This window comes from Oreochromis niloticus, unplaced genomic scaffold (assembly GCF_001858045.2).
Source record: "Oreochromis niloticus isolate F11D_XX unplaced genomic scaffold, O_niloticus_UMD_NMBU tig00007819_pilon, whole genome shotgun sequence".
Classification (NCBI taxonomy): domain Eukaryota; kingdom Metazoa; phylum Chordata; class Actinopteri; order Cichliformes; family Cichlidae; genus Oreochromis; species Oreochromis niloticus.
The window spans coordinates 155,185-227,273 of record NW_020328784.1 but is presented as its reverse complement, the minus strand read 5'-3'; the positions used below and the strand labels follow the sequence as shown (position 1 = coordinate 227,273).

Sequence of the window (72,089 nt, the reverse complement as noted above, 5' to 3'; positions counted from 1 at the left end):
TTCTAGTTTATTCTCACATTTAGATTAGAAATTCACTGTAAAATTTTGCATAGCCTTTATTTCTTAGTTGAAGGATTCGTGTGTCAACGTGACCCGCTTAGCTTTGCTTAGCTATGTTATCTGCTGACTGTATGAGACTCTCAGGGAGGCCAGTGCCAGGGGCTCCCTAAGCATAGATGGTGAGAATGCTCTCTGTCCAGCAACAGCACAGGTGGACAAACTATTGTAACTGAAAAGATGAAGAGAGTTGTGTGAGAGAGTATAAAAGGGAGCTGCAACGTCCGAAGGGTAGAGCTAACTTGACTGTATAAGTGATGGTTAACGTCTGTTTTGCGGTCCTGCATGCAGTAATTAAAACAGAGCGTGACCACAGTTGATCTTGCTGCAGACTTTATTAACAGAAAATTCCACCAGAGTAGATAAGATACAAACCACTGCAGTGCAGTACCTGTAATACCTACAGCGTGTTCTAATCGCTCTAATAGGATATTATGGTCAACAGTATCAAACGCAGCACTGAGGTCTAGCAGGACAAGCACAGAGATGAGTCCACTGTCAGAGGCCATAAGAAGATCATTTGTAACCTTCACTAAAGCTGTTTCTGTGCTGTGATGAGCTCTGAAACCTGACTGAAACTCTTCAAATAAGCCATTCCTCTGCAGATGATCTGTTAGCTGTTTGACAACTACTCTTTCAAGGATTTTTGATATGAAAGGAAGGTTGGAGATTGGCCTATAATTAGCTAAGACAGCTGGGTCTAGAGATGGCTTTTTAAGTAAAGGTTTAACTACAGCCACCTTGAAGGCCTGTGGTACATAGCCGATTATTAGAGATAGGTTGATCAGATTTAAGATTGAAGCATTAATTAGCAGCTGGAGCGTATCCCAGCTGTCTTAGGGTGAAACAGGTCGCTAGTCTTTCACTGGGCTAACACATGGACAATCATTCACACCTATCAGGATGGTTATACCAACTAACTGCATGTCTTTGGACTGTGGAGGGGAAGCCAGAGTACCCAGAGAGAACATTCAAACTCCAGAAAGAAAGACCTGGCCTGATGGTGGAATTAAACTCAGAACCCTTTTTGCTGTGAGGCAACAGTGCTAACCACCATGCTGCTCTGCTAAGATTATCAAACACTATTTTTTTTAAATATTTTCCTTAAACAAATTCTGGTATTTATGAGTCCATTTGCATCATGCCTACATACATTTGTATTGTAAGGGCAAATGAACATTCTACTTGATAAGAAAAGTCTGTCACAGTAGGTACCTTGTGGCAGGCAGGATGCACTCAAATACAGGACTCAATACACATGGGGATAAAGGCAGCTTTATTTTGCTATAAGAAAAACGAGAACACTACCAAACAAAAAACTAGGCAATATAAAGGACCACAGCACACCAGGAAAAATCACACATCTATGAGGGACAATGTAACACACAGAGGAAAACACAGGGCTTATATACATCAGGGAGTAATAAGGGAAGTTGAAACACATGGTGAACACAGCTGGGAGAGATCAAACATAATGAGATGGGGGATGGGGGATGGGGGGGAAGCAAAATGAAAACACTAACATAGGACGCAAGCCTGCCAAAGTAAAACAGGAAAAATGTACTTTTTCTTTTTGGATGAAAAAAGGTGAAGCTTGCAGAGCTAAATATGTGCTTATGCTGTGTTGACAGACAAAAGAGGAGAGATCTGAGGTCCAGAGCTGGAGGCCTAATCAGCTCCGGACCTCATTACTGGAAAACTGACAGAGCCTCTGTAGTGAGAAAGGAAACAAAATATGGAGATGACAACAACAAAAAAAACCCCAAACAAAAAACATCTGTGTTAATAATTAACGACAAACTATTCATAGTTCCTATATGTTGTTCAGACAAATATACAAAATAATATTTCATTGTTTTTAATGCTTATTTATATTTTAATGCCAACTTGTTATGAGCTGTGCAGTATTTTACAGTTATAGTTTTAACGGTTTTACATTAAAATTTCTAATAAAGATTTCTAAATGCATAAAACAGTCTCCCGTTTTTTAAATGAAACTGAAAGCATGGTTACTACAACACTCTTTAACAAACAGTTATACTGCAGGCTCTGCACGTGTGGACAAATGTCATCCATAAGGGCAACTGTGCTGCAGCTTTGATACTCCAGTCCTTGAGTGCCCTGAAACTTTTATAAATGTGTCCCTGTTGCAACACACCTGAATAAAATTAGGCCATTAGCAAGACTGATTGCATGCTGAGGTGGCAATTCAGCCATTTGATTCATGTTACAGCTGCTCGTGGGTGAATGAACATGGTGCAATAAAAGCACTTGTAGAAGTACATTTTTCCTAACACTTACACTTATTTAAATGTACTTGTGTAGGGTTAGGGCTTGCCACTTTAGCATGTAGTCAAGTCTTGTTATAGAGTCTAGTTCTATGTTTGGACAAGAAGATGTCAATAAAATGTGGTGATAGCTGCTCCAAAGCCTCAAAACAAGTGTCCCTCAAGGTTCTTGCTGTTAATTTTACTGAACTTTTCTGAAAAAGTAAAAAAGAAGGAGAGTGAGAGAAACAAGCAAATTATTTAGTCATTGTTTAATGTTTTTCACCAGAGACTAGCAATTAGAAAACTTGATGACAAATTAATGATTTATATAAATAAATCCTTAAGGTTCTTTAAAATAATGAGTAATGAAATTCATGCTATAAGGCTAAAGAATTCTGTTAGTTCGTCTTTGTTGTCATCTTATCATAATCGTCATCAGAAGTATAATCTTTCATAAATTTTCTAACAAATTTATTTAAGTCGTCACTGACTTTACTTGATTTTACTTGCATAAAACTCAATTCTTCTGTCAAACCTTAAGGTTAATTTCAAAAACAGTAGCTTACAAAGTCTCTGTGAAAAGAGATGTCTATTGTTCAGACATGTTCTGTACAGCAGGCGCCTCTTTTACAATCTCTTGCCTAACTAGTGGAAATATCTGGTCCATCAACTGTGAGATAAGAGTAGTATCTGGCAGTTTCTTCCTCATTTCATCTTCAATGACTTTCCTTACATTTTCGAAGGTTATTTCATCATCAGGAAAGTTGGGCAGATAATTTGTTTCACCTCTTTTTGGTCAGTTGACATTCTTGCTTGAGTAGTCTTCCTCTGGGTTGCCTTTACTTTGTTTACCCCCATTAACTGCTACATCTTCACATCCAACTTTTCAAAGCTTTGCAATATTGTTCTCCATCTTAAATTTAAGTCTGTTCTTCCAGTCATACCATCCCAGCTGTAGACCAGGCTCTATAAGGCAGGAGTGCTTGCTAATCAGTGCTTTTGCAACACTGGTGAAGTCATCATCTTCTGGATATGCCTTGGAAGTTTGCATTGCCTCAGCAATTTTTCAAATATGTCATCCTTCATGTCTCCTGATACAGTCATTCATGTCCCAACTTTAATGAAGGTAAGATCTCCCTGTCTAAGTCTGTACTCAACATCTACTGAGAAATTGCTACTTCAGTTCAGGTTTTTGGTCATTCCAGTCCCATGATGATGATGATGCTTTGTGACATCACACATTAACCAGGAAATCAGCTTGGGTAGAGACTGCTGTTAATAAACTAAACAGAGTCAGACCAGCCTGGGTCCAATAGACAACACTCAAAATTCACAACTAGAATCAAGAAAGGAAAAAGAGAACTTTCCTTTGTCATGAGAAATCTGGGTTCCTCACTGTCAGCAGATTCAACTCCATCGGGGCAGCAGGTCCCATGGACAAGGCTCTTGGCATGGGCCAACATGATTGTGAGACTGGCTGTGCTACTAAAGACGTCCCGAGGGAGTCGACTCGAGTGCGGTGAGATTTAGTGTGGGGAACACCGAGGAAGCCAGTGGTGGGATTTTGGAGAAAGAAGGCGGATGGCGGTTGGCATAAGCTGGCTTGTGACTGGACTACAATGTAGAGGTAGTGGTAGGTAGAGGAGGTAGAGGACAAGGATGATATGGGTATGGAGGACTGAACGGAGGTCTCAGGGAGAAAAGGACGAGGTAGGTAGTGGGGTGAGGATGAAAGTTTGGTTTGAACACCAAGCTAGAATTGGGCAATAGGGCTTTGGAGTTGACGTCACGCCACAGTGCATTGTGGGATCGCGGCGCCATGACAGAAGGCCACAAATCAAAACAAACACACTGTGTTAGAAGCAGGACTGTCAGAACCATGCTTAAAATCAGCGCAAAAGACAAAGGGCTGTATCGCGACCGATTGCGCCCAGACGCTAAGAGATGGTACTTGGAAAAAGTAGCGTGCATGCGCAATGTGGACCTGTATGAAAAAAGGCAGTGGAGTGGAAACCCAGACAGCCTACCACCGTTGTCCTATCCATATATTTTCGCGTACCTTGTCTGTGGAGTCAGCGCATACACGGCGAATCATTTTCGGAATTATAAATTCCTGGAGGCGCACATCTAATTCACAAACGGTTGTGTACAAGATTTGGCCGTTTTTTAAGCCTCCACGTTGTGAGTACATTGACCATATATGACGATTCACGATTGATGCCAGCTGTGCGTTGCCATGTAAATAGTTTGCATTTCATGTGTATGTACCTGCTAAGTACATGTGAACAGATCTTGAATTTAAAAAACAAAACAAAACATACTTTTTCTTTTCTGTTTTATTGAAACCACTTTACAGAAAGTACAATTATTTACAATGAACTGTACATGCAACACAGCGGTTTTATGAATATTCAACAAGAGCAAGTTTCATTTGGCCCTGGTTTGACAACTACACTGGGGCACATATTCACCAAAACACAGCACACCTTAACAATCTTATCAAGCACTGTTGTGTCTGTCAGATCTTCATCCATTACTTCTGCATGGGGCACACCTTCAGACTCTGCAGCTGCACAACGAAAGCCTGAAGGACAAAATTAGTGCATACACATAAGGTAAATGTACACCAGTATTCCAGGTGCATGATTCATTTGAAAGTTATGTGCAGATTAGCGTACAATGAGCGCAATTTTGTATGTTTGGGGGGGGGGTGTTACCTCCAATGAGTTCTCTTTTTCGCTTTCGTTGCATTCGCCTTGCGTGCCGGTCCGAGTTTGACATAGGTATGTCGTCGTGTCCCATGTGCAGCGTTGGTGCCCAGTCTGGATTTGTTACATCCATTTCTTATGCTGGTGTGCCTGCAATAATGCCAAATAATAAGCTACTCCATCAACATGACGTGGTTCTGAAGCATCACACATTAGGATGCTTTATCTAATTATCTCGATCTCAGCGCATTCAAAATAACACTAAAAGCCTATTAAGAGAGATATGAATTTATTTAGAACTCACCGGAAAGAAAATGCCGCGAGCAAACCAACAAAAAATTGGGGATGGCAGAGAACTCGATATCCGCTCGTCTGACCACTGCAATCCAAGTCTGACGTCTTCGTTTAGTAATATCGGATACATGAGATCCCTCCCGTTGCCTCCAGGAGGGGAAACGATGAAAAGTGAGCCCATTTTCCAGCTTCTTGCCTTCCCTATCGTGTGATCTAACGTTGCAACCGACAACACAGCACGTACGAACCATAGCTGACGCTTCTGTGAGCTTACTTTGGCCTACTGTCATGGCGGGAGGGGGCGTGACATCACGCTCCAAAGCCCTATAGGTGAAATCAGTTCAGATGAAGGCAGTGCTGTAGTTCGGAAGAAGATCATAAGACAGGAATTCAAAATAATATTTAAGACAGAGGAGAAATAAAACAAAATAATGCATATTGAGAACCTATGTAAAAAGACTGCGGTAGAAACCCAGCCAATATGGGTATATGGACCCCACCTGGGTTTTGCTTGGGTTGGATGGGTACCATGTGGGCATGGGCTCAAACTGGGCTTTTTGTATGGGGCCTACTTGGGTTTCTCACATTAAACCCACATGGGTGCACAGGGCTCTAGACTAACTTTTTGCCGCAGTTGCACCGGTGCACCTAACTTTTTTTTCTTAGATGCACCAGCACAAATGTTAGGTGCACCCAAATTTTTCAATCACATCGCTTAACCCTACTGTTTTACATGTTCACTTTTTTGTGAAATTGCTGTCCATACAGGCAATATTGATTTGTAAATGATTAACTAACAATCTTGTCAACACAAAGTTCTTGATTTGGGGCACAGTTCTACAAGAAAGATAAGTTACTGAAAAAGTGCTTGTGCTTGAAGTGCTTTGGATCTTTGGCAATATTGTAGACAATGTTTAACTTAATCATCATCTCGGCCTCCTCTGACAACCTGTTTGCTGTTGCCTGCTGCTGAAAAGCAGTGGGGAAAGGGGACACTTGGGCAGTGCATTTATCTCAGCATATAATGTGTTTTCGCGATACACTGTGCTTTTTCAGCGTTCAGAGGTTGATGGCTCCGTGTCAGAGCACTGGCTATGAATTCTAGACAGATCAGGCCTCAACAAAAAACTTATCAGTCGTTCTTTTCATCTTTTCTCATTACCCACAGCTACATCCACTTCTGTCGGTCCTAGGCTACTCACTAGGGCTGGGTATCGTCACTGATTTCTATAATCCATTCGATTACGATTCACAAGGTCCTGATTCGATTCAGTTTTGCCTCAGACAGTCAGAAATCTTATAATTCTGATCATTTATCAGTACTGATACACATGAGACTTCACAGCAGATGCCTTTGTGTCAAAGTAACTGAGGATAAAACAGAAAAGCATGAAGGAGATTTTCCTGGCCTGGATTTTTGTAGCAGATAACCTTTAAAATATTCTGCAATATTCTGCAATTTTGCATAGTTTTAAAAAGTTTAAATTTCTTCAATATTGAACAGCAGAAATAAGGCTTTCTTGTCCAAGGTCATTTAAGTTAAAAAAAAAAAAGAAAAGAAAAAGAGAGTGGCTGACAGCGCTGTAAACAACGGTAGACTGGTGGGCAAAGCAAACAAATAATGCAGAAAACAGAGATTTCAGATGGGAAACTGTTCTTGAAGTACACAGAGGGAGAGAGAGAGAGAGAGAGAGCTGTGCATGAAGTTTTTATCATGGTGGAATCTTGTCCATCTTCGATTGGTTTTAATTTTGCACTCCAGTATGAACACCCATCCCCCAACTCGAGGATCACCACAACATAACCTAATAAACCTACACCTTAGTTCACAGATTTGCTTTGTCTAGGGTTTATTTCTGGGATTTTGCACAACCCAGGATTCAAATCATGAACACATAATGGGCTTGGATTTACAACATTATAAATGAAATGTGCTCTATTTGGAAGCAGCCGCCCCCTTCCCCTTTCGACAGGCTGTGTGTGAGACTGTAAATCATCAAACTGTAAAATATAAATTTTAAATTGTTATTGATACCTTTACCCCCAGTTCTAAAGTGTATATTTGTTTTCTTACTCTTCTTATATTTATTGTTTGCTTACTTGCACTGCTGTAACTGGAGGCTCGTTGTCTTGTTTCTCTATATACTGTACTGTGTATAGCGGAGATGACAATAAAGTTTACTTTGACTTCAGCGCAGCAGCGAGCAGGCAAAGTCTGTATCATTATGGCTGGCGTTTTTGTGTTTGTTGTTTTGTTTTTATTTTGTTTTATTTTTTGGTAGTTGGTTGTTAGATGCTGCTCCAGCCAGCCAGAGAATCCCCTGCCACCCACCCTCTCCTACCTGTGCCGCAATCAGCAGGCGCACCTCGCAAATGAGGGCGCCCTTACACCCAGCAAATGGGTGATAGAAAACCGATCGGTGCCTATGTCATTCCCAATATGCGCTGGCTGACATCGGGGCAGCATGAGTACGAGCAAAATTTATTTATTTATTTATTTTTTGCCGATGTCCGTGATGCTGCCCCCCACCACGATGCCGCCCTGGGCAACCGCCCGTGTCGCCCGTATCAAAAACCGCTACTGACCACCACTACCGCCGTCTTATTATGTTTGTCTACCACCATCTTCCTGATGTATTCATGGATGCTTGTTGTCTCATCCTGGACTGTGGTGCTGACACTCACCAGTCCCTGGCCTCCTTCCTTCCGCTTAGCATACAGCCTCTGGGTGCTGAACTTGGGTGAAACCCTCCATGCATGGTAAGGAGCTTCCTCGTCTTGATGTCAGTGGCTTCTATCTCCTCCTTTGGCCAACTTATTATCCCAGCCAGGAACCTGATCACGGGCAGGGTGTAGGTGTTGATAGCCCAGATCTTGTTTTTACCATTCAGCTGACTCCTCAGGACTTGCCTGACCCTCTGCAGGTACTTGGTGGTTGCAGCTTTCCTAGTGGCCTCATCATGGTTCCCATGTGCCTGTGGGATCTCCAAGTACTTGTAGCTGTCCTCTATGCCTGCAATGTTGCCTTCTGGTAGTTAGATCTCCTCAGTTCTGACTACTTTTTCTCTCTTTGTAATCATCCGACTACATTTCTCCAGTCCCAACAACATTCTGATGTCATTGCTGTATATCCTGGTGGTGTGAATCTTGGCATACAGCTTGATGTATGTACAGGAGGTGGCTGACAACTGTTCCATTCCGTAGTCGCTATCCGTAGCCAGTCTTGTCAATTATCTCACTGAGGGGGTTCAGGGCTATGCAGAACAGCAGTGGGGACAGAGCATCTCCTTGGTAGATCCCGCACTTGATGGTGACTTGTGCAATGGTCTTGAAGTTGGCCTGTAGTGTTGTCCATCACATCCCCGTTGAGTTCCTGATGAAGGCTCTTAGGGTCCTGTTGATGTTGTATAGGTCCAGGCATTCCAGTTGTGGGGCACTGAGTCATAAGCCTTCTTGTAATCAATCCAGGCAGTGCACAGGTTGGTCAGCCTGGTCTTGCAGTCTTGGCTGACTGCTCGGTCTACCAGTAGCTGGTGTTTTGCGCCTCTGGTATTCTTGTCAATCCCTTTCTGTGCCCCACTCATGTATTGACCCATGTGCCTGTTCATCTTAGCCGCTATGATTTCTGATAGGAGCTTCCATGTGTTACTGAGGCAAGTTATTGGTCGGTAGTTGGATGGGACCGGTCCCTTCTGGGAGTCCTTGAGGATCATGACTTTCCGGCATTCGGTTGGCCATTCAGGGTGTTTCTTGACAACTAGCAGCTGGTTCATTTGTGCTGCCAGGTGTTCATGGAGTGCAGTCAGCTCTTCAGCCAGTAGGCGTGAACCATGTCAGGACCTGGTGCTGTCCAACTCTTCTTACTGGAGACCCTTTCTTGGATGTCTGCCACTGTGATGGTTACTTGTCCCTGTTCAGGGAGGTTACTGTGGTCTGCCCTCAGATCCACTAGCTACGAAACATTGCCATTATGGGTTATGTCCTTCTCCCATATGCTCTTCCAGTATTGCTCTGTCTCCAGCCTAGGTGGAGCCATTCTCGTATTGTTCCCCTGCCACTGAGAGTACACTTTGGCTGGTTCTGTGGAGAACAGCTGGTTTATTCTCCTGCCTTTGATGTCTCTGGTGTACCTCTTCCATCGGCTGGCCAGGGCTGTGAGTCGTTGCTTGGCAGTTTCCAAGGCCTCGGGTATGGACAGCTTGCGGTGCTTCTTAGACACGTTCTTTGTTGTATCTTTCTGCAACTCTGATAGTTGGCTAACCTCCCTCCATGCTGCCTTGATCTTAGCCTCTAGTCTCCTTTTCCATGGAGGGTATTGCTCCTTGTGGCTGTTCAACTTGTAGCCAAGCATCTCACTGATCACTGCTGCGGTGGTGTAGATCAGCTTGTTAGTCTCAGTAATGGTATCAGTAGGTATGGTCCGTAGTGCTGCATTCACATCATCTAGCAGAGCTTCTGAAGGTACTTCACGTAGTCTTGGTAACCGGCTACGGGGGATCCAGGTTTCAAGCTTCGCCATGATCCTATCTTTCAGGTCAGTTCCTCTCACACTCAACGATTCTTCTTTTTTCACAGCAAATAGCTCCTCGCCCACTATGCTTGTGTTTGCTTATCTTCCTGTGTGTCCTACCTGCAGCCTTTAGCCTAGCATGACAAAAGGTCTAGGGGGAAAAAAAAAAGATCTTTGTTTTGCTCTTCTAACATGCAAGCACAGCTAGACTCAAAGACAAACTACAGGGCTTTGGGGGAAAAAGCACAGCTGTTTGTTTGTTTTGTGTGGTTGTTGCTGTTTTGTTTTTGACTCTTTAAAAAATGTCTATTTTATTTGTAATTTTTCTGTTTATGAACAAAATGTCTCGCCGCATCTCTGGCAGTGCCCAAATTTCACTAAAATAAAGTACATCCTAAATTAGCAGCATTTATTACACCGAAAGAGCACGAGTGCCTTGCCGTGCACCCACAGACAGACAGCCAGAAACAGCTGAGGTTATAGAGGAGGTCAGGAGAGAATGACAATCTGATGCCAGCAGATGGAGGGATGCAGGGAGGGAGTGAAGGAAGAGGAGAAGCTGCAAATCAGGACGACATGACCAAAAGCTTGTCAGCTGTTCTTAAGGCGCTGATTTCACTTTTCATCATGTTTGTTCCACCTTATGTTTATGTAAAAAATTTGCAGTAGAGGAGATGGTAGCTTACAGAATATATTCAATATATTTAGTGCAAGCAGTGAATAATTAAACTCCACACACACTCCAAGATTATTGCTAATAATACTTTCAATCCATTTGAATCCGAAGGCCAATTAAGGTTTAAAAAAGTAGAAAAAGGGGATTTTAGGATTCTTCTCTCTGTCATAGCACCCATTCATGCTTCTAAATGAGGTGAGTTTTTTTTTTATCCTTTTGATTTTTAATTTGCCTGGTGCACTTGCTGGACCTGCTGCAGCACTATCTCAGGAACACACTCGCTTCCATGTCACCTGAAGTCACCTCTATCTCTTTGTGTGTCTGTGTTGTAGAATGGAGCAGTTGCGGGAGAGCCAATGAAGAAGGATGAAAACTCCCGGAGAGGGAACTGGGGAAACCAGATTGAGTTTGTTTGCTATGCTGTGGGCAATGTCTGGAGGTTTCCATACCTCTGCTACAGAAATGGAGGAGGTAAGCATTACAATGAAGACCTGAGCCCATTTTCTTAGCATGGCTAAATTCAGTGACAAACTACACTACAGTTTACCTGTGTTCACAATATGATAGAAACATCAGAAGCCACATTTATTATAATTGTTCTAATAATTAGGTCCCCATATGTAAACGAGTGGCAATCAGTATAATATTGATATCCTGCTCAGTTTGTTTGTAGTTTGTATATTTGTACAGTTTGTACATTTGCTTCTCCTCAGCAGCCTTCCACAAACCCTGCCAATCAGAAAAGAGTGTGTTTGAAACCTGGAGAAAATATTTTCTTTCCCAGAATTAATTTGTTGATTAAAAAAGTTATCAAGTGTAATACTTCCATATCAGTTATGTGCTATTGTTCTGTTTATGGACTTTTATTAACTTATGATGATCTGTTGATATTTTTAGAGGGAGTGTATTTCCCCTATGTTGGCTCCTCATTGGCTCCCTGTTATTCCAGGCTCGAATTTAAAATCCTTCTCCTCACATACAAGGACTGGAATAATAACAGCTTCATTAAATACCTCCATAGTACCATAGTGCCATATGATCCTAACAAAGCAGTTTGCTCTCTGACTGCTGGTTTACTTGTGGTTTTGAGGATATTTAAAAGTAGAATGAGATTTCTTCCTGTTAAAAATGGGGTTCTTCCTTTCCACTGTCGCCAAGTGCTTGCTTAAAGGAGGGGTCATCTGATTGTTGGGGTTTCCCTTCTATTATTGTAGGGTCTTTACCTTACAATATATATTAAACGTTTTGAGGTGAATGTTGTTGTGCTTATATAAATTTAGGTCCTTCTTGATTAAGGATACCCAAAAAGATTGTACTTAAAAAACACGCAATTGTCTTAATGTAAAGCAACACCACAGAAAACCTGTTTAAACACATAAATATTTTATTTACTGTCATTCTCTCATTATAAATACGATACTTTGCATGACTGCTGTTACAATTTTCTCTGGGTCGAGACTGACTGGACTATTTATGGCCCATTGTATATGCAACTATAATTCTACTGACTTTAGTTAAGTTGTTCTGTCATGTGGAGCAATAATACAGGCATACAGATACAGTCTACAGGTCTAGAATTGAGAAAGTTTGGGTTTTCTCTGGGTTCTTTTGGGTTTGTTGTTGTTGTTGTTGTATTGAGATTGTACTTTGCCCTTATGTTCTCTACACTGTATATATGATCAGATACTTGTCAACTTAGAAATAATGCAGTTGGTCATATGCAATACTACTGATATTTAATCAGTTGCTGATAGCCAGTGGCATATTTTTGGTGGATAATATAGATGTGTTTCCCATCACGGCAACTAGTGGTTGTTTTCAAACTAGTATTTTGGGTTGTAACCGTAGTGTAGCAAGATACTAAGAATTTGTCAGCTGCTGAAACTTTAGTCATATCTGAAATATTTGCAAGGAAACTGTTGCACTGTCAGAAGCAGCCAACTCCTAGAAAAATTCGAGAAAAAAACAAGATAGCTCCTCTTGCTATGGACTAATCTACACTGTAAAATGTAATATTGTGTTTAATTAAAAATATTAAATAGGCTGAACTTTTTATCAATTTGTTATTAGAACTCAATTTAAATAAGTTACCAGTACCTTTTATGCAAAAACGCTGATAAACTCCATTTATTTGAGTTGTCTTAACTTAGAAAAACTAAGTAAGCTGGAAGTTTTGCTTTTCAGTGCGGAAGGATGAAAGATGTGTTTTGAAAATGCCACGTGACTACCGTCCTCCTCCCTCGTGGATCAGTCCGCATTAGTGATGGTAAATTCGATTCCTTTTAGTGAATCGAGTTTGAATGAGTCACTCACCAAAATGAATCGGGTGTTTTGAGTCATTTGAGTCACTGAGTCAGTTGCTAGGATAGTGCAAAAAATGTACATTTTCATGCAAACTTAATTTGTTTCTCTTTTCATGTAAACCCTATTGCTAAGATGAATGATCTAGAAAGAAAAACACCTCTTTTATAGAGCAAAAAAGAGCAAAAAAATAAAGATTTGTAACGGGAACATTTATTTTTATTTCAATAGAATATCAATGAAATGTCTCACAGATAGAAAATGAAATGTGAATCAACAAAATCAAAATCAAAAATATAAATTAAAAAAAATAAAATTCACAGATTAATGCATTCAAAAGTACTAGTCCACTTCAAAATGAATTGTCCCTTACAGATTGGCATTGAGGAAAATAAGCTCCCGAACTTTTCCAGGGCTGAGACGGTTCCTCCTGTCTGTAATTATTTGTCCTGCCTTTGAAAAGATCCGCTCTGATGGAACGGAAGTTGCCACTATGCAGAGTCTCGTCTTCATAACATCGCAGGTTTTTTTGAAGACAGTGGCACGGGACTTCCACCACTCCAGGGGGTCAGATGTTCGGGGTAGGAGTGGCTCTGACAGGAATCCTTTAATCTCCAGCATTGCCTCTGTGAAGGGGTTTTGGACTCCTGGCCTCAGTGATGCAACCCGCTCCTCAAAATCGGCCCAAATCACAGGCACTGTCTCAGTGGAAGGATTGGCCTGTGGGACACCCTCTCCTTCCTCTGTGCTGGATGTTGCCAGTGGCAGTGGTCTTAAGGACCTCGATGCAGCTCCCACAACTCTTGTAACAGCATCTTCTGCATGTCTATCATGCAAAAATGCATGCTTCTTGAACCTGGGATCCAAAAGTGTAGCATCTGCAAGCAGGCTCACGTGTTCGATCCCTCCCAGCCGTTTGACAATTTCTGCCATTAGGATGTCTACCATGTTGCGGATTGGCTGATAGATGGAAGGACTTCTCTGTCTGTGTGCAGTAACCCTCTGCAGCCCTCTTCCCATTAAAATGGCTTTTGATCCAGTAACAAACCTGTTGAGGAGAAATAAAGGAAAGACTATAGTTCCATGCTTTTTAATGCAGTTACAGCCCCTGCAGTGCAGTGCATTAAGCATACATTGTCATATAAAACCATTTTACAGTTTACATTTAATTGTAAGCTGTTGTAAGAAACATCTTAAATGCTATTATCTGGGAAAGAATTGAAAAATGTGTTTAGGCAAATGTAATGACACAACATGAAATATATACATGTATTATGACACTATTTTAACATACCTTTCGGCACTCAGTTCCACAGTCACTTCCTCAAAAGGCTGCAGGACCTCACAGGTTTCCTTGACCATCTCCCACTCTTCAAGTGACAGGGTTTGCAGCTGTGGATTTACCAAGGCCAGGGTGGAAATGAGGGGATCCTTCACTTCTGCAATCCGCTTCAGCATGTAATAAGTGGAATTCCACCTGGTTGGCACATCTTGCTTCAGTCGTAGTTGGGGCTGTCCCATCTGCTGCTGTGTCTCTCTCAGTTTAGCAGAAGCCACTGTGCTGCGGCGTGTATATTCAATTATTGCTTTTACCTTTCTGATAATTTCTTGAATTTGAGACTGCTGGATTCCCTTTCTGACAATTAAATTCAAAATGTGTGCAAAACAATTTAGATGGTTCCAGTGCAGAATGTCACCCACAGCCTTCTTGACGTTGGCTGCACTATCACTCACACATGCAACTATCTTTTCCATAATGGTCCATTCAGTTGCAATCCTTTCCAGCTCTCTAGCCAGGTTTTCAGATGTATGGTTGTCTGTTAATTCAAAACAGTCCAACAAGTTTGACTGCAGCTTAAACTCAGTCACATAGTGGCATGTAACAGACATGTAACTTGTTGATGTGCTGGAGGTCCAGCAGTCAGTTGTTAAGCACACAGCAGGTGCTGTCTTGATTTTTTCCTGAACATCAGCTCTTATCTTCTGAAACAAATCGGGCATCAGCTGTCTGGATACTGTACTTCTACTGGGAAGAACATATGAAGGATCAAGTGCCTTGGTGAATTCCCTAAATCCTCTGTCATCAACGATTGAAAAGGGCTGAAAATCTTGGGCAATCATTTTAACCAGAGCCTGGTCAACCTTGCTCTGCTGAAGTGGCATCATGGGCCTTGACACAAATGCTCCCATGTAAGACTGCCTCTGTCTTCTTTTTGCTGATTGTTGTCCTTGCCCTGCTGTGTGTGTGCTTGTATTTTCTTGCTGAGTACTTGTTGATGTGCTGCTGGAATAAACAGGTGATGTGACTGCTGTTGATAATACTACTGTTGAAGATTGTTGCTCCTGCTGCTGGCCGCTAGGTTGTCCAATGGTAGTAGCTGGGTTTTGACTGTGCTGTTGTTGTAGCATGACTGTGGGGTGCTTGCTACTGAGATGTCTTCTCATATTTGATGTGCTTCCCCCTCGAAAAGACAAAACTGCCTTGCAAATGTTGCATTGTGCATGTGTTGCACTTTTCATTTCAAAATGCATCCAAATATCACTTCTTCGACGACTATCCATTTTTCCTCGTATCTTTAAGTCGCACTGCCTGCAAACAACACCGTAGTACCGCCCCCTTGCCCCATACACGTGGGGAAAAAACACAAACACCTTTAGAATTTTCTGTTTATTTTGTTATTAGTATTTTCCTCAAATGTGTCACATATATATTTTCTTATCTAAATAATTTAGTGAAATAGTGAATTTCTAATTTTTTAACTTACATTATTGCAGCAGCAGAATGCGAGTCTGAGTATTTTTATTTTTTTGATAGTGGTGGAACTGAGTTCATATATTTTTTTCCTTTAGTCTGCTTATAATCTTTGCAAAAAAACAAAGTGTAGAATGAATGTTATACTGCGTCAGTCAGACTATCGGACTTCATCTTAGGTGACACGGTAACACGAGTTTCAACAGCTGAGAACCGAGAGGGAGGGGTGAGTGTGTCGTATGAAGCACGAGGATCCACTGAGCTGTGTGCCAGGGGGCGCTAATGCACCTTAACGTTGGTTGCTAACCAAGAAGAAGAAGAAGAAGCTGTGAATCGGGAGGGAGGGGGTGAGTGAGTGAGTGATTCCTCTATGCTACGATTCAGCACAGGAAGGGAGGGGGTGAGTGAGTCAGTGATTCGTTCAACTCGTTTGAGCTGTGAGCCAGGAGGGAGGGGGTGAGTGAGTGAGTGAGTGATTCACGTACTCTACGATTCAGCACAGCAAGGGAGGGGGTTAGTGAGTCCTGAGTGATTCGCGTACTCTACGATTCAGCACAGCAAGGGAGGGGGTTAGTGAGTCCTGAGTGATTCGCGTACTCTACGATTCAGCACAGCAAGGGAGGGGGTTAGTGAGTCCTGAGTGATTCGCGTACTCTACGATTCAGCACAGCAAGGGAGGGGGTGAGTAACTCAAATGTGCTGTTAGCATGTTAGCTGAACGATGCTACTGTGAACTGAGGAGCTATTTTCTTGATGTGAGGTTTCTACTCAGGGTTTTTTCTTCCAGTTCAGAGCAGAAATGTTTTTGTTAAGAAACTGGCTGTTGTTTTTTCCCCCCACAATTTTAATTATAAGCTAGATATATTTCTACTAATGGAATTAGTTTGCTAACAGCAACAGGGATGAGTCAGTGAGTCAGTTGGGCTTGTGAATCATGATTCACGAGTCAGTAAATTGATTCTCGAGTATTGAACGATTCGTTCACGAATCGAACATCACTAGTCCGCATGTTCACGGTGCATTTGTTATGCAATATTTGAGCAAACCTGGAGAAGCATCTGCTCAAGAGATTATTGTTGTCATTGCTGTGGATCTTTACCTGATACACTGACTTGGTGAGTAAATGTTTACTCTTATTCAAACTGATTTGTGGCTTCTCTTAGTTTAGCACCAGGTTTATAATCTTGCTAGCTAGTTAGTGTTAGCCTAGCGTTGCTGCTGCCGCTGGGCTCATGTTACTTAAAAATTAACACCACAGCCTTAAAAACCTTACATAAAACTATGTCGGTGAAATTTTCTGTTGATTGTTTGAAATAAAAAAGTGTGATAAGAGCCCAGACAAAATTCTTTGGGAGGTGCAGCCGTTAGGGGTGGGGTAGGTGTGGGGTAGGTGTGGGGTGTGGGGGGTGGATAACAGAGCTCTCCGAAAACGTGGAAGCACTTTTGCAAATATGTGATATTTTGATAAATTAAGTAGATATTTGAGCATTACACAGCTACATTGTCGCCTGAAAATATCTTAAAAGGTTATTTTGTGACCCAGAAAGGGTAGTCTGGGGAAAAGGAGGATGGCATTTGTCGGCCACGGTTGTCGGAGCCTGTGCGTACTTGTAAGCGCGGCTAAAAAACTTATTACATTTTCTGGGTCACAAAATAAACTTTTAAGATATTTTCAGGCGAGAATGTAGCTGTGTAAAGTTCAAATATCTGCTTGATTTATCAAGACATCACATATTTGTAAAAATGCTCTGACGTTTTCGGAGACGTCCATTTTTTTCATGCTTTGTGTCAGCTTTAGAACATCTGTGGCATCTATTAATGTCAAATCTAGCCTTTATTTAACAACATAAGCAAACTCTATGTTACAATGATTGCACAGCCATTAAGGATCAAATCAGTTTCTAAAAAACTGTTCTGTTTCTTCTCCCTCTGCTTGCTTCTTACTGTCTTTGAGGCTCGGGACCAGCACTCCTGCTGTTGGACAGAAAGACATCAACTCAGTGTTAAGTATTTTGCTTTTCCGATATATTAGCAACTGTCAGTGACATTTATATTAATCAGGCTGAACTTTAATCATACTTTAGATCAGCCTGTTTTACTTATTGTTTTGTTTGTGCTTTGGTTTGGGGAAGTTGTTTCTTTACTGATCTTTTCCTGCCTTCTGTTATTAGACTTGAGATATGAATGCACTATGCTGTTGCTGGTGACCACAGTTAATTCTACAAGACATGCTGTGTAAGTAAACAAACAACAACAGTTTGGTCTGCATTTCTTGAAAGATCACATCCCCCAAACTTAGTTTAGAGGGTCTACACTGTATATAGTGAAGTCTGCAAGTTTTCTAACAGCAAAATTTGTTTTGTGCCCAAATCATTTTACACATCATTAGAATGAAAGTTATTGGCCATGTTTGAATAGCCCTTTTTAAAATGATGCTTTCATGACATTATTGTGTGTTGGGTGGTGGTCAGGGCTATGCAGACTGACAATTGGGACATTGAATGTCACCTCTCCGGTGGGGAGGGAGCCTGAGATCGTCTAAATTGGAGTCTGTTTTATACCAAATGCAGAAAAAATGTTTTAAGAAAACAATTAAGTTCATGTTCCAAAAAATATGATTGTTTGCTTGCAGGACACCAGGAGAGATGAGTCCTCCGTCACAGATGGTGTGGTCAGTGAAGATGGTCGCCTGCAGGTTCAAGCTCATTGCATCTCCAACCCACATCCACTGCCACTGTACTTAAGGGAAGTTAAAGACTTTCTTCTGCACCTACATTTGGATCACCTGGATTCATGACCAACAACAATAAATCACAAACACCAAATCGTTTAGCTTACAGCTAGCAGGTATGTAGCATAACAGGTAGCATTAGTAGCATGAACTAGCCTCATAGCAAACAGGTCAATACACATTGCACTTCTACATCCACTAAATGTCTCATTGGCATAAAAGACTAAAACTGTCCTTTCCAGGCAGGGCTCCACGTCACAGTTCTTTAGCGACGCACACAACTCACACCGTGTGTAGACATCCCCTGCTGAGTCAGTCTGCCAGGTGGCTCTTGCTATGTGTTAGCTCTAACTCTGATCACTGGAACATATGCTCAATAGTGCAACTGTGTTCTCTCGCTACAAGGGGGCTCCCCCACACAGCTGAGAGCCTTTCCAACAACACACAACAAATAAGAGAAGAAAGGAAACCATGGCAACTATGTTAATCCCTAAACCCCAAAGGTTTTCACAGCAGAACACCAGAGGAAAACCATCTGGACATCACAGGCTCTGTACAGCAGCGGTCCGTGAGTCGTTTGGTACTCGTTTTTTCATAAATATAAAATAATCATTACTTTTTACATTTTTAATCCTTCAAACACCCTTTTCTGGTACAATGCACTTGTTTGAAGACAACCTCAAAACTCACCATTTCATATATCAGCAGTGCTACAGGAAATTATTGTACAGTTCTCCCTCGGTATAACGCGGTTCACCTTTCGCTGATTTTTTTTTTTTTTTTACAGCACATTGTTTTGTGCGTTCTGATTGCTGTAGACCATTGTCAATCAATCTACTGCCGTGTCTCCTGTACAGCAGCGGTCCCCAACAGGGCCATGGACCGGTACCGGTCCGTGAGTCGTTTGGTACCGGGCCACGAGAGTTGAGGCTTCGCTGTGAAATTTATGGTTTTCAGGGTTTTTTCATTAACTCGGTTTCCCTGGGTCTTTTCCCTTGTTGTAGTTGTTTGTCTTGTTTTGAAAGAACTATTTACATGTTGCCATAGTGACCAGAGAGCATTAAGCGGCAGAGAGGAGGATGTTACTCTCAATGTTGGCGCATTTTCAGGAGGACGCTGCTAATAAAGTTACACAATTACACACTACATTCACGTTTATTATTATATTTACAAAATACCACAGTTTTTGTCTTGGTCGGGTCATTTTATGTGGTTGATCGTTTTCTCCTCGTTTTAATAAATGATCCGCTTGGTCTTTGTTCCCCACAACATATCACCAATTTGAAAAAATCAAAATTAGCTGTATGGCAATACATGAAAAACCGCGGAACCCAACATACAAGCTGGTTTACGGTTATTTAAAAAACAAACAAACAAAAAAACATGTCTATGCAGATGCCCAAAGCTTAACAACACACCCACTATAACAATTTAACTTTTGTACAACCAGATTTTCCATATAGTTACTGTTGAGTTTATCTAGGCACAAACCCCGCTGGAACACCAGACCAACTAACTGCACGACAAAACAAGACAAGACAGAGCTCTTTGTCTTTGTGGCTCATGAGAGAAGTCACCCCAGGCCTTCACCTGTCCTTAGCCAACTTCGACTGATTCCTTCGCTACAGCCCTTTTTACTGTCAGCAATCATTCATGAATATGCAATTACAAATACACGTGACATTCTTAAGCAGGTCTGTCAGTGCGCCCCAGGGTGGCTGTGGCTACAATGTAGCTTGCCATCACCAGTGTGTGAATGTGTGTGTGAATGGGTGGATGACTGGTTGTGTAAAGTGCTTTGGGGTCCTTAGGGACTAGAAAGCGCTATACAAATACAGGCCATTTACCATTTAGGTATCTCTGAACAACATCAGTGTCTGTATTCTGTGTGTGTGGTTGTGTGTAGGTGCATGTGTGCGTTTCCAGCTATACCATACATTGACATACGACCTTTCAATTAACTTAAACTGTATTCAGACAAACAAAAGTAAACGTCTTGCTAAATTATAAAAACATGAACTTGCAATAGGACATTTAAAGGTGTGAAGACTTACACTTTGAGATAACGAACAAGACAGTGTGGTTTCTACAGCTATAATGGAAATTATGACGTCAAGGCTGCTTCCGCTCATCTCATGGTACACAAGTGCACACAGACTCTTATCAGACCTAATAAGGATAGGATACTTTATAAGCATTCAAATGATTAAATATTTCTTAAATATCTTTTCTTAAATTATTAATTCTGACAATTACATTTGAAAGTGTTTTCCTCTCCTGCTTCGACCACTGTCGTTATCAGAAACAAATATCCTCTATGACCCGCAATGAATCCTGGGATATAAGTAGGACACGAAGGATACATCGGACCCATCCTTACAATTTGGGTAAAAGTAGGACGCATTTTTACCACATTTTGAGTACTCTTTGAATTCGGACAGCCTTCGTTGCGTCGCTGTGATGTCATTGCATCCAAATATCATCATCATCATCATAGTTTATTTATAAAGCACTTTAAAAACACACAAGGCTGACCAAAGTGCTGAACAATAGAAACATAATAGATGCCATAAGAATAATAAATACGATAAAATAATAAACATAGCAAAAACAATAAAATATAGGTAAATACAAGTCAGTTAACCACTGAGTCAAAAGCCATTGAAAAAAACTGCGTTTTCAATCTGGATTTAAAAACCAGCACTGATGTCAACTGCCTAATGTGAAGAGGAAGATTATCCCAAAGCTTTGGAGCCACGATAGAGAACGCTCCGTCTCCTCTCAGTTTCAGCCGGGATTTGGGAGCCAATTGGAAGCCAGTGCAGGGAGGCCAGAACCGGAGTAATGTGCTCAATTTTCCTTCTACCAGATAAGAACTGTGCCACAGCTTTCTGTACTAGTTGCAGGCGTGTCAGAGTGCCCAGTCCAACCCCTATTAAAAGGGAGTTGCAAGAATCCAAGAGTGAGGTTGTAAAAGCGTGGTCAACAGTCTCCAAGTCACGCATTTTAAGTGAATTCGGACACAGCTATAGTCTTTATCTGATCACTGAGCTCATTTTGACTTATTTTACTTTTCAGGACATTCCTGATGTGTCCTAATGTCACGCTAGCAGTGACAGGAAGTGACCTATACCCTGCTCGTAAAAATAGAAGCTCTTTTTAATCAGAGTGCAGCATCAAGTCTGTAAAACTTTTCCATTGATCAGTATTGGACTATTGATCAGTTCAGTAAATCAGTCACACGCTGTTCGTGGATTGAGGGTGCCACTGGAGGAAAGGTAACGGGGTCATTTAAAGGTCAAAGGTGAGTGTCATGTGTTCAAAGCTGCATCACTGCCCAGTTTAACAGCAAAGATTAAAAATGACTCAATGGTTTCAGTCACAGACAAGAAGTTCGTGTTGTGTCTTTTCTCACAGCTGTTCTTCGTCTCATCTCACCTCATCTGATCTATGTTTCCAGGTGTGCCCGAGGCTTCTTTAAAGGTGGGAAAAGTGAGCTTAATGGGAAAACTGCTGTGCTGGGTGACTAATGTGAGGTGGAGGGCAGAAGCTGGAGGTCTGGATCAGAACCACATGACAGAAAAGCAGGAAAAGATTCAGTCCAAGTCATTCCTGTGATTCCAATCATCACACTTATTGATCATTAGTATCCACATTAAACATTAAGCACTGATTCGTCCACTGAGGCTCAAACTGCACACATAACATGAAAACATGATATTTATCTTATAAAAACATGATGTTTATTATTCAGAGGTGTTTGAAAGCCTTTCCAGGTGAGTTTGATCCAGGAGGGTCTGAAGCCAGAGTCAGACAGAGACTGTGCAGAGACTGTAGAAGGACAGAGCAGCAGCAGAGCAGTCCAGATACACTGATGATCCTCTGTCAGATCCAGAGGGACACACAGGGATGATGCTGGACTCTACACGGTGTCTGACAGTGGAGCTGTTCTCAGAGCAGTTCACTCTGCAGCACTGACAGTCATCTGCACTTCATTCCTCTGTCAGTCACTGCTGGATGAAGCTCTCCTCTCCACCTCCCAGTAACATGGCCCAGTCAGAGCGTCTCTACACACAAGCTGCTGCTGCTTCAACCTCTCTGGTTCATCAGGACACAGCTCATCCTCTCTCAGCACACACACCGTCCTGTTTACCATCATCAGCTCCACCTGCAGAGACAAGAAGGAAGAGCAGAGGAGATAAACGAGTGTTTCCAGAGACTCTTCATCAGCTGTCAGTCAGTGATGCAGCACATCCAGTATAAAGAGCAGCAGGGACTTCAGTACTAGGACTCATTGTTGCTTCACTTTTTCTAATCTTTGGATTTTTATTGAAGTTGATGAAAATGTTTTTCCTTCCTAGTTTGAGTTTGGACTTTCATTCATTAGAAGAACCTTGGTGTGTCCACTCTGAGCTCTGTAGGAACCCCAACAACAAGCCCAACAATCCAGATGGACGGTTCCAGCTGTTAACTGGAGGAATTCCATCCAAACATCTGCTCTCACTAAATTCTTCCTCACCTACAGTCTGTGTTCTTCACTGCTTTAAACTTGGAAATGAATCCAGTCATTGGTCTGCGTGCTGCTTTATTCAGAGAGCTGATTGGCTGTTGACAGTGTTTGATCAGAGTGTATCAGCTGTTACTATGGTGACCATAAAGGTGAGAAACAGGAAGTGTTTGTGTCCAATCCTGAAGCCTGTCACCATTCTCCTCTCACAGCTTCACTGAGAAGCTGCAGCTTTACAGGAAACACTGGATCTTTGTTTCATACTGACTGTGTTTAGTACAATACTGCTGACAGCACCACCCACTCACTCCATCACTCTACTTACACCAGAGTCTCCAGTCTGTAGTCTGGACTCTGCTGAAGATCAGACAGCTGCTTCACATCTGGATCCTCCAGGTTGTTTCTTTTCAGGTCCAGCTCTCTCAGATGGGAGGGGTTGGACTTCAGAGCTGCTGCCAGATAATCACAGCTGATCCCTGACAAACCACACTCCCTCAATCTGTATAAAGAATGAAATGCGTAAGTTTATTAGACAAAGTGCTTGAAATCATTCAGTGTTTCATCATCTGTTCAGAGCTGAAGAAGGTTCAGAATGTAGAAGTTTAGAAAATGGAAACTCCAAACAGCTGAAGTGAACAGAAACAAACAACAAGAGAAGAAACAGCATTTTTCACAGTAAAGTTGTACATTTCTAACAAGAGCGTTTTAAAGACACTTTGTTTGCTTATTCATTCCATCGGGCTCCAAAATCCTTCTGCTCATTTTTCTCGCTGGGTTCTTGATTCTCCATCTCTGTGTCATCCTTCTTGCTCCCTCTTTGTTCTCACAGTCTTTTGTGCATCATTAACACTCACATGTGGAAAATCAAAGTTTCGCTGAGAAAAAGATGATCATCAGTAACAGTGGTTATGAAAAAACTCATATTATTTTTCAACATATCCCAGGGTTCCTCTGGGATCATTGGAACTTGTAGACCTGCAGCATTTTCTAATGATTAGAGTCTAATGTCAGAATATGATCCACTCACTTCTACATCAACACATATTTAAACATGGTTGTGATCAAAGTGCATCAAATTGTTGTTGATCAGAAATTCTCAGGCTCAGCTCCAAAATGATTTCCAGTTTCTTTACTGTAATTGCAACATGTAAAGCAGGTCTTGAGAAACATTAGCAACATGACAGCTGAGTGTCAGCTTCTTGTTATTAATCTGCATCATTCTACATCAGGTTATTTTCATGCCAGAAAGTGTCACTATAACATTTAGTAGTTTTGAAAACTGCTCAAATAACAAGTAGTTCTGACGAAACTTCAGCTTTTTTTCAGATGGCCATTATGCTTTTCCAATATTTCTTCAATTTTTTTTTAATTCCACTATATTTCAACTAAATATGGTTGAAATATAGTGGCATTTTTTGGGGTGCCACACTCCCCTCACCAAAGGTAGCCTGACTCCCATTAGTGTGTCAGCAGTTCCTGCTAGACAAAGGCATTGATGCTATGTTCCCCAGACTCGAATCCAACTGAGCACATATGGGACATCATATCTCGCTCTGTCCACCAACACCATGTTGCACCAGAGACTGTCCAGGACTTGGCGGATGCTTTAGTCCAGGTCTGGGAGGAGATCCCTGAGGAGACTATGCACTACATCAGGGGTGTTGAACTCCAGGCCCCGAGGGCCGGTGTCCTGCAGGTTTTAGATGTGTCCTTGATCCAACACAGCTGATTTAAATTGCTTAATTACCTCTTCAATATGTCTTGAAGTTCTTCAGAGGCCTGGTAATGAACTAATCATTTGATTTAGGTGTGTTGACACAGGGTGGGATCCAAAACCTGCAGGATACCAGCCCTTGAGGCCTGGAGTTTGACACCCCTGCGGTACATCAACAGAAGCATGTCCAGGAGTTGTAGGGAGGTCATACAGGCATGTGGAGGCCAAACACACAACTGAGTGTGATTTTCCACTTTAATTTTGAGTGGGACCCAAAATCCAGACCTACATGGGTTGCTACATTTGATAATTTTTTATGGGATTTTGTTGTCAGCACATTCAACTATTTAAAGAACAAAGTATTTAATAAGAATAGTTCATTCATTCAGATCTGTGATGTCTTATTTTTGTTCTGTTTATTTTTTTTTTGTTTTTATTTTTTTTTGTTTCAAACAATCAACAATCTGAAATATATATTTAAAAACAACAACAACAACAGCTGCAGTGAGTGAACTCACCTCAGGGTCTCGAGTCGACAGTTTGGACTCTCCAGTCCAGCACACAGAAGCTTCACTGCTGAATCCTGTAGCTTGTTGTCACTCATGTCCAGCTCTGTCAGATGGGAGGGTTTGAACTTCAGAGCTGAGGCCACAACTTCACAGTGAGTCTCTGAGAGTCCACAATGAGCCAGTCTGTGATTATAGAAAATATAAAATGTGTTATTATAAAATCAGAAAATCTGCATTATAAACACAGACTGAATGTATATGAAGACAAAACAGAGTGACATCATAATCTGATGAACATCTGCTCTTCTCATCTGTGCTTCAGCTCTTCTTACTGTGTTTGACATGACACAACGATTGAGTCTCTCTCAGTCCTGCAGACTTTTGATGAGAATCTTTGTTTGGCTTCCATAATGTCCACAGTCTTTCAGTGAGATCTGATCCAGAGTCAGATTGAAGACACACATTTGGACTGTTTCCTGTTTTGAATCTGACTCCAGAACATTTTGAATGAGTTCAGCTCAGTGAGGAGTTCTGGCTGGGAAAGATGATCTTTGTTTGCTACCTGTCAGGTATGACTGTTCACGTCTACACGCAGGAAAAACCTGCTGACTGTTACCAAACTGAGCAGAAATCTCATCACTGGACAATAATGATAAATTAATTCAGAGCTGTTGATATCAGATCTGATTTCAGGGGAACTAAACAAAGAAATGATTGGCACATTTTAGCGTTCTGAAGCATTAGTCTACTGGTGTATCGCTAGTTGATTTGTTTTCCTGTTCTGGGCTTCATTGTTTATGACTCCAGATCCAAGTGACAGCAAGTCAAAATGATGTTACCTGTCTGTGTCCAGCAGCAGCAGAGAGCACAGCTGGTTCACCTCTGAGCCCTCACTCTGAACCACAACACTGTCACTCTTCATCATTACATCACCACATCAGTACTTCACACTTTAATCACACTGAACCAAATTCTTCCTCAGCACCTTCATCCTCACTCACCATGTTTATGCCACTAAACTCTGTGTCTGTAGTTCTGTCTGTTCACCGTTTGTAACATTAAAGTTCACTTCACTAAAAAGAAGCTCTTCATAGATTCTTATTTCTGTCTTCTCTCTAACAGCAAAGTCTGAATGACCAACAGCAGCAGCAGCAGATTTAAAATACTGCCCCCTAGTAACACCACACAGGTACTACATGTAGATGTGAGTCTACAACACACAGCGTACGACTACCAATGCAGGATCATGCTAAGTGCACACACACATTTCCTGATCAACACAAAACATCATTTTATCTGAGAAACTCAAACTAATGAGAGTCGTTTAGTACTGTGTATATCTGAAGAACTAAACTACTAATCTACACTAATTAATGATGTTAATGATCACATCTGGACTCACCGAGCCTTTCTGCAGTTCCTCACAGCTGGAATCAGTCTCAGTCGTCCCCGCTCTGATGTGTTGTACTTCTGAAGGTCCAACTCATCCAGAACCTCCTCTGACATCTGCAGCATGAAGGCCAGAGCAGAGCAGTGGATCATATAGAGTAACTTTGATCTGTTCTCTGACTTCAGGAACTCTTGGATCTCCTGATGTACTGTGAGGTCTTTCATCTCCATCAGACAGTGGAAGATGTTGATGCTTCTGTCAGGAGAGATTTCATCATTGTTGAATTTCTTCAAGTTGATGATGACTCTCTGGATGGTTTCTGGACTGATCTCTGTCTGACCCAGCAGACCTCCTAAGAGTCTCTGGTTGGACTCCAGACAGAGGCCATGAAGGAAGCGAACAAACAGGTCCAGGTGGCCATTTTTACTCTGGAGGGATTTCTCCATGACTCTCTTTAGAAACTCATCCACAGAGGATTCACTCAAAGATAGTTTAATGTGACAACCCTGATCTATGACTAAATTAGAATAATCGTAATAGCGAAAATTAAAGTCAGAATGACTACAATTATATCCCAGGAAGTCCTCCAGCACCTCTGTCTTGCTGTTGTTGTGACAGTGGAACATGTAGACTGCAGCCAGAAACTCCTGAATGCTCAGATGAACAAAGCAGTAGACTGGTTTCTGGAAGATCACACACTCTCTTTTGAGGATCTCTGTACAAACTCCTGAGTACACCGAGGCCTCTGTGACATCCAGACCACACTGCTCCAGGTCTTCTTGGTAGAACATGATGTTTCCTTTCTCCAGATGTTCAAACGCCAGCCTCCCCAGCTTCAGAAGAACTTCCCTGTCAGCCTCCGTCAGCTCCTGTGGACTCGTCTCATGTCCCTCATGGTACTTGTTCTTCTTCCTCTTTGTCTGAACCAGCAGGAAGTATGAGTACATGTCAGTCAGGGTCTTGGGCAGCTCTCCTCTCTGCTCTGTAGTCAACATGTGCTCCAGAACTGTAGCAGTGATCCAGCAGAAGACTGGGATACTACACATGATGTGGAGGCTCCTGGATGTCTTCGTGTGGGAGATGATTCTGCTGGACAGCTCTTCATCACTGAACCTCCTCCTGAAGTACTCCTCCTTCTGGGCGTCAGTGAAGCCTCGTACTTCTGTTAGCCTGTCAACACATGTAGGAGGGATCTGATTGGCTGCTGCAGGTCGGGAAGTTATCCAGACGAGAGCCGAGGGAAGCAGATTCCCCTGGATGAGGTTTGTCAGCAGCTCGCTGACTGATGACTTCTGTGTGACATCAGACAGCAGCTTCCTGTTGGTGAAATCCAATGAAAGTCTGCTTTCATCCAGGCCGTCAAAGATGAACAAAAGCTGAGAGACAGCCAGCTTCTCTGCTGTGACCTTCTGTAATGTTGGATGGAAAACATGGAGCAGCTCCAGAAGACTGTACTGCTTATCTCTGATCAGGTTCAGCTCCCTGAATGAAAGCAGAACCACCACACTGACATGTTGGTTCTCCAAGCCCTCTGCCCAGTCCAGAGTGAACTTCTGCACTGAGAAGGTTTTTCCAACACCAGCCACGCCGTTGGTCAGAACCACTCTGATGGGTCTCTGTTGGTCAGGTAAGGCTTTAAAGATGTCCTGGCACCTGATTGGAGCCTCATGGAGGGCGACCATCTTGGAAGCTGTCTCCAGCTGCCTCACCTCATGTTGGGTATGAACCTCTTCACTCTGTCCCTCTGTGATGTAGAGCTCAGTGTAGATGGTGTTGAGGAGGGTTCTACTTCCTGTTTCATCACTTCCTTCAGTCACACGTTCACATCTCCTCCTCAGACTGATCTTATGTTCATCTAAAACCTCCTGCAGACCAACATCTGCTGAAAGAAAGAAAAACAATGAGACTAAAGAGAAAGAAAACTCTTCAGTGTCTGAACAACAACAAGAAGTCCAGTTTTCAGAAATGAGTCCATCAGCAGACAGATGTTCAGTCTTACTTTGTACACAGCTGCTCTGACTGGCTGTCTGCAGTCCAGCTCTGGTTCTGGGTCTTTCTCCACACTGGGGACAGGAGGAGTCTCCTGATGCAGCAGACTGGTCCCAGTATGAGCAGATGCACTGTCTGCAGAACCAGAAACATATCCAAGGTGAGCAGCTTCTCCTCCAGCATAATCTCTAACCAGCTAACATTAATGAATGTAAAAAGTGTCACAGCTTTCCTGTCAGACTGTACTCTAAACCCGATGACAAACAACTAGTAGCTCAGTTTTCCAACATTTAGAAGAAGGGACTGCTCTCACAGCTAGAGATTGACGAGGTGCAACAACAAAGGTGCCTAAGAAGTAGCTGCCAAGCAATGACTCACAGCACTGGCCAGCCACTTGAAGAGTAGGCCAAAAAGAGTAAAGGCAGGACAAAGAACCAGCTGTTCTCCACAGAATCAGCCAAGGTGTACTCTCAGTGGCAGGGGAACAATATGAAAAAGCACCACCAAGGCTGGAGATGGAGCAATACTGGAAGAGCATATGGGAGAAGGAAGCAAACCCATGCTCAGTGGCAATGCTCAGTGGCTAGTGGATCTGAGAGCAGACCACAGCGACCTACCTGAATTGCTTAAATGAATTAGCACCTGTGATACACACAAGCAGTTAAAATCATCAAGTAAGGTAAAGTTCAGAACTCTTTAAATCCAACTTATTAACCAACCAAAGACCCTAAAAGGTTTTATTCATTTAAAAGCCAGACTCTTAGCCTTGGCAACCCTAATTGGAAAATTAAAAAAAAGAACTCCACTTTAATCACACTCTAGATCTTGTTTTAACATATGGCATAGAAACTGAACATTTAACAGTGTTTCCTGAAAACCCTCTCCTGTCTGATCATTTCCTAATAACATTTACAATAATTGATTACACAGCAGTGGAGAGTAGACTTTATCACAGTAGATGTCTTTCTGAAAGCGCTGTAACTAAGTTTAAGAATATAATCCACCCACTGTTATCATATTCAATGCCCTGTACCAACACAGAGCAGAGCAGCTATCTGAACACTACTCCAACAGAGGTCGATTATCTTGTTAATAATTTTACCTCCTCACTACGTACGACTCTGGATACTGTAGCTCCTGTGAAAACTAAGGCCTCAAGTACCTGACTCCGTGGTATAATTCTCAAACACGTAGCCTAAAGCAGATAACTCGTAAGCTGGAGAAGAAATTGCGTGTCACAAATTTATAGGATCATTGTTTAGCCTGGAGAAATAGTTTGCTGCTTTGTTTATTTCAAATTTCTTTTAAAAAAAGCTAATATATCCTAATATCAGTTATTGAAGAAAATATGCTGGAGCCCTACCCCAACACACACCGCTTCACACATCAACATAGAAATGTGTGTGAAAAAGAGCTGAGCTGACATTAAGCATGATGATTTATTTATAAACACTGAGTCACAACAACATTTACACACACATCACCTCTCTGCAGGAGACAGAGGCTGGGCTTGAAAATGAATGATGAATGGTTTGGACCGGTCACTCTGTAAGGACACACAACTGGGTGGAGGTCCAGGTGGGTTCCTGTGAATAATGATGGAGCAGGGATGTGAGTGCTGAGCTGTGACATGGAGAGGAGTCATGGACAGTTAGAGATGGTCATCTCACCTCTGAGCTTTGGTCTGGCTCTCATGTTCCCCACACAGAGTGCTTTTAGAGGGAGGGACTCCCTCCTCTCTGTCCTCACACTGATCCATGCTGCTCGATTCACATCAGCTCACACACACTTTCTACCTTCACCTGCAGAGGAAACACAAATCATTCATGTGCACATCAGCTGAGAGCTGCAGAGGTCGTGTCTGATGTGTTGGACTAACATCCATCTGAGACACAGCTTTCATTTCAGTAAGTGCCCAGGACCAAGCTGACTGCTTACAGAGAGTTCATACTGTAACTGCTAGCTGCTCTTTGGGCTCCGCCTCCAAGACGGTGTTGTAGGTGCAATGGCTTCTTTGTGAGTGCGGCTGCTGAGTTGTTGCATTTATGTGCAAGGAATTCAATTGCACCCATGAAATGAAATTATTTGCTTGGGTCATGTTTTTGCTAATGGTTGTGTTATGACATAAAAAAGAACTGTAGGACAGGTGAGAAGTGGGAGGAGGGAGATTTTCAAATTATTTTGTAACTTTTTATCTTTGTGTTGTCAGAGTTAAATGTATGTTATATCTCCCTTTTTTCTCTGAGCAGTTTCAACTTTTATTAAAAATAGAATGATATTTCTTTAAGTCTGCAACTTGTGGATTATCAATAAAGTGCATTTATTTTTTCATTGTGATAAACAACATGAATATTGTACCACTCTTCAACCTTCTGCATGACTTGACTTTGTTTTCTTTTCAAACATACTTTACTGAGAGCATAAACAGGACATAATGCCAGCATAAAGATGATGATTGGTGATGTGTCTGCCTCGCACAACCCCTCACTGGAAAAAGACAATTCAACTACAATAACAAAAAGCTTTAAACACCAAGCAGAGCTCTTTGTGTTTCTCGTGCATGAGGGAGAGAACTGGACGAGCGCCAACATCACATACAAACACAGATGTGTTTGTATGTGTGGGGGTCAAGATATGACCCCATAAACAACTTCCCTAAACCTGCAGTCCAGCTATTGTTGGGATTTAAATATATATTCTTAATTCTTATTTTCTGATTATATTGTTTTATGTATTTTAATATGAGAGGCCTTTAGAAACTGAGCTCAGAGGAGACAAGACTAGGTTAAGGGTGACAAGTTGCCCTGGCAACAGACTTTAGAAAGAGGAAGTACAAAGCTCCACTGGAAATTTCACACAAAGAAAAGAGGAACTTGTACCATATAAGGTTTTGTTTGTATCGAAACTATGTGTGACGTGCTGCAAAATATATAGCGAGACGCGCTCCTGATCCCCCAGACTTCGGCTGGCGTGTCTATGTGCTTGCTCAGTCTCCATTTTCCAGAAAATGTAAAATTAAAGATCATTTTTTAAGTTAGACCACTTTCTTGGCCGTTAAGGAATACAAAGAACTGGATTTAATATTACCATAAAACAAAGTTTTAAAGCACACACAACATGACCCCAAGCTGTGTGTGCATGCCAGAGCACTCTGGAAGGCACACAGAGTCTTTGCAGACTACTATGGATCAAACCTCTATCATTATGCAATCGATTATCAAACTCTAAGCATATATGAGTAAATATTTCTAAGCATAAATAACAATCAACAATATAAACCTTACAATTGGCATCAGGGATTTACTTTTAGACAATAGGGCACTTTTACTTGCTGTTCAGCAAAAACATATTTATGTTACAGTTTTTCAGTTAAGGAGAGCTTAACGACTCTCAGCTTTTATATTCAAGGCCCTGTAAATAGTTGAACAAAAAAATATCATTTTCTCAGAAGTGTTCATGTTCATGTTCCTTGATTCACAGATTATTTCACAGATAGAGACTGAATAACATTTGTAACTCGGCACTTTGCAAAAACCAATGACTTTAAATAAGTATTGTATTATTTTAAAACTCAGAATATAGTATAAATACTATGCCTAACAAGAAACTTGTGAGTTTTATTAAAAAGGAATATAAAAAATTGATCGCTTAAATAGTTTTTGTCATTAACCAAAAGCAGTGAGTTTATGTTCGAAATGTAAAACCTGTCAAACCCGTTTATGGATGTGAACAAAGCGGACATTTTATGACGCAGTATTTTAAAGCAGAGTCAGACATCTATAAACTATGAACTACATGTAGGTAAAAGACTAACTTGTGACTTTTTTAGCTTGTGCTGTTTCCATGAATACAAAGACAAACTGTTAAAGGAGGAAACAAAGCAAACTTACAGTTTCTTCACACACCAACAACAAGCTCCACTCCACACCTGGACACTAAACACGGACACACAGGTGAGCTGCTTCCTGGAAGGAGGCGGGACTCTACCTGAAGCTCAGCACAGGTGGGAGGGGCTCAGCTGTGTGTGCTGATGTGTTAACTTTAAAAATATGCCGTCTGACTGCTCAGACTGAGTCAGAGTAAAGTTCACATGCTGACGTGTGAAGACATGAAACCTTGTTGTAGCTGCAGGTGTGAACACACTGATCCCAGATCAGCTCTGCTGTATTTGTAACATGAACATTTCTGCTGCAAAGCTTCAAATGTTCAGCATGTTTCTCTGTTTCCAGTCTATAGATCCAGTCTATAGATCCAGACTGGATCTATAGACTGGAAACAGAGAAACATGCTGAACATTTGAAGCTTTGCAGCAGAAATGTTCATGTTACAAATACAGCAGAGCTGATCTGGGATCAGTGTGTTCAGCATGTTTCTCTGTTTCCAGTCTATAGATCCAGTCACACTTTCTACCTTCACTTGTGCAGTAAAGACTGAGAGCAGAGCGGAAACCAACCGTCCAATCAGTGAGCAGCATCAACACCTGAGCTTCATTCAGACTCTGTTATTGAAGATGTTGTTGGTACAAAGTTCATCTGCTGCTCACATGAATCCTGTGATGCAAGATTTATTTCACTGAATGTTTCTTCAAAGCTCATTTCAACCTGTTGAAGTCATGAATGAAAGTGCAGACTGAGAGTGGATCACATGATGTTTAAGGTGTGTCATGTGACATGTTCAGTATTGTCACACATGTCTAGATTGTCCCTGATATCATAACTGCTCAAACACTGATGATTATATTTGAATAATTATTCCTGATGGCAGCAAAGTTTGAATGGAGCTCTCTGTCTGTGCTGATTTGTCGCCCTCTGGAGGTCAAAACACAAACTGCATGATGTCACTGTAACCACCACAGTGACAGGAAGTGTTTTTAAATGATGAAATATGTCAGTGATGCTGATAGTGTGTTCATCACAGACGTTCAGGCTTCATGTTGACATGAATCAAAGTGAAAGCAGAGAAACTGGAATGAATCAGGTGTTGTAGAAGATGGAGAAACAGGTTGGAGAGAGGATGCTGCTCCTTCTTTGAGATCAAACATGTCGCAGGCTGACATCAGACTGGTCATATTCCATCATCTATACCTGAAATAATCATCAAACACACGCAGAGCAGAAACATGTGGAAACATCTGGAGCTCAGTGTCAGTTTGATCCCTCAGAGGTTTACCTCAGTCCTGCTCCTCTGCTTCCTGTTTACAGCGCACACATCATGCTGTGTCATGTGGTCAAAGCGAGGCCCTGGTACTCTGACAGAGAGCGAGCACAGTGATGCTAATGTGTGACATCACTTCTAACCAGAGAGCATTCAGCTTTCAGAGCAGCCAATATCCTGTCACACTGAGCATGTGCAAACACAGCAGCCAACATCCTGTCACACTGAGCATGTGCAAACACAGCTCTGAGCTTCATCACTCACAAGCTCCACCCTCCTCTTAAAAGCCCAGAACAAAGCTTGTGACCAACACAGCGCAGACAGAGGTGATGTTCATGCTCTGTTTCTGGGTGGGAAACTCACCTGTGGGTGTGGCTCTTCCTCCCCTACAATCTCTGATGTCACAGCTGCTAAATTAGACTGAAGTGAAGCCAGACTCAAACAGAAAACAGCCTCAAAGACTCAGAGAGAGAGAGACCGCTGCTCCATCTCTGGACCCAAATATATGTTCCACCACCACGCTGCAATGCATCCTGGGATAGGGTGGGCCTACCTGTCCTTCAAATCCAGGGAGAAGGAGGACACGTTTGTGGGAGCCTGGGATTCTGGACGGCCTTCATGACCTTGCTGTGATGTCATGGACCTTCAGAGGAAGCAGAAGCCGAGTTTAAACACCTGCTGACTTCATGTGTTCTGCTCTGACAGCTGCCATGTGTCACAGCGTGGATAATAAAGCCATCAAACTTCACTCAGTGTACAGATGTGTGGAAAACTAAGCAGCAGCCATGTTTGGAGGCTCACTGAAGTCCTCCCAGCTGACAGTAGAAAAGTCTGATTTTTACTATGAAAACCACAAACATGTTTAATGAATCATTTTTAGAACTTAGAGAAACTGTTCATGTCCAAAATCTTTCCAAACACCAAATCTAAAACAAGCTTTACATGAAATGAAGCAAACTCAGGTATTATCTGTACAAATAATTTAAAGTGTTTCCACAACAATCAGGTTCGATAAGATAAGAACAACAATAAGATAGCACACAAATGATTTGTGCCACTACAAAAAATAGTTCCTGTCCACCAGCAGACATTAAGACATATCACAGGCCTAACAACAGGAAGTGTATCACTCCTAAAACGACACACAAAGCTGAACAGAGTCCAGATTGTGGAGAACCAATGTGAAAAAATACAGAAAGAAGTGAGACCAGAGCAGCCAATCAGACGGGTTCAGGGCTAAGGAGGCAGAGCTGCAGACTGAGGTGGAGCAGAGTGGACTCTACATGAGAGACTGCAGATGATAAACTTTGACAATAATTCATTGATGAACGTGTGTTTATGTGAGGTCAGATTATAAATGTCCTCAATCAGCTGTTCAGTCTGTGTTTAGATCTTATGTTAGCGCAAACATTATTGCATGTTACCCACAATTCATGTGAAACTTTCACAGTGGATATGTCTGTGAAGGTTCTCAGTCATCCAGGTCATCGTAGTCAAAGGAGTTTGCAAAGGAAAGCGTCTGGACTTTGAGTGTCTTGAAGACGTTTCACCTCTCATCCAAGAAGCTTCTTCAGTTCTAAGGTCAAATGGCCGAGAGTCCCAGATTTAAACCCAGTGGGAGTATCCCCCCAAGGAGGGACAAAGGACCCCCTGATGATCCTCTAATCACATGAGCCAAGGTGTGAAAGCCGGTGTGGGATCTAATCAGCCAGGGTTTCGGGTGAGCTCATTGTGAAACCTGGCCCCACCTTGTCATGTGAATTCCTGAGGTCAGATGGCCCAGGATGTGAGTGGGCATTAAGGCGTCTGGGAAGGGAACTCAAAACTGGATTATAGATGGCAGACAGTTGGTGTCGTAAACCACCGCCTCTGTTCAAAGATGGTCGCTCACAGTGGAATCATTCAAATGTTAGCTGTCGTACTGCTGGACCATTTCTAATGTGCATTTAACTGTATGATCTCTAATCAATGATCCAAATCATTGATTCAACTCATCAAAGCCACAAAATGGACTTTAAATATTCGATTTGTGACATTTGAAGTCAAATGTGAAGAAATGATTTCTCTGTCATTACTGCTGCTGCTGCAGACATACAAATATCACAGTGAAGTTTCAGTCAAAGTACAGTTTTAGGAATGTTTAGCTTATATTAGAGTTTAGAAATGTGTTAAGATAGAATGTAGAATTATTGTAGAGACACTGACACTGCCCTCAATGTAATAAAGGCCTGAGTGTGTCATGAACTTAGGAGTAGATGTTAGGAGACCCTCCCCCAGTTGGACTGTGAAACTAAGACAAAGAGGAGTTAATGTTGAGTGGAAATTCCCCAGAGGATACCTGGGTGGGGGTCTCAATATTTGTAACTGGATAACTGTGGTCTGGAGGGGAGATGGACTTGTAGCTGTTACACTCCTACACTCACGTGCACACTCACACATAGGTATGCGCACACGGTCACTCACGAGCACTCATATAGACACGCGGGAACGCGCACATGTAGGCATTCATGTGCTCGCACACACACAAGTAAAAGTATGTAAACATAGCACTTAGTTTTATGGCACCTTGTAGAGGGTCTTATACAAAACTGCATGTAACAGACAAAGGAGTTGAGATCTGCAGAGAAAGTCCGGGAGAGAGTCTCCCTTCTAGAAGGTGTAATCAATAAATGTGTATTAATAAAAGTATTGTTAATTGACTACTGACTACTAGTCAGTCTACTGACTACTGAGTCCCAGTGTTCTTTCTGGAGTCCTGACGAATATACGAATGGTAAATGGTAAATATACGAACCGGGGTGAAACTGCTTTTTGCAACAGTTTTGGTGCCGAAACCCTGGGATTCGCTCGAGGCCCAGAGAGGACGAATTGGCAGAGCTGAGATCGTGAAAACGAGGCAAACAGAGAGCCGGCTCGATCATTTAAAAGGTAAGCACCACCTGTTTATTTTCGAAGTGTGCATATTGAATAAAGTCTAAATTATCTGTTCGCTAAGTCGAGCGTATCTCAGTGTAAATTCACTCAGTAGGTAAAAGGAACGGTGTTTGATCTGTCTTAGTGAGTAATTAATAGAATTGGTGTTTCATCCGTGGCGGTGTGTGATCCGTCCCCGTGCGTTAAAGCAGGAAACGTGTGTTACTATTAGCTAGAAAGTGGGGCTGAAAAGCCTCGTCACCGGTGAAAGCCGTGTGTGTCACGGGTTTGGTTACCCCACTTCCCTCTGGACGCGGGGGGAAGACCTGTGAGGGCAGGAGATCCAGGGTGGTGACCTGGGGATTCGTGGCTCCTTAAATAACTAAGTCGGGGAGAGGTCCCTGTCATAGTCTGAAGTATGCATAAAACCAGGATCGGTTGCTTTCGCCGGTTAGATTCCGAGCTGAGTTGAAGCAGTGCCTGATGCAGAAGGAGGACTGTGTAGTGGGTGTGAAAGCGCAGTTAGAGTCTGTGTCTCGTCTGAAGTACGGGAGTCAAAGTAACAAAAAGAATTTGTGTCTAAAAGTGTGTGTTTGTGGTGTGCAGAAATTGCGACAGGAGGCCGTGTCGCGAATTGTTGCAAACTGTGAAGTCAATTGGGGGGTTTAATTTGGTTTTATTTTTTATGGGGAAGAGAAACTGCGGTATCCAGTCCGTGGCGCAGTTTGAATAATTCGTGAGGCAAATGTGGCGCGATCTGACGATTGTGAGCCTAATTGTCCTAGTTTGTGAGGTGTGAGCGGACGGCACCCGCTCTTGGTGCTGACCAGGGTGCTCTTCTGGATCAACAGAGGAGGAAGTTTCCTGCAGTGAGTTGTGAAGGGGACTGTGAGAAGTAGAAGGTGTGTGAGTGCCAGCCTTAAGGGGTGGGCTCATAGGTGAAACGAAGGAGGAGTAATACTGGAGCTCGCAGGGTCCCGACAAAAACAAACGCGACATCTGGTGGTAAGTAAAGGGACTTTCAGGTGAGTTAAGATAATGGCTGAACAAGAGGAGATTATTAGAGAAGGAGTGAGGAGTCCAACAGAGGGAGAAATGCAACGGAAAACTGTTGATAAGCAAAAAGAGAAATTAGGGGAAGCATTGAAGATCACCATGACAGGACATCTAACAGGTAAGAATGGTAAAATACTGGAAATGGGGAAGGAAATAATGAGTGTATGTGATCAAGCTGGAATAAAAGGTGACATGCGATGTTCTCTTGCAAAGGTTTTGTTGGAAGCGGCCAAGGCATCTGAGGAGAAGGAGGAGAAACTCAGGAGAGAGTTGGATGGAGCAAATATCTTGGAGAGGAGGGGAGTTAAGGACCGAATAAAGGAGGAGGAGGAGAAACGAGCCTGGCTGGCTGCATGGGGAATCAGCTGCCAAGGATTGGAGCACTGGATGAGGGAATCTGTGGAAGAGGAAGGTAAGTTGAGACTTGATTGTCTTCCACATCCCCAGCCCATGGCTCCTCTTTTTTCAGTATGTCCTCCTCCATATTTCGGTAATTATCCTATGTTGAGCATTAAGGATGGCAGCATGGAGAATGAAGATGGCGTGGTGCTGCAACTAACTGGAGGGCAGGCTGAGTGTGAGTATGAGGAGCAGCACCGCCCAAGGCCGCAGCAACAAATGATAACAATAGAACCTGAAAAGACAGCGCCACCTGCTGCTCAGGTCCAGACCCATGTGGATCATAAAGAGGAGGAGGACGAGGAAGGAGAAGAAGAACGGTCCAGTCCAGCACGAGCAACAGCTAGGTCTCCTCCGGAACTATCAGCCGGAGAGGCAGAGAGATTGGTGGAGATGATTTGCAAACGACTTGAGGAAGAAGAACTGACTGACAAACTGAAAAAGCAAAAGGGAGAAGCTGAAGGGAGAGCTGTCCCGTTTTCAGATGTGAGAAAAAAGGTGCATCTCAAGGTGCAATTACCTAAAGTAAGAGGTGTTGACTCCTGGGATGGATTGATTCAGGGCACTCTGGAAGAGGACATAGATGAATATAGTGTGATTCAGAGTGCAGGAGGGGATGAAGATGACTCAAGAAGACGGCACGCGTTTGGATCTCGAAAAGAGCGAGAGGAGATGGAGGAGCAATGGCTTCAAAGTGGAGGAGAGCGTGGAGAGCATCCGATGATGAGAAGAAGTCAAATGAAAGCGGCGGAAAACCTCCAGAAGGGGGTCATGGGATATCCCAGTTCTGCATTAGAAATGCCCCTAGTGGTCACAGCAGGGGGTGAGAGAAGATATAACCCATATGGAGTAGGGGATGTTACAGCCCTAGTTCAGATGCTCCCACCCATCATTGATGGAGGGGCGGGTTGGCTGAGACAACTTGACAAAGTGACATCAGGCACACAGCTCGCCTTGGGAGATTTTCGAGCCATAGCTGGTCGGTGTATGACAGTCACTGTGCTGGAGGAAATCCAGGTACTGGCAGCTGTCACCACTAGACCGGACTCCACACCCTTTTTCAGAGTGCAGGAGCAGATTGGGAATGCTGTGCGTCAACAATATTTAGAAGGGGCAGATGCACATCGCTGGGAGAGACATTTGGTGCATTATTTGGATAAATATAAGCAAGATAAAGATAAGAAAAAAGGGGAGGTGGAGGAGCTTCAGGAACAATTGCTTAAGCTGAACTTGGGAGAAGCGAGACAGAAGGTGAGTGAAAAGAAAAAAGAGAACAAATTAACTGATTCACCAAAAGTGATGGTAGCTCAAGACTGCCCTCCTGAGCCTAAAAGGCCTGAATTTAACCCAAATATTTCTCCAATGAATCCCTGGACACATTATGATGGTTTGCAGAGTGCACCCATGGCCAGCTGGGGAGGTAATGTGTGGGCCGGTAGAGGAAGAGCAAGAGGCCGTGGTGGCCCGGTGGGTGTGAGGGGCGCTTGGGCTATGGAAGGGGTGTGCCTGGAGCAGGTCGTGGGCCTAGAGGTGTCTGTTGGATGTGTTATCAGCCTGGGCACTGGGCCAAAGACTGTCCACAGCAGCCACAAATACAGCAGCAAATGGGCCCGCCTCAAGCAGGAAGGGGTGGTCCATACTATCAGGCTCCAAACCCACACATGATCCCCGGACCAAGACCCCAAATGCCGACCTGGGAGGCCGGCTGGGGCAGCCAGGACTGGCAGCAGTGACACACCCCACAGGGAGGCCGAGGAGAGGGGGGAAAGGCAGACCCCCTACTCTCACTGACGGTGAATGGACTGACTCTGCCGTTCCTTGTTGATACAGGAGCTACTTATTCAACCATCCAAGAAGTTCCTGATAACACTAAATTATCTGGGGACGAGGTCAGCGTGATCAGCTTTTCTGGGGTTCCAATGACATTGCCAGTGACTGTTCCTTTAAAGACTGAAATTGGAAAGCAAGCAGTGGCTCATCCATATGTCATTTCAGCGCAGGTGCCTGTGAACTTCATGGGGTGAGACCTGCTCATCAAACTGGGAGCTGTGATCATGTGTGGGCCTGATGGTTTAACAGTGACTCTGAAGGATGGCACACAGCTTCCTTGTGTGGCCACAAGTACGAGAGGACAGTGGCTGCTGTCTGAGGACATTGATCGTACAGCAGAAATTTATTGGGCCCGGCTGACGACCTCTAACGGCATCCTGGCACACTTCCAACTCTGGCGGCCCTGGATCATGGCCCTGGACGTGTATGCTCCACCCATTGACCCATACCACGTGACACTCTTTTATGATCGCGAAAATACTGAGTGGTATGAAGATCTGTTCCATGAATTCCTGGAGGGGAAGGCATGGCAGGTCTCTACCAGAGATATTTATGTTGGACCGCAGGGGGTTGCAGCCCTGGTCCATTTGTCGGAGGAACAAAAGAGCTGGTTCCGATATAGAATTTCAACATCCCACACAGATGATACTATATTGGAACATCGTCACATTCGTAGGACACATGGCAGAGAACTGACAGATCATCCAGAGGCTGTTAAAGGCCTCTCACAGTTGCCTCACACACTGTGGTCACAGGGGCCTACAGATGTTGGCTTAACCACCTGTTCACCTGTGACCTTTGAACTTAAATCTGACATTCCAATATGGCGTCCGCAGTACCGACATTCACCACAGGCAGAGGACGGCATTGCAGAAACTATTGAGGGGCTGTTAAAGGTGGGGGTGTTGGAGCCTTCCACGTCTCAATGGAACACGCCTATTTTGCCAGTGGAAAAGCATGGCACAGGTAAATATCGTATGGCTCATGATTTGCGGGCCATTAATGCTATTCTGAAAACTAAAACTGTGCCAGTTCCTAATCCATTTAGTGCATTGACAAATCTCTCCCCAGATCAGCGTTGGTTTACATGCATTGACCTGGCAAATGCTTTCTTTTGCTTACCTTTGCACCACTCTCTGCGTGATGTGTTTTCTTTCTCTTACAGGGGTCAACAGTTAAGGTATACTCGGTTGCCACAGGGATTTGCTCTGTCACCGGGAATTTTTAACCAGGTGTTGAAGCAGACGTTGGAACCGTGTGTGATGCCGGCTGGCTGCACTCTGGTTCAATATGTTGACGACCTCCTGATCACCGCTCCCACGGCAGACGCTTGCTTTCAGGCCACCATGACCGTGCTCAGGAGACTGGCAGAGGCGGGCTTTAAAGTGAGTAAAGACAAATTACAGTTGGTGAGACCACAGGTGACTTTTTAAGGGCGAGAGGTGAAACAGCATATGGTGGGGATGATGGCTGCTCATAGAAGTGCCATTCTCTCCCACCCACGACCAGAGACTGTTAAAGAGATGCTTTCCTTTTTAGGTCTCACAGGCTACAGTCGGCAGTACATTCCAGATTATGTGGGCCGCACTAAGCCGTTGTGTGACTTGGTGAAGCAGCATGGAATGAGAGACCTGGCTGCTAAGTTGAACTGGACGACTGAAGCTGAACAATGCTTTATTTCTCTGAAACAGGACCTTTCTCGAGCAGTAGATTTAGCTGTGCCAGATTACAACAGGGACTTCTTCTTAGATGTTTCTGAAACAAAAGGGGTGGTGAATGGTGTTTTGTTTCAGAAAAAAGGGGGAGGTAGACAGGTTTTGATGTACATCAGTGTATGCTTAGACAACATGGAGAAAAGGCACCCTACATGCACTCAGCATGTAGCTGGAGTGGCAAAGGCCATCCAGAAAGTAGCACATATAGTTAGAGGACACCCACTGAGAGTTTTAACAACACACAGTGTGGTGGCTTATGTTAACTCACAGGCCTTCACCATGACCCCACTTAGACAACAGAGGCTCAGCAAAGTGCTGGAGGCCCCAAATTTGACTTTTACACATGAAGGGATAAACATGGCAGACCAAATGGGGTCAGGGGAACCGCACGACTGGGCTCAGGCGGTCTGGAAAGAAGAGAAGACAAGACCAGATCTCAAAGCGGAAGCCATGGAAGGAGCAGAGGATCTCTTCACAGATGGCTGCTGCTTTAGGGATGAGAAGGAGGGGCTCAAGGCAGGCTATGCAGTGGTAAGTAAAAGGGGGGAGCAGCTGGAGGTGGTCAAAGCAGCAAAGTTGGAAGGGCAGCAGTCAGCACAGGGAGCAGAGGTGATTGCACTGATTGAAGCCCTTAAATATGCTCAAGGAAAGAAGATAAACATTTACACTGATTCAGCCTATGCCTTTGGAGCTGCACATGTGGAGCTGAGTCAGTGGAAGAGAGCTGGATTCCTCACTACCAATCAACAACCAATCAAACATAAGAAGGAGATGAAGGCGCTGGAAGAGACCCTGGAAGGACCCCTGGAGGTGGCAATAATAAAGTGCAAGGGGCATGATGATTCCGCCACTTGGGTTGCTCGAGGTAATCGAGCAGCGGATGAAGCAGCCAAAAAGGTGGTTGGCTACACGGGGATCAGACAAATGGTAAGTATGGGAATAGATTGGGAAGAAAATCCAGGGCTGGAACGCGAAGAGATCATAAAAGAACAGCAGAAGGCCTCTCCAGAAGAAAAGTCACTCTGGAAGGAGAGAGGAGCCATAAAGGTAAGCAACATTTGGAGGAGGCCAGATGGAAGACCAGTGTTGACGGCAGATTTGGCAGAGAAAAAGATCAGAGAAGCTCATGGCCTTGGGCATGTGGGTGTGGCCCAGATGGAGAGGAATCTCTGTCATTGGTGGCACCCATTCCTGAAGGACATGTTGAGGGAGCATGTGCAAACCTGCCTTATCTGTGGCCAACACAATCCTAAACCTACAGTGAAGCCGGAGATGGATAAGTTTCCCCTGGTCCAGAGGCCGGGGCAGGAAATAGTGATTGATTACACAGACATGGTGACACCAGCGAGGGGCTTTAGATACCTGCTGGTATGTGTGGATACTTTGACAGGGTGGCCAGAGGCGTGGCCAGCCTGGAGAGAAGACAGCACAACAGTCATTAAGTGTTTGATAAATCATTACATTCCCTGGCATGGATTCCCAGAGAGAATTAGATCAGATAATGGGACACATTTTAAGAATAAACATTTGCAGGAAGTGGAATCCATGCTAGGGTTGCAACACAGGTTTGGGACCGTTTATCATCCACAGTCTCAAGGTAAGGTTGAGCGAATGAATCAAAACTTAAAAAATAAATTGGCCAAGATCTGTGCACAGACCAAAATGGATTGGGTTGATGCGTTACCAATAGCGCTCATGAGCATTATATGCTCAGTAAATCACTCCACCGGGTTTACTCCTTATGAGTTGTTTACCGGGAGACAATTTCCTGGACCCACTGCAGGGGTGCCAGCTTTAAGACAAGAAATGCCTACATTTGAACATTTAAAGCAGTTTAAAGCACTAAAAGCTCTTGTCTTAAGTTTTACATCACAGGTGACGGCGGGCCAAGGACAGGAGCAGACGGTGCCAGAGGCGAAGTGGGTGTGGCTGAAGGTCTACAAACGAAAGTGGAACGAGCCCAGGTGGACAGGTCCGTTCGAGGTGGGGACCAGGACCTCACACGCAGTTCAGCTGAGAGGGAAAGGTGAAACCTGGTACCACTGGAGCCAGTGTGCTGTAGCAGAAGAGCCTAAGAGGTCGGAGAGGCTCTTTGCAAAAGAAAAAAAGGGGGAACTCGGCTGAGACCCCCCACATGGATCCCAGCCCAGGGACAGAATAAATCCCTGATCCATGCAACGACTGAAGGGTAGTCTACCCCGGAAGTCGAAGAAAGAAGAGCAACAGAAGATCGCACAACCCAGAAGATAAAGGTGGTTTTATAAAAACAAGTGAAAAGTGAAACTATATTGGATAAAAATGGATAAGATAAAAATTAAGATGGGGTTATGGGGAAATTGGAAAGAAATGGTAGTGTTAGGAGTGATGACTGTTGTTATTGTAACTGTGATTTTTCTTCCAAGTGAATTGCCCAGAGACAGACCTGAATCCACTCCGGCGACTCCACCATCACAGGCCACGGCGAAGCGAACCAAACGCAGTGAAACAGGTAAATCAGATGAGTGTTTGGATTATTATGGCGGTATAGAGTTGGACTATGTTAAAGGGTCCACTACCTCGTATACATTCGACCTTTGTGCTGTCATTAAATGTAAAGGGTTAAACAGTTCATGGCGGGGATATGATGTCTGGGTAGGTTACAATCCAATGGTAGATATAGAGTGTAATAATCAGAAGCTTGGCTACCCCTATCACACTTATTGGAAGGGCCCGTGTGATTACTGGTCTACCATAGTGGAGTATTCTGGCACGTGGCGCCCTTATAAGGACACCACGTGGCAGAAGCTTGGGTTTCAGCGGGACCTCTCAGCTGGGCAGAACCCGTTGACCCTCTCACTGAATCGTTGGCATGACACTGTGTGGCCCGCCCAATCCGTGGTGTACTTATTCATAGGGGTAGACGTCTCAGGGAAGGACCCATACGGTCTGCTTAAAATTAACTTTAGAGATTTTGCACCTGATGTGGCTGAAATAACTGTATCAACCCCTCCCTCACCATTGCCACTTTCTGAATTGGGCCCACAAATAATTGAGGTAGATTATACAAGATTAAAACCTAAACAGCTCATTTCAATGGCCACTGGCTACCGTGAGAGCAATTTATGGCTAGACTGGCTTATCCAAAATGCTAGGGAACAGAATGTTTCAGATTGTGTGGCGTGCGCAGCTGCTCGCCCACATCTCTTCACAGAGCCAGCTCCTCTGTATCCTGAAGACCAGTGGGGATTTGAGTGCATGCTCAGACTCACTAGAGAGGCAGTTTCTGAAGGTAATTGCACTACATTAGCAAGTTTGTTTCCACCAATAGGTAATGATACTGTACTTGGTCCCTTCACGCCAAGAAGAGCCAACTACACGTGTTTTAATTTTACTGTGTCTTTCCCTGACAGACATGAGCATGAGGCCGGGGAGATTAACGCCGATTGGTGCACTGTGACGTACCTGGCCAGAGGAAAGGTATCAAGAGACACCGGCACTGAAATAGGCCTGTGGGCACGTGCTGGTTTGTACTATTATTATTGTGGTGGGTACAGATTGTATGTTAGAATTCCTAGTGGGACTTTTGGTCTCTGTGCTATGGTATGTTTAGGTGCACCTCTCGTTTTAGTAGGTGAAAAGGGGGTGCGGCTGAGTAAGCCCGGCACCGCTCAACTGACAGCCAGGCGGAGACGTCATGTGTTGGCCAAACGGTCACCAGGATCGTTTGACCTTACAATAGGATCACCAACATATATAGATGCCATTGGAGTGCCTAGGGGTGTGCCTAATGAATTTAAGTTAGCGGACCAAATTGCTGGAGGATTTGATAATATCCCCATAATTTCTGCATTTTTTCCAGTAACTCCAAATAAGAATCTGGATCGTATTAATTGTTAGAGTGAATTGTTAAATGTTTGTCATTTTTATTCTTACCATTTGTACTTTAACTGTGTGTTGAAAGGAATTCTTTTGTTCTCCCCTCCCCAGATTCTCGAGGTTCTGGGTGAGGGGCTGTAGTGTTTTATTGCAGATACATCCTATCTGGAAGATCTGCTTCTTTTGATGTGGTAAAACTTCCTGCCCTTTGTATGGCTTCACTGTGTTATCTAGGGTGAACCATAGATTGGGTGTGGGGAGGTTACCCTCTTTATGACCTAGGATGTTGTTCCTGCTTTATGACCCTTTTGGTCAGCAGTTTACACACACACACACACATACACATACACACGCACTTACAAAACCACAGGCAAGGTACTCTTTGTGTGTATGTATACATCATATGTTAATGACCCTATGCATATTCAAGTAACCGCAATAAAAGGAGTGCTATAGGGAACCTGGCTGAGAGTCTGACGGAGGTCAAGTAGGTGGAACGACACTTGGCTCCAGGCAGGCCTCCCTCATGCATGAGTAACACAAAGAACTTTGCCTACTTCGTGTCTTGCTTGCTGTGTAACCACATTGCCTTTAACGTTCCAGCGAAGAGGTTTAAGCTACAAACCTATCATTAATTGGTCCTTCGACGTCGGATCCCTGGAGTCGGCATTCACCGAGGAGAGAACCCTGACGTCAGCGAGACGTGAGAATTTGTTATCGGGCCGGTGGATGAGCTGTCCGTTTTCTCTCCCCGACGAATGACGATCGGCGGGATTCGAGGCTGATATTACACGCTAAGCAACGCCGAGTAAGTTGAGAGAGCGACTCTATAGTCCCAGAACTGGGTTAGGGTCCCGAGAGAGAGGTTTTGGTAAAATCGCCCAAGGGCCCAAGTGTCCGGTGAGTGTCCGGTTTTGAAATCGCCCTGGGTTTGTGTCCCGAGCGTCCCTTCACTGGGTTTTGAGTCGCGCGACTGGGTTAGGGTCCCAGAAGAGTGTTGCTGTGTTTGTGTGAATGCTGCGGAGCAGGCGTGGTCTGTGACACGGTTGTTGTTATCATGGGTTCCCGAGCAAGTAAGACTGCCTCACAGGGAGATGACACATTCATGCAAGAATTCACTCCCGGCAGCGCGAGCCATTTATATTCTCATAATTGTCATGAGCGTAAACTGGTCGCGGAAGAGATTCAAATGTTGGAAGTTTTCAGAAAACACAGTAGCCTTGAAGAGCGTGCAGAGAAGGCCAGCCCACATCAGCAGCAGTTAAGCTATGCTCTGGTGAATGGCTTTCACCCACCCATTGCTGATTTCATTAGGAAGCAAAATGTTAATCATAACTCTGACCGGTCCTTCACATGCATTAACTGCACCCGCTGTGCACAGGAAGGAATTAAAGAAACACAGAAGAAGTCACAAAACTCTGCAGTCGCCGCTTCCCTAGCAGATAAAATCATTTTCCAGGGACAGACTGGAAGAGGGCTGAATAGGGGCAGGAATAAGAGAGGTGAAGGCCCGCGGGGATTTAGGTGGGAACGCGACAGAAGGAAGGAGAAATGCTATGCATGTAGAGAAAGGGGTCACTATGCTAGAGAGTGTCCTAAGCGCAAGCCTGAGTAACTCCACCTGTAATAAATGATTGGTACCCGTCAAAACTGCCAATACACACACATGTTTAGATTATTTTTTTAGCTTTCCCTGATCGACAACAGCCGTGCTCCAGACCACAGATTTGATCGAGGTGGATAAGTGTTAAAAGTAATCTGCATTAAGCTTAAGGTTGCTCAAATTCAATACAATGACATATGAGATGAAGTAAAATAGATAAATATTTTACCTAATTACGTGCATAGAGGCACTTGACCTGTTTGAAAACTGTCATCCTAATATGAGCCATTGTTGAGATATAGAGCACACCTATGAAAACAACTAATATGCTTGACCCTATATGAAACAGCTGAAAACTACATGATGGAGAAGCTGAGTTGAATATGAATATGTAAGTCTTTGCCACTGTGGGCAAAGCACGCAACCACTGTGTGAGGTTGTGTTGCTGTCTCTTCTGAGCTGATGAGCAAGCTACACATTATCAGATCGGGAGCTGGCTGAGAACTCATCAAAGAAAGGGGAAGAGAACTATGATAACTCGAGTATGTAGCGTATCCGTGAGTTCAGCTTCTTCTTTCAGATGCGCAGCAGTTTTCCTGGATCTTGATTCATGTGTGTAGAGTGTTCATAGCATCAGCATCATGTTTTTGTTTATTTGCTTTGTTGGGTTGAGAAATAATTAAATAAACTTGTGATCATACTTATGGATCACCATGGCACATATCATCAGCCATATGGTTTATTTATGAGGATGAAAAAAGTGAGTGTGAATGTGCCTGACGTCACAGTGTGTGTGTGCGCTGTGTAAAAGTAATTGTCTCCAATTGTGAGAGCGGTGATTCTGCAGGTCACCAGCTAGTGTAAAGAAGAAAAAAAGAGTAAAAAGGAGACAAAATCTACATTGTAGACGGAAAATAATCATAGGAAAAAGGTTTTGTGTTTATTAGCCAAGAACAACTACAATCTCATTTTCTGCTTTTAAGAAAGGAGCGTTTTGTGTGTTGGTTAAGCAGTGATAATAATAATGGAAATGTCTTAGTTTTGTCACTTTCAGATGAGAAGCAGACCCGGATCATTTTCCACATGCAGCAGTCGGAATAAAGTTATAGTTTAACATCATTGGAAACATTCAGGCCAAGTTTCTGGCTAACTTATTTACAGCACCATGTGTCCCTCATCCTCACAAGTGAGCTCTCACTCCTCCCTGAAGACAAGGAATGCAGTTCCAAAGAGCAATAACATGGCAGATAAAGAGACAGCAGCAAAGTCCTGAGCAAAGAGTCCCAGCAAGCAGCAGCAGTGTGGACAAACAGCATCAGAGAAGAAGAGCAAACCATCATCCTGACTGGATGAATGACACTGTGTTTCCAACAAGCTGCAACTTCACTATGCTTGTGAAAAGACCGTTTGAGGAGAACTGAGGAGACTGTTGGAGGTTGACATTTGCCACTTTGGAGAAAATGGCAAGAAGAGACAGTGGAACACAGGACAAAGCTGAAGAAGAACTGCCGGCTGTTGGACTGTTGAAGTGGGAGAGGACAACAGAGTGAGAGTAAGTAAGGACACAGAGGAAAGCTGGTGTTTAATGTGGGAAATTAAAAGTTTGGGTTAGCAAACCTGGGGAAAAGAAAACTGACTGCTTAAGTGGAAAATTGTGAAGGAATCTGAAACACTGCAAAAAGAAACATATACAAAATCACACACACAAGCAGAACATGCATTAACCCTACTAACACAAACACAAGAGAGCTCATGAAGATTAGACACCATCTTGAGCATGTGAGTCTGTTTATCATCTTGTCCAAGTCACCTGGTGTGATGCAAAGACCAGTGGACTCATAGCACATTAGTTAAGAAAGGATCAAATAATAGCAGAGGAGTGTGTAGGAAAGGCAGCTTTAAGAACATGCCCTGCTGGAGATGCAGCTCCAGACACATTGATTAAACCTGCCTAATAACAAACACACATGCAATGAAGATCAGCTTCTTATCTCTCATCAGTGTTAAAATACTGTCAATTTAGCAGACACTTGTTATCAAATGCTTAATTTATTTAATGCTGACAACTAACTATGTTGCAGGACAACAGTTTAATTTTTGTGGGAAAAAAGATTCTGGTTTGACCAACCAGTGATCAGACAATAAATTTAGCTGTTAATATAGTAAATTGGGAGATGCTTTCTGCCTGACTGATGCAGCACAAGTAATTTACTGTATGAGGGAAATTCTGTTTTTGTGATAATATTTTGAACATGCATTTCTGTTGTCCTGTCAACTTAGTGGGTTAATAGCTGATATGCAAATTAGTTGATGGTTCTTAGATTAATGAAAGGTGACTGAATTCTAGCACGAGTGAATGGGATGTGTTGGAGTTTGTTAGAGTGGAGACTCTAAAACACTGAGTTTCCTGTTGTGATGTGTGAGTGAATCCTGCATCCAGATACACAACTCTGAATACATAACAAACTTCTTTTGCGAAATGCATGACAACATGTCACATGTTTTATGATGACGGGGAAAAAGGAAAACTAAATAAAATTTGTGGCCTAAATGAGTAAAAAGTACAGTCCTGGGGATTAAAATTCATAGCTAATGAGACATGAGGCTTATGTTGTGTGTTGTGCGGCTGATGGTTGGTTTTGAATTAATCTAGCTGATGATTTTTCTTTTGTTGTGAAGTTGAGCCTGCCAATTAGTATGATGGTATGATAAACCATGCTAATGGTATGATTTACCCTCCTGAGATGAGGAGCATGTGTCATGACTGAACAAGGCCTTTTTATTTTGATACTTTCACAGTGCACTGAAAGTTTTGTTTGATGATCTCTGTTTGAGCAGATCTGCACGATTAGAACTGAAGCGCTATACGACGCGTCGTCGAGAAAATTGTTGCAAGTGAGTTTCTCCACATTACAATGGGCTCTGGAGAAAGCCACTTATATGGGACAATTAGAAAATAGGTCCCTACCCAAAAAAGGATTAAGCGAGAGAATCCAATATAAAGTTCTTCTTTTCTTTTTGAAATGACGTCATTTTGCTGAGAAGTGGAAATGAAAATGCGACAATAATTTCCACTGTCAGCAAAGAAAGAATGAATGAATGCATGAATGAATGAGTGAGAGAAAATAAAACTGACTGACTGGTAAAAGCGGACAGAAGCTGACAGACTGACTGACATCACTGTGCGAAGTTAACCCCCACCTGACAAAGGTGCAGATGAATCTAAGTGTGTTTCTTTTTACAGGAGCAGAAAGATGACAGCAACATCGCGGTTGCATGACGATTTAACCTTTTAAATGCCACTTTCTGTGTCTGTGCATCTACCAGGGGTGTTATTCACTACCTTGTGTTGCTCACAGAGGTGACTGTGAGAAAGTGTGTATACACCTGCGCAGCGCTAACTTTTCTACAGCATCACAGTTCTTCATGTGATTTGATCATGTGATTTATACCAGGATAGCTGGTTGATGTTTTCTACAACAGGATTTCTGGGTTTATGTGTGAAGAAAACTGTGCTTACAGGTTATGAGTTGGTGATGCTGTTACACTGTGTTGTTGGGGAAATGTGAAAGTTACTTTGATGATATGAATAACATGTGAAACATTCCCTGTGTTGAAACTAGTGTCACTTCTTTCCACAGCTATGGATGGCTAACTTTATGGTCTTTTTATAGCACCTCTGGACCCTGTCAATTTGTGCCTGACCTCCAGGATTGTCCATGTGTGTTGCTAATGTTTGTTTGTCTAAGAGTGCATGTAGAGGATTCAGCAGAGACGGACAAGTAACATGAGAAAGCACCTAAGAGATGCAGTGTTTGAGGAATAGTTTGATATGGGGCTCATTAGCTGGCCACTACTGAGCTCCTAGTGATAGCTGAGTGGATTACATTAATGTTAACTGAGTACATGGGATGATCCATGTCTGAGGCAAATTATGGCAATAATTGTAGTTTACTGATTTGAGAAACCTGCACATGATACTTGTCCTGTTGATGCTGAGTAGTTTATTTCTACTTATGATACAATTGTTTATAAGTGTGAAGTTTGATTTTACTTCCAGATCTTGTTTTCCAGGCCATGATGGTGTGTGTGCAGGCTCCAGGCGGAGCCAGGTTTTGAGCAGACTTGCTGTGCAAAGCACACTAACATCTTTTATTGCAGGGTTACGGCGCTACTTCAGAGGAGATGCCATGATGTTGCCTGGGACATGATCTAGCTAACCTTTTTCTTTAGGACAGGAATCTAGGTTTGATGAGTTGACTCATGGGAGTGTCCATGCGTCAAGAGGAGGGGTCCAGAATTACATGAAACTATGTTTTTATGATTTTTGTGTGATTAACAGTTAGTCAACAGGTATTAAACTTATGTAAAGTGGTGCATCCATGTTCAGATGAGGCTTTGATGGTCCATAAATGAAGCTCACTGAACTAAAGAATGTGGTTTGATGATGATTGACATGCTTTAGGAGTTTTTCCTCCTAGCAAGGAAATACAGGTGCAGCAGTTAAAGTATTGCTGAAAGGAATCTCCTGAGAAATCTTCAGAGGCCCAGTGAGAAGCAACCCATTCCAGGCAGAGCTGACAGCCCAGGCAGGGGTTGAGGTCAAAGGTCGAGCTGTTTGGGGCCCATTGGGAGATCAGATTCCACAGCCACAGCAAGGACCATGAAGCTGCGAAGGATGAGAGCTGTGCCAAGGGGGCTTTTCAGAGGCCAACAGAGGAGATTGTGGACGACTGACGGGCACCTGAAGGATGAGGGGAGCGTGCCAAGCTCCATCGACAGCGCTGGGGGAGTCCAAGGATGGCATCATGATTCTGTGAAAAGCACAGGAACCAGAAGCGATGGTGGTGATGACAGCAGTTTCCTATGAACATCACCTAATGCTGTGTCACTGTACTGTGCATACGATGACACTCTGAAGACTGCTGGGATCATAACAGCAGTAAGATAACTGGATCCAGCACCCTTTCCACAGAGGGTTTTCCTGCAGAGGATGGACAATGGAGGAGTCATATGTATCCCCCACAGGACAAGGAGGCCTAAAGTGAGGTGATGGGGGTTGGTAGAGGCCATAAAACTAGAGTGTTGACGAGGTCTGCAGCTTTGAAGATGAGACCCATGTTGACAAGCAATAAAACCACCTGGTATGTTTGACTGTTTATTCTACATACATTTGGACTCTGGTCCTATGGACAGTGATGGGAACATCTGGAAGAGACAATTATGACGTCCTGCAGAACTTAAACCACTCTGCAGAGAGACGTGTGATTTACATGTCTTGCGGAGGAGCACAACCAAACTGGAGTGTTTTTGAAGTGTTGCTTTCTTATTTTAACTATTAAAGTAACAATTCATTTGTTTGCTTATGTATAGGATGCATTTTACCATGTATAAGATCACTGTTAACTAAAATGATTTCTGATACATTTGTTAATTATGTACTTTTACAACAATATGAAATGACTGAAATGAATGACATGACAGAGGCCTGTGTATGAATGACGCCTGCACTGGAAATGTTAAGCAAGAGGTGCATTACTGAGAATATACTACATAGGAATAATTTGGAGCATAAAAATTACAAAACAGGAGGGAAATGTTAGAGTGAATTGTTAAATGTTTGTCATTTTTATTCTTACCATTTGTACTTTAACTGTGTGTTGAAAGGAATTCTTTTGTTCTCCCCTCCCCAGATTCTCGAGGTTCTGGGTGAGGGGCTATAGTGTTTTATTGCAGATACATCCTATCTGGAAGATCTGCTTCTTTTGATGTGGTAAAACTTCCTGTCCTTTGTATGGCTTCACTGTGTTATCTAGGGTGAACCATAGATTGGGTGTGGGGAGGTTACCCTCTTTATGACCTAGGATGTTGTTCCTGCTTTATGACCCTTTTGGTCAGCAGCTTACACACACACACACACACACACACACACACACACACACACACACACACACACACACACACACACACATACACACACACGCACTTACAAAACCACAGGCAAGGTACTCTTTGTGTGTATGTATACATCATATGTTAATGACCCTATGCATATTCAAGTAACCGCAATAAAAGGAGTGCTATGGGGAACCTGGCTGAGAGTCTGACGGAGGTCAAGTGGGTGGAATGACACTTGGCTCCAGGCAGGCCTCCCTCATGCATGAGTAACCCAAAGGACTTTGCCTACTTCGTGTCTTGCTTGCTGTGTAATTACATTGCCTTTAACGTTCCAGCGAAGAGGTTTAAGCTACAAACCTATCATTAATTATGTGCACTATAATGTCTTGAGACTGGCGAACCTTACCAGGGACGCAGTTGAAGGGCTTGCTGAGCAGTTGGGCCCAACATCTTTAATGGCAGTACAAAATCGGACGGTGTTAGACATGTTGTTGGGAGAAAAAGGGGGCGTTTGCGCGATGTTTGGGGATATGTGTTGCACCTTTATTCCAAATAATACAGCTCCCGATGGCTCTGTGACCCGAGCGCTGGAAGGCCTGAGAACGTTGTCCACCACAATGCATGAGCATTTGGGATTGGATAACCCGCGGGAAGCATGGATGATCTCTGTTTTTGGGCAATGGAAAGGTTTCATCATCTCAATTATGGCTTCTTTGTCTGTTTTTATTGCAATAATAGTGACGTGTGGGTGTTGTTGTGTGCCTTGTATCAGAGCTTTGCTTGTAAGACTCATCAGTCGTGCTGTGGGAGAGTCTGATACAAAGGCAGACACCATGTTGCCACTTTTGGGAAATGGGGAGTCACAGTATGAAAACATTATGGTGAGAGATTTAGTTTAGTTTTATCTGCCTTAGGGCAGATAAAAAGGGGCACTTTTAGGAATGTTTAGCTTATATTAGAGTTTAGAAATGTGTTAAGATAGAATGTAGAATTATTGTAGAGACACTGACACTGCCCTCAATGTAATAAAGGCCTGACTGTGTCATGAACTTAGGAGTAGATGTTAGGAGACCCTCCCCCAGTTGGACTGTGAAACTAAGACAAAGAGGAGTTAATGTTGAGTGGAAATTCCCCAGAGGATACCTGGGTGGGGGTCTCAATATTTGTAACTGGATAACTGTGGTCTGGAGGGGAGATGGACTTGTAGCTGTTACACTCCTACATTCACGTGCACACTCACACATAGGTATGCGCACACGGTCACTCATGAGCACTCATATAGACACGCGGGAACGCGCACATGTAGGCACTCACGTGCTTGCACACACACAAGTAAAAGTATGTAAACATAGCACTTAGTTTTATGGCACCTTATAGAGGGTTTAGAAGGGGGGTCACTTATACAAAACTGCATGTAACAGACAAAGGAGTTGAGATCTGCAGAGAAAGTCCAGGGTCCTGTACATCTCCCTTCTAGAAGGTGTAATTAATAAATGTGTATTAATAAAAGTATTGTTAATTGACTACTGAGTCCCGGTGTTCTTTCTGGAGTCCTGACGAATATACGAACCGGGGTGAAACTGCTTTTGCAACAACAGACATGTTGAAAAATGTGTGTTTCATAGTTTTCCATGTCCTAATAAACATACACATATACATATAAACATATATACAGTCAGATGTGATGCTTGTAATGGTTCTGTAGGGATTCAGTGAGATTCAGTAAATATCCCATGAGTCCATCTTCAGTCTGATTTTCACTTCCTGCTTTGAGCTCTGTGTCAGTCTGTCTTACAGTCACATGACCAAGAGTGTCAGCAGGAGCTCTGCAGGTCTCAGTGTGAGTGCAGTGAGACGATGATCCAGATGTTTGATTCATCATCTGCATGTTGATTTAAGGCATATCAATATGATTCATGTGACAGCTGCTGCCACATTAACCCTATGTTGTCCACACTGAGCTGTGTCAGTTGCAGATGTCCCAGCTGTTTGACATCTGGAAGGACAGAGGGACACTGTTACAGTGCAGCAGCATAGCTCTAGTGTTGTGTATCCTCTGCAGGTGGAGCTCCACTTAAGTGAAATACTAAAGTGAAGTAACAAAGTCCAGGAAACAACTGAACTCTCCAAATCCATTTGACATCCAAATAGAAGGAAATAAAGTGGAAATTCCAATAAAAGACAAAGTCAGATATCCAAACACAGTTCACTGTGTGCACACACACTCACAGATGGTCACATTTGACATCTGAGCTGGAAGGAAACTGTTTAACAGCAGCTTCAGCCTCTATGAGGCCTTTTCCATTAGTACTTACTCGGCTCGGCTCGGCACAGCTCCACTTGGTTCTTAGGGTTTTCCATCAGGTGCTGGTTCCTGGTACCAGCTACTCTTTTGGTACCTACTCCACCCGGCTTCCAAAAACATGACATCAGCAGACTGCAGGCCATTGATTGGCTGGTCGGTGGTGTTACTCGATGAGTCACAAGAGCGTCTCCTTCACCAAAAACAAAAACTCGGCAACAAAGGAAATGGCTCCAAGAAACAACAGCGCCGTTGTTGTTTCAGATGCCGTTGAAGGTTTAGGAGCTGGTTGAACTGGTCCCAGAACTTTGACTGTTTTCATCATTTCTCCTCTTTAGAAAAATGAAACAAGCACCAAAAGGTAATTACAGCCCCTGAATCAAAGTGATGAGTGTCGAATGCTTCCTTCACTGGGATGTGAAAGGATGCTGCAAATTTTGAAGCCATCATGATAACCTTCTCCCACCAACGATGTGGAGATCCAACCCTTTAGATCCAATTAAAATCAAGACACTCAAAAAGATGCTCTGGAAAAGAGCAAAATTCTTAAAACAGAGTTTAATACACTGAATCATATGAACAGCAGGAAAAATACAAACAGACATTTAGCAAGAAAATTACATAGCAGAAAGGAAGCAAAGCAAAACCCCGGGGTGTACAGCCTTAAGCACAGACAGCAGAGCAACACAGAGACGGACAGGAAGCAGCAGGAGGAGGAAAAAGAGCTCTGGGGGTGTCCTCTGGTCCCCTAATATAGGGACCAGTAACCCCGCCCCCTGCTGCTGGGTAACTTTCCCACACGCCCAACACAGCTGCAGGGGTCAGGTAGCGGCCAAGGTCTTGGCCAAAGGCCAGTCAGGACTCTGACTACCCCTTACTCTGGCTTATCACAATAGGTCATGACACGGTCAAAGGTCACACATTAATCCTAATTATTAAATCTTACACAGTAAGTGGCACAATCTTATAACATATAATACACAGGTTACATGCTTTCTCATATATAAAAACACTTCAGTGTGGGTTCAAAGTATGTGTGTGTGTGTGTGTTTATATCGTATGATATTTTATTGTGATGTGTTCAGGATCTCTGTTACAATGTTACTGTTTTGGTTGTGCTGCATGAAAGACGTTGAGCGAGTATTCGGGAAGGTTAGTTACTGGAGAGTAAATTATTCAGGAGAACTCTCCCCTTACATTAACCGCCCTGTTACTGTAAAACCTTAATAAACCTCGGTGAAGCAAAATGTCTTGTGCTTAAGACTCTACATGAAAGTTAAAATATATATATGTTCAGTGCACATAGATATATAGTGTATATATGTCTGTGAAGGTTCTCAGTCATCCAGGTCATCGTAGTCAAAGGAGTTTGCAAAGAAAAGCGTCTGGACTTCTTTAAGTTGCTTGAAGACGTTTCACCTCTCATCCGAGAAGCTTCTTCAGTTCTAAGGTCAAATGGCCGAGAGTCCCAGATTTAAACCCAGTGGGAGTATCCCCCCAAGGAGGGACAAAGGACCCCCTGGTGATCCTCTAATCACATGCGCCAAGGTGTGAAAGTGGGTGTGGGACCTAATCAGCCAGGGTTTCGGGTGAGCCCATTGTGAAACCTGGCCCCACCTTGTCATGTGAATTCCTGAGGTCAGATGGCCCAGGATGTGAGTGGGCGTTAAGGCATCTGGGGAGGGAACTCAAAACTGGATTATAGATGGCAGACAGTTGGTGTCGTAAACCACCTGCATCTGGAGGAGGAGGAGCCGGTAGCTTCCTGTCTCCACTGGATCAAAGGAAGCCACGCCCCTCTGTCACAGCAAGTACTGTGATTACTCTGGTAGCTACTTGTTAGGACCTGGATTCACAGCAACACATGAGAGCACTGAAGAAGAAATACACTGAGAGCATTTCATTCTAACTGCAGTGTACAAATACTGCAGTTCTAGTACTGCCAGCGCAGACAAATACTTCACTGTATTACTTCATAGTGTTGGTGCTTTGTGTTGGAGACATAACACAATAAACATGGTCGACTGAGACACAATAAGAGACAAAGCAGAAGTTCACACCAAACTAAGTGGATGTTCAAATGTAAAATCACAGAAATGTAGAAATGGAAGTTACATTAAAAAATATGAAGAAAGTTGAAAGTATTTTTTGTTTGACCACAGATTTCAAAATAAAAGCTCCATATTTCCCATCCAAAGTCAGTGCGACATGAACCTGGATAAGCAGCAGAAAAAACTGATGGATGGTGGAGCGCTCACTGTTTTCATGTTGTCATAGTTACAAATGTATGTAGAGAGTTTCCTGTAAGGCTTTAATCAGCAGTCATTCTCCAGGCCTTCTGACAGTGAACCAAAAAAGAAGTCCAGTTGCCATCAAATCAATAACTTCAAACTAGACTGGTCTAAACAAATGTATTGTATATTTCATTAGAACCAAGATGGCAATATGGCAATCATATGATATCCTTTCAGAAAAGCTGCATGATAAAATGTTGCTAACAACAGTGATAAACTGAGCTTGTTGCGACTTTCATCCATAAATAAAGCCGCGGCCGGCTGAGTTGGTTGTGTCCCTGTGACGCGCCTCCAATAATCCATAATGAGTCGTACTTGTAGTTTGCGTATTTATTTTAAGAACAAAACAAAAACAAACTTTTGCGCTTTCAATCAATTTACAACTAGCGCATGGAATAACTGGTGTACCAAAAAAATGACGGTCAACAGAAAAGTTTGCCCACAAACCACTCACCCAACACACCTGCTGCGAACACCAACATCAGGTAAATAGCCAGTGACCACACCCACATGTCATCAGCTGAGAGGCAGGTAAAACTATACACCTGTGCCACCATAACAAATAAGCAAAATATAAACATTGAGTTTGGCTCTTACAATACCGGCCCCTAATTATTATCTTTTAAATAATAATTACAAAATAATCAAGTTTTACATCATTTGCTGGCTCATAAAACATTTCAATCGCCCTTTAGTGCAACATGCATCAGTACTACTACTTGTGGTTCACCATCTGTGAAGTTAAAAACCCATAAGTAAAAGGAATAGGTCACTTAAAGATTATCTAGTCAGTCCAATATGTTAAATATTCTCTGCTTCCTGCAAAAGACAGACTTTATTTATGGGCCTGTTTAGGAATCCAGTCTTTGTCTTGATCCGAAGATGACGAACAAATCCTTTTTTGTCCTGGATTGTCTCTTCAATTTTTCCAGTTATCCAGGAATTCCGTGGTGCGGAATCATCCACAATGATCACAATGTCTCCTGGCATGAAGTTTCGTTTTGGGTTGCACCATTTCTGTCTTTGTTGCAGTTGTGGAAGATATTCTTTAATCCACCTTTTCCAAAATAAATCTGACATATATTGGACTTGCTTCCATCTGCGCCGAGCATATATGTCATCTTTCTGAAAACATCCTGGTGGTAGTGATGGTGCAGTCTTAAGAAGCAACAGGTGGTTTGGAGTAAGTGCTTCAAGGTCATTTGGATCTGTAGAAGCCTTTGTAATAGGACGAGCATTCAAAATAGCTTCAGCTTCACATAAAACAGTCCTGAGACTTTCTTCATCCAGATTTTGTACATTTAAGGTGGAATTAAGAATCTTTCTCACTGATCTTATAAGTCTTTCCCATACACCTCCAAAATGTGAGCCAGCTGGGGGATGGAAAGTCCATTTAATGCCTTTTTGAAGGAGGGTATTGTGTATACGATGTTGATTCCAATCCGCTATCATTTCCTTCAGCTCACGATGGGCTCCCACAAAGTTGGTGCCGTTGTCAGATCGCAGTTCTTTTACTTGACCACGTCTGGCAATAAAGTGACGAAGGGCATTGATAAAAGAGTCTGTGTCCAGTGATGATGCCATTTCAATATGAATGGCTCTTGACGCTAAACATGTGAATATCACACCATAGCATTTTACAGTAGTCCTTCCACGTTTCACTAGAAACGGTTCAAAATAGTCCACTCCAACATACGTGAATGGTGGTTCATCAGGAGTTACTCTGTGTAGGGGCAGGTCTGCCATTTGCTGTTGTCCTGGTGGGGCATTTACGCGCCGACACACAACGCATTTAGCCACAATTTTTCTTATAGGTACTGTGACACCTGGAATCCAGTATTTTTGACGCAGTTTAGATAACATGTGGTTACGACCTCCATGACCCACCGCTTCATGGACATGTTGAAGGATTAGGTTAGAAATGTGGAAGTCTTTGGCCAGAATAACAGGATGTTTTCTCTCTTCTGGCATTGCAGTTCTACTGAGTCGTCCACCAACTCTCAACACACCTTCTTCCAGGATGGGAGTAAGTTTATAAATGTGACTGGTTCTCTTAACATTCGATCCTTTTGTTAAACAGGAGATTTCATCAGCAAATCGCTTCCTTTGACAAAAGGAGATTATAGCCATTTCAGCGCTAATCAGCTCCTCAACTTTGAGACTGCTGGTGTCCAGACAGTGTCTCTTCGATTGAAGTTCAAGATTTTGATCAGGATCGTGTTGTTTTTGTTGTTTTCTTCTACTGTAATGCAGCAGCAGTTTTTTAACTCTCAGAATCCATGCCACTGCACGCTTCAACTGAGTCCAGGATGAAAAATATTGAATGAAGTGAGAAACCGGATCCATTTCTTGTGACGTCTGAACGGCATTCACTGTTGCCTTAATTTCTGCATCGTTTGATGAGATTTGGTTCACTTCATCAGGATTCTGAGGCCACTCCTCTTGTGGTAGTAGAAGAAATGGAGGTCCAGAGAGCCAAGTTTGTTTATTTTTCAAAAAGGATTGTACCGTTAAACCTCGAGAAGCCAAATCTGCTGGATTGTTATCCGTGTCCACATATCTCCATTGTTGAGCATTTGAAACTTTGACAATCTCTGAAACTCTGTTGGCAACGAAAGTGCGGAACCTTGTTGTTTCATTGTTGATGTATTTTAGTACAGAGGTGCTGTCAGTCCAAAATACTGAGTCCTTCAGTTCCATCTGCAGCTCCTTCTTCCACATTACATCCATTCTGCTTGCTAAGGTGGCAGCAGTTAACTCCATTCGAGGGATTGTAACTGGTTTTAAAGGAGCAACACGTGCCTTCCCCATAATGAATGCACAGTGTGCCTGGTCTCGTTCGTTCTTTAGTAACAAATAAGTTACTGTTCCATAGCTATCCTCGGATGCATCTGCAAAATGATGTAACTGAGCAGTTTTTACAGTTCCAAAACTGTTGGTTTTAAAACAACGATCAACCTTAAACTCCTCCAGCTTGTAGAGCTCTTGCATCCAAATAGTCCATTCCTGCATAACTGTATCGGGTAATGCATCATCCCATCCAATCTTTTTACGACACAGATTTTGCAGTATTTTCTTAGCATTTAAGATTACTGGTGCCAACATTCCTAGAGGGTCATAAACAGAGCTGACTACAGAAAGGATGCCACGTCTTGTCAAAGGTCGATCTCTTAGAGTGATTCTGAACTTGAAAACGTCAGACTCAACACACCATTGAACGCCCAAAACTCTTTCCACTGGAAGCACATCACTGATCAAGTCTAGATCTTTTATTTTGTTTGCTCTGTTACTTTCAGGTATTACCGCCAACACATTACGACTGTTACTTATCCATTTGTTCAATGGAAAGCCTCCTTTCAAGCATATGGCACAGAGTTCATGATAGAGATCTATCGCATCCTCTTCTGTGGCTGCTGAGACGAGACAATCGTCGACGTAAAAGTTGTTCAACATTGCATCCACGGCTTGAAGGCTAAACTGTTGTTTATGATCTTCAGCACATTTCCTTAGTGCAAAATTTGCACAACTGGGAGATGATGTTGCTCCAAACACATGTACTGTCATCCTATGTTCAACCATGGCTTGAGTGTAATCTCCGTTGGGCCACCAAAGGAATCTCAACATATCTCGATCCTCCTCTGGTATTTTAACCTGATGAAACATGGCTTTAATGTCTGCAGCAATGACAACAGGTTCTTTACGAAATCTTGTCAGAACTCCAATTAACGTGCTGGTCAAGTCTGGACCTTGTAAGAGCTTGCTATTTAGTGACACTCCTTGGTACTTGGCTCCACAGTCAAACACCACTCTAAGGGTTTTCTTTTGCGGATGCAGAACACCATGGTGCGGCAAATACCATTTCCTGCCATCCGTCCGTTCTAGGTTGTCCTCTGGTACCTTTTCTGCATAACCTTCAGAAATCATATCTGCCATAAAGCTGTTATAGTCCTGCAGAAAAGAAGAGTTCTTCATAAGTCTTTTCTTCAGATTCTGAAGGCGTTGTTCAGCAACACTTTTATTGTCTGGCATGCAGACCTTTAAGTCTTTCAATGGGAGTCCAATATAATAATGACCATTATGTAGCTTAGCAGTATTGGAAACTTTATCTAAAAACTGTTGGTCTTCCTTAGAAGGTTCCTTCTCATCTCTGGCACACTCTGGAAAATCAGTTTTAAACTGCTGATTCCACAGCTCATCAAGTTTCACCACTGAAACTCTATTGACACTTATCTGTGGCTGATTGTGAGCTTCCGTTTGAGTCTCACCCAAAGGTCCGTTTACTATCCAGCCAAGGACAGTTTTAACAGCATACGGTCCATCTCCAATACTTCTAATGACATCCAGTGGTTCCAGAGCCTTTGGCACATTCGAGCCAATTAGCAAATCAATTTCAGAGTCAATTTCTGGCAGATGTACAGACCTTAAATATGGCCACCGGATTATATCTTTCTGGTGAGGAATGTTTCCTTTATGCACAGGCATAGTGAACTGAGTATAAAGAATGGGAAGATCACAAAACTCATTCCCGTCTAGTCCAGCAACTTCCAAATCTGCAATAACATCCGTTTCAACAACTTTATTTTGTCCCATAGTTCTCAGCAGAATGTTGGATCTTCTTCCATGCATTTTCAGTTTATTCATCAGCTTCACTGTGCAAAATGATGCAGTACTGCCTGGGTCAAGAAATGCATAGGTGTACAATGTTACATTTCCTTTCTTGGCCTTAACTTTCACAGGCACGATTGAAAGTTTGAATTCATCTTTACCGGCCCCAGTAAGAGCACTGGTCTGAATAGAGACTACGGCACGATCTTGAGTTTGTTCCTTTGATTCTTGTTCTTTACTCATTGTCTTTTGATAGATATGTAACATTTGAGGATGCTTTAAACCACATGCCTTACAACTGAGGCGCCTTTTGCAGTCTCTACTAATATGTCCTTTACAAAGACATCCGAAACAGATTCCATTCTCTTTTAGAAAAGTGATTTTGTCCTTTTGTGTTTTTCTTTCCAGCTCTTGACAATTTTCTAAGGTATGTTCACCTTTGCAAAACAAGCAACTCATTTGTGTGGTTCTTTCCTTTTCCTTAACCTTGCTATTTTCTTTTTCAGATGCCATCACAGAGGTAGCAAAAGAACTTTCTTTGAATCTTGTGTGAGTTTGAGACTTAAGTTTTCTTGTGTCTCTGTTTGTCGTGCAGATATCCTTAATGTCTCCAAACACTGGGTCGGATGCGATCTTCACTTGTTTTTCCAAAAAATCAACAAGATCCTTAAATGTAGCTTGTCGATTACACTTCTCATGGAAATCACTGACTGCAGTTCTCCACTTATCTCTCTGTCTGTAAGGAAGTTTCTTTGTTATAGCTAACATGTTGGCAGGCATGTCTAGCTCCTGCATATAACTGAGATCCACCATAGCATTGCAACAGCCTCTAAGAAATATTGTGTAAGCCTGAAGAGCTTTCGTGTCCTCTGCTTTTATGGAAGACCAAGCAAGTGCTTTGCTCACGTAAGCCGTGGCAAGTTTATGTTCATTACCAAAATGCTGCCGTAATAAAGACTTTGCCTTTCTGAATCCTGCTTCTGAAGTCATGTGTAGGCAACTCCTTACGAGTTCTCTTGGTTGACCCTTTGTGTATTGTTCCAAATAATAAAGACAGTCTCCAGGGTTTTTATTTCTGCTTTCAATGTTGTGTTCAAACGATTTAATAAAAGTCTGGTACTGAAGTGGATCTCCATCAAAAACTGGGATCTCCTTTTTAGGTAATGAAGAAAGACTATGTTGTTGAATTAATAAAGCAGTGAGTTCATTTTGCTTACTCATGACAGATAAGATGTTACAGTCTTCTTCATGACTAGAAATTTGAGAAGGTACATATTTATCTTCATGTGAATTTCTAATGTTTGACTGATATGTTAAGGGATCTTCAGAAAGAGTCTGTGGTTGTGTTGGAACTCTGCCTGTGGTTAAGAGAGATTGTGAGTCTGCAACATTATGCTCCTTAAAGATATGCACATGTTGCCTTTCATGTACAGGATTACCAGGACGAGTATTCAACACTTGAGTTACTTTTTGTCCCTTTTCAAAATATGACTCCATACCGTCTGATATTTTTGATAGTTTACTTTTAATACTGGATCCTTTTGAGCCTCCCAGTGCTTTCATTTTTGCTACCGTGGCAGCTATATTTGTTTCCAGCTCCAGTTGCTCTCGCTGTCTCCTTAACTGTGCTTCATGTTCCTCCAAGGCGTGTTTATCCTTAAGCAGTTTTTGCCTTACCATCAGTGCAGCTGCTTCAGCTTCAGCCATTATTCGTGCTGATGTTGTACTTGAGGCTCTGGAGTTTGAGCTTGAAGAACTGCTTTTACTCTTTTTGCTTCCTACGTTTGAAACACTGTCATCTGGCTGTATTTCATCTTGTATGTCAGAATCTGTTTTAACCTGCTTTGGAGATGTTAAGATGTTATGTTTATCGTTTGTGGAAGAAACCATCTCCTTGGATAAAACAGTCTCAGCAGAAACGGGCAAACCTAAAGTAACAGCAGTAGGCACATTCTCAACTTCATTGCCTTTTTCCATAACAGGTCTTCCAGCTTCAATAAGCCACTGCTTCGCATCTTCAACAAAATCGTCATTACATTTTGTTATGCGTCCAAACCAATCAATATGAGCGTCTTGTTCATCTTTAGGAATCAATAAAATGAATGCATCATGAACTGCTTTGGCATTTTCATACAAATCATTCAGTTTTTCCAAGTTAAGCTGCACAGCTTTTGCATTGTCATCCTTTTTCATCAATTCTTTAATATCGCGTGTTAACCCTTTAATCTTGTTAACATGAGACTTTCGCTCTTTCTGCAAAGTTTCCATTTTAATAGCAAGCGCTTTAGCCGTCAATTTCGCAGATCTTTTTTCTTCCAGTTCATGTTCGGCTTCTTTTGTTTCACTCATTGTCACTTTTTCACATGCATCAAAACAACATTATATTCCACAGCTTCAAAGATGGATCACAGCCAATACTTTTCGTCCGTGCACCATTGCGCAGCAGCGTCACAGGCTGTCGAAACCAGAGCAGCGTCCTCCAGCTTGCCAAATCAAGCAGACGCACACACACAACGCAGATCAAACCAATGTCCCCAATGGACAAGCGGTGACACTTACAAACTGTGTTCAAAACATCCAATAATACACAGAGTGAATCCGCGTGTCCTACCGCTTCTGTAGTGTCTGTTGCGCTGCGTTCCACCATGCCAGTGTGACGGTGCCGTTTCCAATTACTCATCTGAGAACTGCGTCCACTCATCTGAAAGCTCCGTGACTCCAAAACGTACATCCAAAATCCTCTTCATTGTTTTCTGATGCATGCGATAAAGACAGTTTTTCTGTTGACTAAATGTTGCGACTTTCATCCATAAATAAAGCCGCGGCCGGCTGAGTTGGTTGTGTCCCTGTGACGCGCCTCCAATAATCCATAATGAGTCGTACTTGTAGTTTGCGTATTTATTTTAAGAACAAAACAAAAACAAACTTTTGCGCTTTCAATCAATTTACAACTAGCGCATGGAATAACTGGTGTACCAAAAAATGACGGTCAACAGAAAAGTTTGCCCACAAACCACTCACCCAACACACCTGCTGCGAACACCAACATCAGGTAAATAGCCAGTGACCACACCCACATGTCATCAGCTGAGAGGCAGGTAAAACTATACACCTGTGCCACCATAACAAATAAGCAAAATATAAACATTGAGTTTGGCTCTTACAGAGCTGTTTGCACATTATCTGTGGAGCTGCTGTCTTTTAAGTCTGTCACAGTTTCTCACAGGCTGCTTTCTCACTTGTTTTCACTGCAGTCCTTATACTTGATTATTTTCAGAGGAACTGAACTATGAATCATCAGAATCCAGACTGGAGTGAAGCAGGGAGCTCAGCTTTTTATTTGTGTCCACTGCAAACACAACATGTCAGCGTCCTCATTCTAGGACAGCTTCAATCTGCAGAGAGCCCATCGTTTCCTGTCTGTTCAGACAGTTTCCTCCACTAACATCATCTGAATATTCAGCCACAGTCCTCCGCCTCTGTCAGAGACTAAACAGCATCAGGACTGGACTCCTTTATTACAGCCTGTCCTGATTCTAAAGGAGCTTCATCACAAGTTGAAGTATGGAGGAGAGCGTTGGCTTCATCTGACTCAGCACACTTCAACAGAAGGAGGCGCTCTGTCTGGAGGCTCGGCTTGAATCAGCGGTGAAGGTAAACAGGCTGTTTCCTGCTCTGGAGGGGACGTCTCTGTGGGAGGGGCTTCGCTCTGGAAATGTGACACTAGAAAAGCTCAAAGCATGAAATCAAATCAATGTCAGGACTTGGCAGAAAATGTTCTCCACTAAATCTTTTCATGGCTCCTTGCCTGGTTTGAAACACAAATCCCTCTTTTTGAAGTCCAATAATCCTGATACTGCTGCAATAATGAGACGCATGAACAGGAGAACAGTCAGGGTCACATGATCACTGTGTCAGCTGCAGATGTTCCCGCTGTTATCAGCGAAGGTTGAGTGAGTAACATCTGGAAGGACAGAGAGACACTGTTAGAGGACAGATGTTGCACATGTGTGTATGAAGCTTCACTTACTGTGTGTGGCTGATAGGATGGAAATGTTCCAATGCTGCAGTCAGACTCAGTGTCTGTGGAGGCTGTTCCTATGACAACAACAACATCACATCAACATCTGTGGATCAGTGGCAGACTGACACCTTCTGCCCTCACACCAAAGACACACACCAAGAAGCTTTGCTGTGCACACAAACAGCAACACAAAGACTCACTCGGGACCTGCTGATAGTTCAGTGTTAGTCTGTGATATCGCTCAAACTGAGTCCTGTGACAGTTGTCAGTATTTCCGTCGGTGGCCTCTCATAAATTTATTTAGTCTAAATCACAGTCAGATGAAAATATATTTTTTTCCCAAAAATACTTAAAATACACTTAAATATACGGAGATATGTATATATCTATATGTATGTATATATATGTGTATATCTGGTGACTAAATTGTCCGTGGTCCCCTCCACATTAATATCCCTCAACACTAATAGATTTGGACTGCAGAGGCTTCAGATGTTGCCTTTGAATTCTCTGGTTTAAAGATTTCTTCAGCATTAAATGAATCCAGTGACAGTTGTCAGTATTTCCACTGCTGCACAACAAACAGTAACTGCTGATAGTTCATTCAGCTAACTTGATAATTTAAAAATTGCAAACAAACACGGTTTAAAACAGCATTTACGCTGCTGCCACAGAGTAACTCGATTAAACGCAGTTACCTGAAGTGTCCATCAACCTGACCAATCACATTAGGATTCGTCTTCCTTTGGGTTCCGCCCTCCTACCAGTCAAGAGTCAGGTGATTCGAGGATTCAGCTCGAGCAATTCAAAAACCCGCGCGCGAAAAGTAGAAATATTCCCGCGGTTTCCGATGTTATTTGCTTTTATAATAAATCCCATTGTCCCACCTCCTTCTAGGAAGCACCTGTGTGTCCGTGTTTAGTGTCCAGGTGTGGAGTGGAGCTTGTTGTTGGTGTGTGACGAAAGTGTAAGTTTGCTTTGTTTCCTCCTTTAACAGTTTGTCTTTAGGAACTTTACTGTTTGTTCAGCTCATGTTTGTTTCTTCACACAACAAGCTGTGTTGTTTGCATTTCCGGTCTCTCCATTAAAGTCAGTGTGTAATGTTTTCCTGGCTAACATCAGCTGTGTGCAGCTTAGTTCAGCACAAACAGCACAAATCTGCCGCTCCATAGTTCACGGTCACGGACTCACAGCTGGAATATGTAAACGGAAGTTTAGAGATGTTGCAGAAAAAACATTTGCTGTTTTAGGCTAAGAGTTTAAAACGGGGAGCGGCTCAATATAACAATGCATCGTTCCATTATGTATTATGTGTTACAAAATGAGCAAAAGTGCCGTATCTTTATTCAGCTTGACAGCCGCTGTCACAGATTAACTTGTGACGGTCTAACACAAGTTAATCTGATGTATGGTCTACTTGTTTTTCAGGAGCCGCTACACACAAACCAGGAAATAAACACTGAATATTTTATCTGTGATATTTGTGAGGTTACCTTGAATACAGCCCTTCAGTTTTATTGCTGTTGAACAATAAAATATTAAAACTGTTACGGGTGATATTTTCATACATGAGGCGATCGCGAAAACGGCAAACAAATAAACGTCACCACGCCGATGCTGTTCATAGGACAGCAAGAGTAAACGATCCGGAGAATTTTGTCTTCGTTATCGTTCCCCTCGTACGTTTTATTACTCGATTTCAGCGTTTTCGCCTCACAAAGCGTGCAGTTTACTTTGTGCACTGAAATGGAGTCGAGTCAACTAGCGCCCCCCTGTGGCTAAGTGCCAGAGCCTACAGTCAGACTAACTTGTGACACACATCTGCACCTGGCTCTATGAACATATTTTAATTCCAGTTTCATGCACAATACATTTGTACTTAATTTCAGCCTAGATTGGTTAAAAAAAAAAAATACATATACAAGTCCACTCCTATTGTTCATGATGATTTTAATATTTTTTTCCATAACAAAGAAATGTCTTCAACAAAGATTACAAATTAATATTTGACTAGTGTTGTAGCATCACATCCTGTTAGCACAGTCTGTCTTTTCTCAGGAAATGAATTAAATTTGAACGTCATCTGATATGATTGCGTACTGAGTTTGTATATAACATTTGTGTCACTGTAGCCACCTGAGACAATCATGTACTGTTTGTCAGAAACACTTGAGGCCAAAATAGATAATTGATCAGTACAGCTAGTGAGAGTTGGTAGTTATACAGGTCCTTCATCACAATATGCTAATTTTTTGAGAAGTTCATTATTTCCTGTAATGTACTGATAAACATTAGACTTTCATATATTTTAGATTCATTACACACAACTGAAGTAGTTCAAGCCTTTCATTGTTTTAATATTGATGATTTTGGCATACATAACTCATGAAAACCCAAAATTCCTGTCTCAAAAAATTAGCATATTTCATCCGACCAATAAAAGAAAAGTGTTTTTAATACAAAAAAAAGTCAACCTTCAAATAATTATGGTCAGTTATGCACTCAATACTTGGTCGGGAATCCTTTTGCAGAAATGACTGCTTCAATGTGGCGTGGCATGGAGGCAATCAGCCTGTGGCACTGCTGAGGTGTTATGGAGGCCCAGGATGCTTCGATAGCGGCCTTAAGCTCATCAACTTTCTCTTCACAATATCCCACAGATTGTCTATGGGGTTCAGGTCAGGAGAGTTGGCAGGCCAATTGAGCCCAGTAATACCATGGTCAGTAAACCATTTACCAGTGGCTTTGGCACTGTGAGCAGGTGCCAGGTCGTGCTGAAAAATGAAATCTTCATCTCCATAAAGCTTTTCAGCAGATGGAAGCATGAAGTGCTCCAAAATCTCCTGATAGCTAGCTGCATTGACCCTGCCCTTGATAAAACACAGTGGACCAACACCGGCAGCTGACATGGCACCCCAGACCATCACTGACTGTGGGTACTTGACACTGGACTTCAGGCATTTTGGCATTTCCCTCTCCCCAGTCTTCCTCCAGACTCTGGCACCTTGATTTCCGAATGACATGCAAAAGTTGCTTTCATCCGAAAAAAGTACTTTGGACCACTGAGCAACAGTCCAGTGCTGCTTCTCTGTAGCCCAGGTCAGGCGCTTCTGCCGCTGTTTCTGGTTCAAAAGTGACTTGACCTGGGGAATGCGGCACCTGTAGCCCATTTCCTGAACACGCCTGTACACGGTGGCTCTGGATGTTTCTACTCCAGACTCAGTCCACTGCTTCCGCAGGTCCTCCAAGGTCTGGAATCGGTCCTTCTCCACAATCTTCCTCAGGGTCCGGTCACCTCTTCTCGTTGTGCAGCGTTTTCTGCCACACTTTTTCCTTCCCACAGACTTCCCACTGAGGGGCCTTGATACAGCACTCTGGGAACAGCCTATTCATTCAGAAATTTCTTTCTGTGTCTTACCCTCTTGCTTGAGGGTGTCAATGATGGCCTTCTGGACAGCAGTCAGGTCGGCAGCCTTACCCATGATTGCGGTTTTGAGTAATGAACCAGGCTGGGAGTTTTTAAAAGCCTCAGGAATCTTTTGCAGGTGTTTAGAGTTAGTTCGTTGATTCAGATGATTAGGTTAATAGCTCGTTTAGAGAACCTTTTCATGATATGCTAATTTTTTGAGACAGGAATTTTTGGTTTTCATGAGTTATTTATGCCAAAATCATCAATATTAAAACAATGAAAGGCTTGAACTACTTCAGTTGTGTGTAATGAATCTAAAATATAATAAAGTCTGATGTTTATCAGTACATTACAGGAAATAATGAACTTTATCACAATATGCTAATTTTTTGAGAAGGACCTGTACAGTCTGTATAAATTTGGTTAATTTAACAAACATTTGTGGGTGACGTGGCAGCTGGAGGAGTCTGTGACAAACATCCCAAACAGCAGGATGTTACATCCTGCTGTGTGACTGGATTTTGAGTTCAATTCTGGATTTAACAAGGAGCCAATGAAGAGAAGCTGATTTAAACTGAACTGAAGAAGCTTCTCGGATGAAACGTCTTCACAAAACTTAAAGAATCCTCTTTTCTTTCCAAGCTCCTTAGATCACATGACCTGGATGATTGAGAACCTACAGACATATTGACCTGGTTTCTAGGTTACAGGACAGGTCAGAGGTCAGCGACTGTAACTCAGTAACTTCTGTTAATGTGAACTCACTGAGTGTTTGTGGTTTACCTCTCAGACTGACTGAAGTCCACATGAAGATGATGATGGAGGAAGAGGAGGACAGAACAGAGTCTGCAGGATCCAGCTGTCCGTCTGTGACGAGTGACCGGTCCAAAAATCGACCTCCACTCTTCAGTGGTGAACCTGGACCAATGAGGTCAGAGAGCTGAACTCACTGAGTTAACAGAAATAATTCTGCACTGACATTATAATCAGTGTTGATTCTTGTTGATTTTCTGACTGTGTTTGTGAGCTGAGAGGAACTGAAAATGAATACAGTTCCTCTGACTCATTCCAGATCACCAGCTCACCTGTTTTTCAGTGCAACAACTTTGAACTTGTTGCCATGAACTTGAATTTCAGTCAACAGTACAAACTTCTGAGGCTTGTAATGTTACCACCGAAAGGACTAGCTGGCAGTCAGACTGTACATGTCGTGTCCTTCTAATCCAAAGTCCGCTTTGAAGCTGAAAACAAACACTCACACACATTTATTTCAACAGTCTTAAACTCACAGGAATTGGGTTGAATGTCACTGTACACTGTAAGACAGTATGAGAACTGCTGGACTGCACAGCTACTTAGAGAGTCCACAAATGGGCAGTGCAGAAGTTCGACTGCCCACCAATGTTCTCATGCTGTTAAAGAACATTTTACAATTATCTATTCTATTATACATGCTTTACTGCTATTGAAGAAAGAAACAGAAACTTTCTCAGTGTCAGTGAAGAGCTGAGCAAAGACCTCAGAGGTTCAAAAAAACCTTTTTATTCTATCCTAAATAGAACAAAAGGAAAACAGTCCAAAAACAAAGAGACAGTTTTGGGGTCTTTGCAGCCTTGTTGCAAGACTAGGAGAGAGAGACCAGCAGCAGAGACCAAGCAACTCAAGGAGCTTTGGCAAGGAGCCACAATTAGATGAGCAAAACTATTTATGATTCTGTTCTTTCAAATGTCATATCTAACTGACAGCTTAAAATGAAGCTCTGAAAGATGTCGTATTTTGGCACACTGTCGATTTTTCAGAAAATTAAAGGATTTTAAGTGCGAAAAATATGGTAATCAAACGCTTTGTGGGTCAGTAGTCACAGTCGTGCTGAAACACAGCTGGCATGTCTGATCCCCAGCCTGCACCACCTGCACAGCTGCTCCAGCAGCAGGCCCATATGCTGGCAGAAATGGTTGCCATGCACCGGGAGCAGGCGGTGGTTCACCAGGTGCAGCTCGACAAGCTTGCTGAGTGGAAGACCCGCAATGCTAGAGAGGCAGGTCGGGACCACCTCTCCCCCCTCCTCCGCTGGCAGTGTGGCTGGCCACTACACCTTCTTGGAAACTTTCCAGGCCGTGGCAGAGGCATACCAGTTGGTAGCCGTAGAATGGGCACTGGAGTTGCTGCCGATGCTATCAGCAGAGGCCCAGACTGCAGCTCTGAGCCTGCCTCAAGAGGCAGCTTCAAGGACATTTGCCATGCGGTACAGGATCACCTGAGCCTCTGCTCGGAGTTTCACCGCCAGCGGTTCAGTGCCAGTCGGCTGACTGAGGAGGATCGGCCATTTGCGTTCGCCCGGCAGCTACAGTGGGCAAAGTGTGCGATTGGACGGAGGGAGGTACAGTATCTGGGCTACCACCCACATAACAAAATTGGTATGGTCCGGATCTGGCCCACACAATGTGTTTACACATGGCCCACATACCGCAAAGAATGACGGCCCTTTGGTGGCCCAGATCTGGTTTGCCAGAGGTGGCCCACACATGGGCCAGCACAAGGCCAGTTGCAGACACTGGTGGTCCTTTGCTGGCCCATGTGTGGATTACCTCTGGTCTGTGCCACCAAAGGGCCGTCATTCTTTG

General features: G+C 42.9%; 2 protein-coding genes across 4 annotated transcripts in view; one reads left to right on the top strand and one right to left on the bottom strand.

The window, feature by feature from the left end:
• Window positions 1-22,406: 22,406 nt before the first annotated feature.
• LOC112845540 (protein NLRC3-like) lies at window positions 22,407-28,251 on the bottom strand (the record flags this gene model as incomplete). The annotated part of the gene is made up of 5 exons (XM_025904958.1): window positions 22,407-22,467; window positions 23,132-23,305; window positions 25,039-25,212; window positions 26,432-26,930; window positions 26,985-28,251. Coding segments are annotated over 5 exons (2,124 nt in total), but the record flags the coding sequence as incomplete, so codon positions are not given.
• Window positions 28,252-66,886: 38,635 nt separating this feature from the next.
• LOC100711630 (protein NLRC3) overlaps window positions 66,887-72,089 on the top strand; it is a 20,894-nt gene continuing 15,691 nt past the window's right edge. For all 3 annotated transcript variants that reach the window (XM_025904957.1, XM_019357296.2, XM_019357297.2), the window contains exons 1-2: window positions 66,887-67,023; window positions 70,256-70,396. In XM_025904957.1, coding sequence (XP_025760742.1) covers window positions 70,272-70,396 — 125 coding nt within the window. In that variant the 5' untranslated portion in view covers window positions 66,887-67,023; window positions 70,256-70,271. The remainder of the gene's footprint in view (window positions 67,024-70,255; window positions 70,397-72,089) is intronic.